We start from the raw sequence: 72089 nt of genomic DNA, 5'->3' as shown, positions 1-72089 counted from the left end.
CTCAACTACCAGGAAAACAGAATGTGTTGAGTCATTTAGGAGCCAAGCAAGTAGTGTATACCATGTCATTCATGTGCCAAGTGACAACATTGATTTCATCATATGTGTTGAGCATCAAGGACTTCAAATGCCAAGTAACATAGTCTTCTCATAATTGTTTGTATTGGCACAAACTACTATGTAGATAGTTTTTAGGCCAACATAAGGATTGAATTATGATATTTTGGTGATAAGTACAAATCTTAAGTGGCAATCCCTATGTATTAAATGCACCCAATTAGGTAAAGTGAAGGTTTAAGAAGAAAAATAGATGAATCGTAGCTTTTAACAGGGATGGCCTTTCACAACATGTTGTAGCCTTTAACAAGGCAGGCCTTTCATAGGGCATCACTTTAGAAGAGTGAAAATTGAGTAGCTTGTTACTGGTAGTTTTTCCCAAATTTGATTTTCACATAAATCACTATGTTATGTGTTGATATTTCATGTGTTATGCTTGCATGTTGATTTATAGTAACTTGTTAAATAGGAATATTAAAGCTTGGATGAATGTATGGTTGAATGGGCTCACTACACTTAGTGAAAAAGTTTGGATAGGACATTTGGACCTTGAATAACTGATTCACCACCTCCCCCCCCCCCCGCACTCTTAGTTATTCTAAATAATTTCTAACTATTGGTATTAGATCCATCTATTGATTTAGTTTTAGGGTACTAAAAGTAGGAAGATCAAAATGTCCAAGAGAGAAGTTCCCAAGCTCAACAAAGATAACTTTTCTAAATGGAAGAGTCTAATGAAATTGCACCTTGGATAAATAGGTGTCTATGCACAAAACTCAATTGGAATAGAACATGTAAATCTAGCTGGACGTCTTACTACAGATGATTTGAGCAAAAGGAAGGAGCACAATCAAACAATGCTAGAGATTGCCTCTGCATTTAGCTATGCAGAATATGATGACATCAAAGATTATGACAATGCATTCAAGATGTGGAAAGCCCTAATAGATATCTATGGAGGAGATCAAAATGTCCAGAGAGAAAAGAGAGAAAGCCTCAGAGGAAAATTTGATGACATGAAAATGGAGGAAGGAGAAAATGTTGCTTAATATGCTACTAGAATGAAAGAAGTGGTAAGTGTAATAAGAAGTCTAGGTGGTCAATTGGAAGAAGAAACTGTCAATAGAAAATACTTGAGAACTCTACTCCCTATCTATGCTATTAGAGTTTCAGCCATCCAAGAGCTAAGATCTGTACAAGGAAACACTCTAACATTTGAAGGTATAGTGGGAAGACTTACTGCATTTGAATTGTCCAAGTTTGATATTATAGACCTTAGAACCTTGAATCTTCTTTCAAGGCCAAGATGACAATAAAAGACACTGAGGAGGAAACATCAAATAAGAAGAGAAGAACAGGAAAACATGCATCTAGTGATCACAACATAGATGAGGAAGATGTGGAATAGTTAGAAGCATTACTGGCTAGGAGATTCCATAAAGGTGAAGGAAAATTCAAAGGTAAGCTCCCTATCATATGTTTTAATTGTAATGAAGTAGGTCATATTGGTGCAAGGTGTACACAAAAGAAGAAATGCAAAGAAGGAAACAAGTACAAGAACAAGAGAGAAGATGATAACATAGATTACAAGGACAAAGACAAAAGATGCTACATTAGTGCAGAAGATTCTGATGAGAATGATGATGAAGTAGTCTATGTGGCCATGAAGGATGAATCAGATAAAGATGAAGATGAAGCAACAACATTGGTTACCTGTGTGAACAAGAATGACAAGTGGATCATAGACAGTGGATGCTCACATCACATGATAGGAGATAAAAGTAAGTTCATTACCTTTACTCAATATGATGGAAATAGTGTTAGATTTGGTAATAATGCTCCATGTCAAATCAAAGGAAAAGGTTCCATTTAACTTAAAGAGAAAATTTTATGTGATAATGCATACTATGTTGAAGGATTGAACTATAACTTGTTGAGTGTATCATAGTTAGTCAATGTAGGTTGCAAAGTATAATTTGGAACCAAAACTGCCAAGATCTATGATACTGATGGAAATCTGATAGGAAAAGGTGAACAAACTAGGAGTAACTTGTTTTACCTAGATATGGAAGATTCAACCTGCCTTTTTGTTAGACTTGATGATGTGTGGTTGTGGCATAAAAGATTGTGTCATGTTAGTTTTGATAAGTTGATTAGTATTAGCAAAAAGAAGAGGGTCAGAGGGTTTCCTAAACTAAAGAAACCTAAAAACACAATGTGCAAACAATGTCAACTAGGGAAGATGACCAACTCTAGCTTCAAAAGAAAAACATACACTTCCAAAGAAGTACTAGAGTTAGTCCATATAGATTTATGTGGTCCAATAGAAGTGTAAAGTTATCTACGAGATAGATGCATAATGCTATTGGTAGATGACTATTTAAGGATGATGACTGCTATGTTCTTGAAGCAAAAATTTGATGCATTTCAAATATTTAAGTGGTATTTGGCCAGAGTTGAGAAAGAAATAGGGAAGAATCTGAAATGCCTAAGGCTAGATAGAGGAGGTGAATCTATATCAAAAGAATTTGAAATATTTTGCAACATTAAAGGTATCAAAAGGAAAACATCGAGACCAAGAACTCCACCTCAGAATGGTATTGCTAAAAGAAGGAATAGGTCAGTGATAGACTATGCAAGAACCTTGATGATGGAGAAAAATGTTGCACTAAAGTACTAAAGAGAAGCTATAAGCAATACTGTTTACACCCTAAATAGAGTCCAAGTCAAGAAAGGTACAAATGCAACACCTTTTGAGTTGTGGTATGGTCACTCACCTAATGTAAAACATTTCAAAGTCTTTAGTTGCAAATGCTATATTCTTAAAGACATTAGAAATGGAAAGTTTGATGCAATGAGTGATGAAGGCAAATTCCTTGGCTACTCCACTAGAAGAAAAGCATATAAGAGTTTGAATACTAACACTAACAAGATTGTGGAGAATGAAAATGTAAATTTTGATGAGCATGCAGAAGTTTAGGTTGATGGAACTAAGAAGTCAGAGGATTATAGATCCTTTGTATACTTCTATGAAAGAATGAATGTTGAAGACAATGTTGCTATTCAAGTTGGGAATCAACAAAAATTTTTAGTATCAGCCAAGTCATAGCCAACGAATGCCAAGCTGCATTCAAAAGTTGAGTTGCAGAATGTAGAAAATGCACATTCTGATTCTAAAAATAGTATACATAAAAGAGATGATGAAATACTAGATGAAGAAGAACAAAATGACTCTAAAATTGAAGGATCAAACATGGAAAGAAGGACAGAACCAAGATTAGCCAAGTATGAAAGAAGACATCACCCTATAGATCAAACCACTAGTGACAAAGATGCAAGACCAATGACAAGAACTAGACTAAGGAATAAATCATGTTTTTTAGGCAAGGTTGAGCCCAGAACAATGAAGGATGCACTACAAGATGATGACTGGTATAAAGCTATGGAAGATGAGATAGATAAGATTGAGAAGAACAAAACTTAGACCCTAGTTCCTAGACTAGCTGATAAGAATGTAATTGGTACCAAACAGGTGTTTAGAAACAAACTTGATGAGAATAGTGAGATAATGAGAAATAAAGCTTGATTAGTTTGCAAAGGCTATCCATAAGAATAAGGACTAGATTATGGGGAAACATTTTCCCCTGTTGCAAAAATGGAAGGAGTAAGAATATTACTTGCATATGTTGCTTAAAAAGGTTTCAAAGTTTATTAGATGGATGTCAAGTTTTCTTTTCTAAATGATATACTAGAAGAAGAAGTCTACATAGAACAACTTGAGAGATTTGTTGATGACAAGAACAAGGATATGGTTTGCAAATTGCACAAAGAACTTTATGGTTTAAAGCAAGCACCTAGAGCATGGTATGAGAGACTACACAAATATCTTGTGAAGATAGGATTTGAGAGAATAGATGACAACAAAAACTTGTACATCAAGGCTGAAAAAGGTAAAGACATTTTGATATCACAAATCTTTGTTGATGATATAATATTTGGAGGAAATGAAGTTCTATGAAGCATGAGTTTCAAAAGTCAATGTTTGGAGAAATAAAATTCTTTGTTGGATTGCAAGTACCTCAATTGAAGCATGGCATATTTGTGACCCAATCAAAATACATCAAGGAGATACTCAAAACATTTGGATTAGAAGACTCAAAACTAGTCAGTACACCAATGGAAACTAGACATAAGCTATCCAATAATGATGAGTTAGCTGAAGTGAATTAGACATTTTATAGATCAATGATTGGAAAGCTATAGTATATTGTACATAGTAGACCAAACATTGCATTAGCTATTAGAATAGTGGCAAGATTTTCTGAAAATCCAAGAGAAAATCACTTGATGATAGTAAAGAGAATACTGAGGTACCTAAAAGAAATTGGTGACTTTGGTTTGTATTACAAGAGAAGTCAAAAGTTTGGACTAAGAGCCTACATTGATGCAAATTGGGGAGGTAAAATTGATGATAGGAAAAGCACCAGTGGAGGAGCACTTTTCTTGGAAAAAAGATTGATTACATGGACCAGCAAAAAGCAAAGTTGTACCTCATAGTCCACTGCAAAAGTTGAATATGTTGTAGCTACTATCAATTGCACCAATATTATAAGGATCAAAAATTTGATGCAAGGTATGAAGGAATAAGTAAATGAGCCTATGATACTTTATTGTCATAATACAAGTGTTATCAACATAACAAAGAACCCTATAATGCATGCCAAAACCAAGCATACTACAATCAAGTATCACTATGTAAGAGAATTGGTGAAAGATAAACAAGTGAAGATGGAATATGTTATCTCAAAGGAATACATTACTGACATCTTCACAAAAGCACTACCTAAAGATTTTTTTGAGTATCTTAGAGGTAAGTTACCAAGGCTACTTGAAGCAAAAGAAAGACTGGCCTACATCAAATGAGTTGATTATTGAGATATTACACATTGATGCATAGGATGTTTACTTTAGGATTCATGCCTAAAGTAATCAAAGAGAAAAAGTTACAAATCAGTCACAAGTAAGGTGATAGAGGGAGAAATTGAATGAAATTGCAAATGCTACACCTATGTAATAAGATGCTAATATTTCTTTGGCATTGTTGTCAAAGAGGGAGATGAGCAAAGAAACTGATCAAATGAAAATTGAGGGAGATGATGAAGAAGCTAATCAGAATAGAGAAAACAAAAGATGAGCAATGCACATAGAGAGAGAGAAGAAAAGAAAAGGATACAATAGCTAAGAGAAAGAAGTAGAAATGAAGCAATCGGGATAGTAGAGGGAGATGTGAAAACTGATGGTGATGGTAATACAATTACTTTTTAGCATTTGACTTACTATTCTAACCCAATTAGCATATGGTTGAATAGTTTAGTCTGATGGTTGATCAGTTTGGTTTTCCATCAATGTCAAAGAGGGAGATTGTTGGAAATTTGATTAAAAAGTGCATTGTTGAAGATCAAAGAGGGAGATTGGTTGAAAAAAATGTTTTCAATCATTGTTTTTCATTGATGTCGAACTTGCTATTTGTAGAAATGACAATTGCTTATAAGATCCAAGTACTATCACTTAGTTGATTGATGAAGAAGATTTAATCAACAAGATGTAACAAGAGTACCTAAGGGCACTAATACATTTGGTACCAAATTGCAACGGCAGTGCTGTTGCAGTTTTTCCATCACAACCTTGTCGTCGTTGCAATTGCGATGGTCTACCGTCACAATTGCGATGACGACAAGGTTGTGATGGAAAAATTGCAACGACACTACCGTTGCAATTTGGTACGAAATGTATTAGTGGGGAAAGGTTGAGTTATGATACTGTAATGAAGTGCAAGGATCAGTCAGGACAATGGTTAAATAATCTATTGATAACATGCTTAAAGATATAGAGGTTGGTCACACTTAGAAACATTGGAGGAATAAGTTCTAACAAGGTTGATTACATAGCTTAAACTAAGTTCATTAGTGGGTGCTAAGCTAGCTAGTTGAAGCTGAGAAAATTCTTAGTTGGAGTCAAGAAAAAGGAAAATCTAGTGTGTGCCGAGTGATATTCAGATGCTGAGTGAACTTCAAGTGCCGAGCATTAGTAAAAACATAGTTGATGCCGAGTAACATAGTACATATCGAGCATCAAGATTTCAATATTATTGAGTTGCTACATTATTTTAAATGACAAAGATTCACCAAATTTAAGCCGACATACTTGTTATCTTGAATTTTGTGAACCAGTTGGAAGATAAGGATGATGTGCAGGTGGCACAGAATTCTATGTAAACCATTTCTGGGTGAATTCAAAAGGATTATTCAAGAAGTTTCTAGAGGAAACATAATATGGGTTAGATACAATAAATCCTACCTAATCCATATGAATTAAAATCAAAGGAAGGAAGAATTGAGCGAGAAAAGGAATTCTAGGACTTCTATTTAAGGAGTCATAGACTAGGAAGAAAATGTTGTTGATGCTACTACTGCTGGAGTTCCAAAATTGAAAAGTGGTTAGAAGGGTGTCAAGGAGAAGGCATCTAGGTGAAGAAAGAGCATAGAGGCTCTACTTCTACAAGTGGGTAAAAAAGGATGATTGCACTAGTCCAATGAGCATAGAGACTCAAGAATACTAAGCTTGAAAGGAGGGCAAGCTATCAAGAGTTGCAAAGATTGAAGGCCATGCAATGTGAAGAGCTAAAGAGTGATATGAGATCTACAAGTTAAGTTCTATGTTGTAATAAGGTCAAAGACTTTATAATACTCTCTAGAAATTGTATTAGATATGAAAATCCTATGGACTTAGGTTGGCCTAATAACCACTTGTAAATTCTTTGATAGGGTAGCATTCCAAGTGAATGTTCTAAAGTCCTCTAACGAGGCCCACTTCTAATAGGGTGGATAAATCCTCTAAAAAAGTCACATTTAACAATGTTTTGTAGCCTTTAATAGGGAAGTCCTTTCATAGGGCATCACTTTAGAAGAGTGAAAGTTGAGTAGCATATTACTGGTGGTTTTTCTCAAATTGGGTTTCCACATAAATCACTATGTTATGTGTTGATCTTTTATGTGTTATGCTTGCATGTTGATTTACAGTAACTTGTTGAATAGGAATATTAAAGATTGGATGAATGTATGGTTGAATGGGCTCACTACACTTAGTGAAAAAGTTTGAATAGGACATTTGGACCTTGAATAACTAATTCACCCCCACCTCTCAATTATTCTAAAGCATTTCTAATTGTCCCTGGGTTGACAAGATTAAATGCACCTCATAGTGGGAAAAATAGTCTCTAGATTGAATACATTATTCCTAAGCATGGCCTAGAGCATGATTATTATACACCTATTGTGAGGTAGATAATTTTTGGCATCATTGCTGAGGATGGTGTCAAGCTAGGAGCATTCTTGAGTCATAGTTCTTAGATAAAGTTTTTTTAGAAATTTCTAGTTTTAAAGATTATTTCACCAGTGTGAAGATTTCAATTGCATGCATTCAAGAGGAAGACAACAAGATGAATATGGCAGATTTCTTCTATGCGAGTTTGTTAATTTGAACTAAAAAATTGAAGAAGAAGAATTTGAGTTTCCTTTTGAAGATGCAAGCCCTATTTTTCCTATTGAATCATCTTCAAGAGAAAAACCTATAGATACAAGTGGTCTTCAACCTTTTACTGAAATTTTGGCTAGTTTCCTTGATAATACTGCTTTAAATTCACAAGTTGTTAATAATCTAGTACCTAATGTTCCTTTTTAGTACCAACCTCATAATCTAATACCTCCAGTAATGTCACAACCTACATTTCCATTTACTCTCCCAAGCCTCATAAATATTGATAATCTCAAGAATATACCTTTAATTGCCCTTCCAAAGTTCTATGGCCTTGCAACCGAAGATCCTAATACTTTTTTGTTTGAATTTGACATACGTTGTCATAGTTTTGACTACAACATTGATGCCCATAAGCTTAAATTATGTCTAGTGACATTGAAAGAATAAGCTCTATGATGGTTCATGGGCTTAGGAGCTAATGTAGTAGGAACTTTGGATGAAATGAAAATTCTTTTTGTGGATAAATATAAAGAGTATTGCACATCTAGTTCAAGAGGAGATGATGTCTTTAAGATATCATAGAATGAGGAAGAAATATTGGAAGACTATGTTTCACATTTCTTGTATACATTATAGAAGAACCCTTAGCATGTGTTGTCTAAGGATTCACAAAAGCTAGTCTTTCTGAGAGGTGTGAATGATAACTATCTAGAAGCACTAGAACTGATGGTTGGTGGTGGTCTTTATCAAGCTTCTTGGGATTACCTCAAGAAGATCTATCAAAACTATTTTAGGTCAACCATGAACAAAGGTTGAGGACCTCATTCCACAATCACTAAAGGAATCAACCAAGGGATTTCAAATCTTGAGATATCAAACCTCTTGTCAGATTTCAAGAAGGGCATCATCAATGATGTCACTACACATATTGACATGATGACTACAAAGAAGAAGTATGGAGAAGCTGAGTTACAACTAGCTGAATACTACCCACATTGCCAGAAGAAAAAGAAGGATTGCCAATGTAAATTGGTTGCAAGCATGGAGAACCAACATCTTCCAACTAATTACCTCAAGATAGATGGAGATGATGAGAAAGTATTTTTTGTTACTCAATGCAAGTGATGGGCCCAACATCAAGGTATGCCTCAAGACCCTTTGAAAAATTCAAATTCATATGGTAATCAATGGCAAAACTGCAATCCCCAAGGTCCTCCAAGTATCAACCTAATTGGAATAATGCTAGGCAAAACAATCAGAAACAACCCTAATGGCCTCAGAATTCCCAACCATCCTGGCCCAACCAATAGAATAACCAATGGAAGAACCAACAGAACTACTCGTAAAACTAGTAGAACCATTGGCAACCACCCCAAGGGAATTGGTAGTCTATGAACCAATGAAGGGGATCTCAATAGTGGCCTAACCAAAATAACAGTACTCCACAATTACCACCTCTAGTTCAACAACCTACTCTAATGCCACCACCTACAAATTCTAGACCTCAAAAGTAGACTCAATTACCTACACAACCTTAGCCAAATCCAAATAGCCAATAGCCACAACAACCCATGTATAGTGTTGATGCTCAATAATATCATGCTTATTCTCTAAGTGTTGCAGATATATATATGAGATCTGGTACAACTTTACCAGTGCCTAAGCTACCTCTTATAATAGAAATGCCAGATACTCCTACAACATTAGAACCCTTAGTCACTAAAGCGATTGACCCAACCAATGTCACCATTTTAATCCAAGATCAACCAATGGTGGAACCTCCTCTTCCAAAAATGTTTATACAAAGTAAACCTATACAAAAAGAGGAACAACCTTTTGATATTGTCGATTGGTTGAAGAACATACATGTCTAAATACCCCTATTCTAAGCCATTAATGATGTTCCAATCTATGGAAAATCCATTAGAGATGCCTACCTGAAGAAGCCTAGAAGGAGGAAAAAGGACCCCACCACAGTCCATGTTGTGGAAGAATTGGCTAACATTATGTTAGGAAAATTGATCACACCAAAATATTTTGATCCAAGTGGTCTAGTAGTGAATGTGAGTATAAACAGGCAGATTGTTAAAAATACTTTAATAGATCTTGGTGCTGTTATAAATGTCATGACCAAAGACACTATGAAAAAGTTGAAAATAGAAGGATTAAGGGCTACTCCAACAATTATGCAACTTGTAGATAGTCCTACTATCACCCCTAATGGGATGATAGAAAATATAGTTGTAACCTTAAATTCTCTAGAGTATCTTGCAGACTTCATGATTATATCCCCCAAAGTTAATCTATCTAGTTATCCTTTCATCCTAGGTCAACCATGGTTAGGCACAGCTAATGCAAATATAAGTTGTAGATCAGGGAATATGACTATATCCAATGGCCAAGAAACAAAGAAATTTTATTTATATCCTCTAGCATAACCATTACTAGATTTGAGAACATCTATCTAGCTAGATTTAGGGGATGAAGAAGAGTTAAATTCTATAGTGCAGCTCATGATGTTACATAGAGAATCCTTTCTAAAGCTATAGGAGGAAGATTTAGTACTTCAAATTATTCTTACTAATAGTTGTGTGGTAGAAAAAGATGTATCTAAAAGTTCTGTGTTGGAATTAATCACATATGAGGAATATGATGAGAATTGTACTTTGCACAAAGAACCTGACATTCTTCATCCACTCTTATCATGTGAATTAGAAGCAAGTCCAATCTCTAAAGTTACTATGATAGAGTCTACCACTACTATTGAATTTTCTAAAGGTCATAATCTCCATGTTAATCCCAAATTAACACCCACATAGATGGAACAGTTAATAGAGTTGCTTCAAAGGCATGAAAAGGCCTTTGCATGGGACTATGGTGATATGAAAGGGTTGAGTCCTACATTGTGCACCCATAGGATATACATCAATGAAGGGTTTCTACCACTCCGTCAATCCTAGAGAAGGATAAATCCAAGCTTTAGAGAAATAGTTAAAACTGAATTGCAAAAATTTCTTGATGTTGGTTTTATTTATCCTATATTTGATAGTAGATGGGTGTCACCTCTGGTCATTGTACACAAAAAGGGAGGAAAATGGAGAATTTGTGTAGATTACAAAGAGTTGAACAAGGTGACCAAAAAGGATTACTTTCATTTAGCATTTATAGACAAAGTTCTAGACACTCTAGCTGGAAAGAAATATTTCTCTTTTCTAGATAGGTATAGTGGTTATAATCAAATCAGCATTACTCCTGAAGATCAAGACAAACCACATTTACATGCCCATGGGGTACTTCTGCATACTCTCTTTTACCATTTGGTCTATGTAATGCCCCTACAATGTTCACAACCTATTATTAGTATCTTTGCTAATGCATCACATGATTGTATGGAAATATATATGGATGATTTCATAACATTTGGAGTCACTTTTGAGGAAGCAATGATGAATCTTGAAAAGGTTTTGGTAAGGTGTCAAGAACATAATTTGACACTTAATAGTGAAAAATATTTCATGCTCATGCAAGAAGGAAGGGTACTTGGCCATTTCATATCAGCTGTAGGAATACAAGTGGATCTAGCTAAGATAGAAGTAATTCAAACATTGCCCATACCTACAAAATCAAAAGATGTAAGATCTTTTCTAGGTCATGCTAGATATTATAGATGTTTTATAAGAGACTTCAGCAAAATAGCTAGTCCCTTGTATAAATTACTCACAAAGGAAGTTGAATTTAGTTGGACATTCAAATGTAATGAAGCCTTCTTATAGCTTAAGAAACTTCTCACTACAACCCTAGTTTTACAAGGCCTTGATTGGAATTTACCCTTTCATATATATACAGATGCTTCTAACTATGCCATAGGTGTAGTTCTAGCACAAAAATCTCAAAATCTTTAAAATGCAATATATTATATTAGCAAGAGCCTTCATGGACTAGAATTAAAGTACACAGTGACTAAAAAGATCTGCTAGCAGTAGTTTATGCCTTGAACAAATTCCAATATTACATAACTAGTTATCCCATATTTGTTCATACTGATCATGCAGCAATTAAATATCTCATGACCAAACCTACTATAATAGGTAGGTTAGCAAGATGGTTACTATTGTTGCAAGAATTTGATATAACTATTATTGATAAGCCTAGAAGAGCCAATGTTGTAGCTGATTATTTGTCAAGAATCCATCATGATGATAATAACACTACTTTGGTAGATGATACATTTCTAGATGAACATTTATTTCATATTGTTGTTCAAACTCCATGCTATGTAGACATTTCTAATCACATTGTAGCTAATAAAATACCAGAACATTTTCCTTACAAAGAAAAGAAGCTTCTTATAGAGAAAAGTTTTCATTTCTCTTGGATAGACAATCTCTTGTTTTACACTAGACCTGATCAAGTTATGAGAAGATGTGTGAGAGAGGATGAGACATATGAAATTCTACTTGCATGTCATAATGAACCATGTGGAGGACACTTTTCAAAAAAAAGAATAGCCTTGAAAATCTTGACAACTAGTTATTATTGGCCTACATTTCACAAAGATGCAACCAACTATACACAGAAGTGTGATAAGTGTCAAAGGATGGGCTGACCAACAAGAATAGATGAAATGCCTCTTAACCAATAGATGAAATTAACACAATTTGACAAATGGGGCATGAACTTCATTGGTCCAATTGATCCTCCATCCAATAGGAAATCCTATATCCTTCTGTGCATTGATTACCTGACAAAATGGATTTAAGTCAAAGCCATGAAGTATGCTCATGATGAAAAAGTTGCAGAATTTGTATATGAAGAAATTCTTACTCACTATGGTGTACCCAAAGAGCTAGCCACTAACCAAGGTGTGTAATATACCTCTAATATAATCTTAGAACTAATGAAACAATATAACATTAGGCACTAGAAATCAAGTCCTTATCACCCTCAAGCTAATGGGAAAGTAGAGGTCACAAATCATGAGCTAGAGAACATCCTAACAAAAATAGTTTATTTACACTATAGGGATTGGACCAGTAGATTACAAGAAGTTATCTGTACCTATAGAACAACATGGAAGACTACTACAGGATTCACACCATTCTCTCTCCTATGTGGGAAAGTAGCAATGCTTCCCACTGAATTTGAACATAAAACTTTAAGAACTGCACTAGAGTTAGACATTGAACTTCCTGTAGCACAAAGAGAATGTCGTCTCCATATTAGCTCTTTGGATGAAATGTGCAAAGCTTCTTTGGAACATACTAAAATTATACAGAAAAAAAGAAAAAAAATGGCATGACTCCCATATTATCAATAAACAATTTCAAGTTGGTGACTGGGCACTACTATATGATTCTAGATTTAAAGATATGCTAGGCAAGCTACAGACAAGATGGTTGGGTCCATATGAAATTAATCATGTCTTTGACAATGGAGTTGTCCAATTAACTACCACTGATACAATGCCTTTTAAATTATTAGTCAATGGTCACATACTCAAGTTATATAAATGACCCCAAACAAAAGAGGACTTCCTACAGTAGTTCCAATGGCCAAATTCAAATACACACCAACTAACTCTTCTTGTAGCCAAAGGTGTTAATCTTCTGCCTGCTGCTCTTAAACACTAATTTCTTTGTGCATGCTCATAATAAAACTTTATGCCCACATAAAGTTGCAAATTTCTCTGTTCACTTTCTCATTACATATCATTTATTTACCTTCCACCCATCTGCCTCATCTCATTTCTTTATCTTCCACCCACTTTCCACATCATCATTTTTTAATGCTTACAATAAACACTACAAGTTTACTGATGGATGCTATAATTGTTGATGCAACTTCTACCACCTTTTGGTATGTGCGACAATCAATTAATAAGTATAATATTTTCAAATTATTATTCTTTTATAGTATGCAAATTTTGTTGATTATATTTAATATTGCATTCTTTATATTATGGCAGTGTTATGCCAATTCCATAACCCATACTAAGTTTGACAAGTGTGGACACTTATACATATTTCATAGGGGGAGGGAAGGTTACTAAAATCCAATGACATTCCTATTTATTCGTAAAGATTTTTCCAAATCATTATATTTCCTTAAGTACACAAGTGTCTAGGTGTCGTACCCCTTATTTTTGAATGATTTAATTGTCAGGCTATGATGTGACTTGTATTTAAATTTGAAGTGAATTGAATCTTGTTTTTGGATGATTTTCACACACATCCATGATTTACTCTCATTAAATCCATATTATTTCTCATAACAAATCGTATGACATTAGGGTGAATGCACAAAGTTGGGTCACAATTCCGCGGAAGTTAAATCCACAAAATGAAACTTCTTAGAAACGGGTACTCGATTTTAAAAAATAGGCACCCATTTTTGGTTCGGGTGCCCAACCCTAAATTTAAAAAATGGGCACCCGTTATTTTTAAAAATTGGGTACCCTTTTTTTATTTTCAAAAAAGGGTACCTTTTTCTAAAAAAAAATTAAATTAAATTTTTAAGAAACGGGCACCCATTTTTTAAAAATAAAAAATGGGTACCCGTTTTCTAAAAATCGAGTAACCATTTTTTATAAGTCAAAAATAGGTACCCATTTCTTAAAAATTCATTTTTTTAAGTTTTCGACGGATTTTACATGCCAATTTTAGCTTTTCAAAACGGGTACTTATTTTTTAAAATTCAAATAACGGGTGCCCGTTTCTTACAACATGAGGCAGGATTTTTTTTTCCTGCCTCAGATTTTGGTTTGGGACAGGGTTGGTGAGACCAAGCCTATGCCTTGGCCTCTCAAGATTTGGCTAAGGCATTGAACTGACAAATTCATGCCTTGCCATTATTTTTAGAGGGTCTTCCCGATCAAATTTTTTTACGAAACAAAAACCCATTAGAGCTCTCACTATCCTAATTTCAAAAATATAAATTTTATAAAGTTATGTTTTTATTTACTATTTTTTTTTTTTTTCTAATCAAAGGTGGTACCTAAATGTAAAATAGCAACGTTCACTAAAACTTTAATAACTTTTTTATTTTATATTTTTTCTTAAATTAATTTATATGTCATCAATATACATTAAATTCTTTTGAAGTTAAAGAAATTTCTTTTTGAAAAAAGTGAAATTTTGATCAAATTATGGTGTCCGTACATGAGAGGTTTAAAAATTTTCTTTTATAGCCAATTAAAAATTAATAAAAAAAAATATATTCATTAAAAAATTCAAGAAAAATATTCTCATCAATCTTTGGTGTGTTAGGTAACTCCATTTAAAAGGATTCACAAAAATTCATTCATTTGTGTCAAATTATTTTGTCCGTACATGAGCGCGGTATGGTCCTGAAACAGACATTTTGAAAAAGTGGTTTTTAAAGATCCATACCAAAAAAATAATCTATCATATGGGTATACAAATAAATTACATATTCAAAAAGAAGATTCCAAGGACTACAATTTTTATTTCTGAAGTTTTTTTATATTTAATCTCTAAATGGATCAAATTTTTGCATCAATTGACAAAATATTTCAAAAACAGGAAAAACACTTCCACTTTTTGGCCAAAAGTGAGACCCAACTTCTTGCACTGACCCATTAATTACCTATCAAATGAAATTTGAAAATGGGTTTGTAAAACAACAAAAGAAGCTTGAATTTGTAAGGGGGAAATAGTGCAAGCAGTGCAAAGAGTGAAAGTGTTAAGCAAAAATGGGTGGACAATTGTAGTGGTGAGAACCAGTGGTGCATACCATTTTGCTCTCATATGTAGAGGTAGTGAGGAGATTTAATATGTGTGGCTGGTTAGGGTATTTCTTAAGTTTGACTACATTTGATGAAGAAGAAGCCACATAATTCACAAGGACATTTGATGAAAGAGAAGCTTCTATATGGGGCTTAACAGTGGTCGCTATAGAAGAGAATATAGCAAAAGTAACTGGGTTACCAAAAATAGGAGAACATTATCCCAATACTCATGATACAAGATCAGCCAAGGCTCAATTTGTCATACCAACTGATCCTTAGATGGATATTACCAAGTAAGGTTGCAAAAGAACATCTCTTATGCCGCCATACAATGAGTTGGCCATGCACATTATCAAGTACCTCACATGTGAAGGAAGATTTTCATATTTACATGCACATCATTTTAAATTGCTCAATTGTATAAGGCATAATCATCTAGTAAATATTCCTAATTTCTTGTACAATATGTTGTGTATTAGTGCTAAAGAAACCCAAAAGGGAAAGGACAATTATGTCATCCATCATGCCCTGATTAAATTACTCATAAAAATATCACTTAGGGATGTTTATCCCATGTCATGGGTTGAATTTTTCTAAGCTAAAACCTTACAACCCTAGGCTGCCCTTCATGAATAGCTTAGTGAGGAGAATGTAGTTCCCAGTAATGAACATACTAAGCAAAGCACTCAAGATTTTGAAGCTGAAAATGTAAAAGGCAGTGTACAAGAAAATGTATAAGAAAATGTGCAAGAGACTATGCCTTTACCTATTCAAGAAACCCAGAAACCTACCTCTAGCTGAGTAAAGAGAAAATGAAAATTGCAAGAAGAAATCTCTATTCTAGTAAAATAAGATCCAAACTCTATATTCATGAGGCAAAAGAGAACTAAGAAGGATCCTATATTAGTTACTCTTGTAGCAAAGACACCAAAAGGAAGAGGTAAGAAAAAGGCTATGATACTAGAAGAAACCCCTGTAAGAAGAAGTCCTAGAATGAGAGGACAAATTTCTAAAGAATCCCCCTCATCCAAGCTATCTACTAAAAAATCCCCTGTAAAAATTATTCTTGATCACTCTCCTCCTCATCATGAAACTACAAATATTCTTGAAAATCTTAATGAGGAATGTAGGGTTGAATTCAATGAAAATTCAAATGATACCCTAGCAGGCCAACTAGGTACTTCAAGCTGTATAGATGAAACAATTCCTGAGCAAGTTTATCCAAGCACTACCCTAGTTCCCTATAAATCAACATGGCTTATTGATGTTGTAGAGCATTTATGGAGGGAACAAAGAAAGAGGAAAAGAAACCATGAAGAAGACAATGATTCTATTACCCCGTAGAAACTCCTTTTCCAATTGTTTGGACAACATATGTTTGTTGAGGCCTTGTGGGATGAAGAGAGGAAAAATATGAGGGAAGTCCTAGCATCCCAAGGTGAAGAAATCACAAATTTGAAGGATCAATTAGCAAATAAAAAATAAAGGATGGATCATGCCCTCGAATTGGCTAATCAAGCACTTGCCTGTAGATTGATGCCATGGATTTATGCTCTCTATTTAAAAGAACAATTTCTTTTATTCCAATTTATGCTAACCCTTAAGAATATAAATGCTAAATTTAAATTGGCCTAGGAATTTTATGGTTTATATTAGACTCTACCATCCTGGTAGCAAAATTTTCTCTGTGAATTATATGTGCATAATTTTATTATCCCTTCAGAAACCCAATGGAATCTTTTAATCTATTTAGGGGATATACATTTAGGGGCTTTGATGTCTTGGATGTCTAATGAAGAAAACTATGATAGGTAACTGAATAATTATAGAGACAAAGAAAGAATAGAGCCCTTGCCATTAAGAGTTGAGAGCAATAAACCAGAAGAAGTTCTTAAGGACTGGTTTAGATTAACTTATGTAGATAATAACAAGGGATTAAGGGATACAATCTTCGCTACCAGAACTAAGGCCTATGTTGATTATGAGAACTTACCCTACTTTTCCTTCTAGAGAGCTATGGTCGGTGCTAGAAGTAGATGGGCTAGATTACATGAGTCACTTAAAACGTTAGAGCCACATAGTCCCATCAACTTGGAGGCTACCCTTCACCAAGCTCCAAAGTATCTAGAATTAGGGAAATACGCTAGACCAAAACTATGGTGCCCACTCACTATGAAACCTCCAATGTTCATGTGGCATTTACATGACATTAATGCTAATAGATTTGACAAGTTGTAGGAGGACAATAGAAGGGAGGTTCAAGAAAGAACACAAGGATTCTATTATACCTTCAACAGCAATAGGAAAGGAAAGATAAAAGTGGGGGAATTCAAGTTACTAGCTAGGAAATGACATGCTTGAGGACAAGCATCAATTTACCATGGGGCAAATGATGAGGCTAATTATTGTCTCTATTTCATGATAGTTTTAAACACTTTTTCAATACTCTATTTCATTTTCATCACCACATTTGTGAACTTATGTTTACCTAAACCAATGGTTAACCTATGGGTAGATAGTAAGCCATCTTTTGCCAATATTATATATATGATGCAGTATTTCATATAATTATCAGAATGTGTGTTCTTACATTTGAATTTAATTTGATAATGCTTATTTGAAAATATCTCTACATTAGAACTAACTTGTTAGCAATGACATTGAAGATGATTAGAAGAATTCAAAGATGAACATTGAAGATAGCCAATAGCATTCAAGGAGAAAAGAATGATGAAGTTTAGCCATGATGGAAAAAAATCATAATAGTACCAAACGAAGCGGTTGCAAATATGGAGGAGCTGTGAAAACTTACCACATTCTCTGCATTTATTATTATGTCAAGCAGTTGTTTAGACTTTATTATTCCCACCTTGAGCCATTATCTTTTCTTCCTACCTTGAGTTTTTATTTTCCTTCTTTCTCTCCTACGGATTTATAGCTAGGTTGCTTAATTTTCTATTTTGGAATAAGCTTCGATCTTCTATATATAGGGATCAGACCAAGTGTGTTAGTTTAGTCAGAAGGAGAAAGTTTATGAAAACAAACTGTTAATTTTTGCAGTGAATTATTTTTACAGTTCTATGTATTGTTCCCATATAATGAATTTCTGAAATGTAATGAAATAGTTTTTGGCTTCTATCCTGTGTTAGTAGTTTAGTTGAAGCCAACCAAGGGGTCCCACTTGGGAGGTGGATTAGATTAGAATAGTATAGATTTATTTCCAAGAATTTCTAGTATTGCAAGTAGAAGTTGTAAGTTCCTTCCTATAGCATCATACTTTGTGAATGTTCCTGCAACATCTGTGAGAACAGTTATAGTAAATGAATTAAGTTGGAATATATGTTAGCATTTTATTGCATTTCTACTATTTGTTTTAGTAAAGAGTTAAGCATGTCAGTTTCCTACAGCAATAGTGGAGGTTCTTTTACTTGCATTTTACTTTCCTATAGCATAAGCATAATAACAGAGATGTCTACACCAGTACTACCTAGTCTTGACAAACTTTTACAAGTGGAATGTGATTCTATCAATGTAGCCTTTGGAGCTATCCTAAGCCAAGAAGGGAGACTAGTGGCCTTTCACAGTGCGAAACTCAATGATCCCAAGAGATATTACTTCTCTTATGACCTAGAGTTGTATGCTCTAGTCCAAGCTCTAATGAAGTGGAGGAACTATTTTCTCCCAAAGAAATTTGTTGTGTATTTAGAAAACCAAGTCCTAAACTTCCTTGATTCTCAAGATAAACTAAGCAACAAGCATATGAAGTAGGTAAAATATTTGCAAGCTTGCATATTTACAATCAAGAACAAGAAGGTAGTGTAGAACAAAGTAGCTAATGCTTTGAGTAAAAGATTCCTCATACTACAAGATATTCAACTACAAAGCATAGGTATAGACAACTTCAAAGACCTATATGTTGATGATGAATATTTTTCTCAAATTTACAAGGTATGCAAGGAGTTTTAAAAATAACTTTCATGGTGAGTTTTCTGATTATACATTGCAGAATGATTTATTGCTTCGAGGCAATCAAATTTGAGTTCCTAGAGGGTCAATAAGGGAGAATTTGATCCAAGAAAATCATAATGGAGCACTTAGTGGTTATTTTGGAGTCAATAAGACTCAAGAGTTAGTCACTAGGTTCCATTTTTGGCCTAGGATGACTAGAGACATTAAACAATATGTTGAGAGTTGCATAGTGTGCCAAAAATTCAAGGGGACATCTTCAAATTCTAGTCTTTACCAACCACTTCAAATCCCTATTAGACCATGGAAATGTATAAGTATGGATTTTTTTTGTAGTCGGCCTTCCCAAAGCAAGGAAGGGGTATGATAGAATCTATGTGATTATGGATAGTTTCAATAAGATGGCTCACTTTGTGCATTACAAGAGTATCCATGATGCTTGTCAGATAGCTAATTTTTTTTTTCAAAGAGGTGGTTAGGATCCATTGGCTACCTATTAGTATTGTTTCAAATAGGGACACCAAATTCATGAGCCACTTTTGGAAAAATCTGTGGAGAAGACTTGAAACCAACTTGTCTTTTGGATCTCCCTACCACCCATAGATTGATGGCCAAACAAATTTCACTAATAGGAGTCTTGGTAACCTCTTGAGGTTCCTCACAAAGGAGTATGAGAAGTATTGGGATCAACTCATTGGGCAAGCTAAATATGCTTATAATGATACAATGAATAGATCAACAAGTACGAGTCCCTTTGAGGTAGTTTATGGTTTTCATCCTAGAGTAGCTTTTGAGTTGAGATCCTTGAAAGATGGGGTCCCAAGTAGTATCTATGCTAAGGAATTTTTCCAATCAATTAGGGAAGTCCATAAAAGTGTAAGGAAGACATTGACTTAAAATGATGACAAATTAAAATAAAAGATGGATGCCTCAAAGAGAGAGTTGCAATTTCAAATATGAGATATTGTGATGGTACATCTAAAAAAACAAAGATTTTCAAAGGGGGTACCACACAAACTCCACATGAGGAGGGTACATCCTTGCAAAATACTTGACAAATAGAGGGAAAATGCATATAAGGTTGAGCTTCCTAGAGACCTAGGTTTGCCACAACTCTTCAATGTTGTAGATTTTGTTCCCTACAAAGGACATATCCTAGATGTTGATTAGAGTCTCCAAGAGGTCACATAGGATCTACTAAGCCTCCAACTAAACTATCCTCCACTTCTGCAAGAAGATAGGATATTGGATTCTAGATTCTACAAACATACTAGCACCAAGGCCTACTTGGAGCATCTTATCCAATGGTTGGGAAAGGATAATGTTGATGCCACTTGGATTAGGGAGTCAAAATTTAAAATATTGGGCATGGATCCAATCCTAGCCATTCTAAGCATGGATTAACTTCTTTTTGTTTCATCTTTTTGGGATGTAGAAGTTGCTAGGTAGATGTTTTTGGTGTGTGTTTATGAGTGTAGCTTGTATTAGGGAGCATAGGTCTAAGACCATAAGAATTTTGAAGGTGTGATTTTAACCTACCTTTTCCTCTATAATATTATTTAATCCTCTTTCATGTATTAGGATTCCTAACATGTCATTTGGGAGTTGGAAAGAGAATAGATGTCAAAAGATGTCAAACTCGGCAACAACTGGGAAAAGTTGTCAAGAAGGAAAAAAATGGCCTAAATCATGCATATTTTTGTTCTAGGAAATAAATTATGTCTAGAAATCATCTATGGATAAAACTAGATAGGTTTGGAGGTTCCCAATTGAAGGAGAGAAAAGTTTCTCAAGGATGCCAAAAGTTGTCAAGATTGTGCAACTTTTTGAAAAGTTGCTTGATAATTTTTTGGCAGAAAAGCCAGAAAAAAGGAGGAGCTTTATGGTTAATCCAATCACCTAAAATCTCTTTGGAAACCTATAAAATCATCAATCAAACACATCCCAAGGGTTGGGAGTTGTATGGAGTTGTTTTGTGCAATTGAATACACAAATTTCAAGTTCAGTTTAGTCATTTTCTTTGAATTTGGATTTCTTGTATAGAAAAGTGGATTGAATCATTCAATATAGTGTTGGATATAGGTTTCTTGGATTTGGGCAATGTTGTCCAAGGAACAACATTTTAATTGTATGATGATTTATGGACAGGAATTATCAAGGTATGTGTAGGATCATGGTGTGCCAAAAAGTGGCAATGTGAAAAAAATAGAGTTTGACGACATCTAAAAGCACTTCAAAACCCACTCTAACTTTTTTTCACCTATCCAGGTACCAAACCTAGAAAGTAAGCCCCAAGACTTATCGGATATCCAATACTAGTGGCAAAAAAATTGGAGGGAAAAACGAATTTGTGAGTTATATGACTAATTTGAGTTATGAAATATGTAAAGATATAATATATAATCTATAAATATATAATATAATAATGTAACTATTATACATAATATAATATATAATCTATATATATATATATATATATATAATAACGCAACGTAAAGATTTAATATATAATCTATTAATATATAATAATATATTATGTTATTATTATTATTATAATCTATAAATATAATATATATTATTATGATTATCATCTATAAATTATAATTTATAATGTATTATTATTATGACCTATGTTATTAATATATAATAATATATTATGTTATTATTATTATAATCTATAAATATAATATATATATAATTATTACACTATATTATTATTTTTACTATATTATTTCTATTAGAATCGTTTATATGGGTCAAAGGGGGTCACAGGACGACCTATGACTCCTTTTGACACATTCCATAACAACATATGTCTCTAGGGGTCCTAGGACCCCTAGGGACATATTATAATCGTTTATATGGGTTGAAGGGGGTATGACCTATGACCCCTTTCGACACATTCCATGATGACATATGTCCCTAGGACGCCTTTCAACCCATATAAACAATTCTAATATGTCCCTAGGGACATATTAGAATCTTTTATATATGTCAAAGGGGGTCATAAGATGAGCTATGACCCCTTTCAACACATAACATGCTGACATATGTCCTTAGCAGTCCTAGGACCCCTAGGAACATATTAGAATCATTTATATGGGTTGAAATGGGTCAGAGGATGACATATGACCCCTTTTGACAAATTTCATGATGACATATGTCCATAAGAGTCCTAGGACCGCTAAGGACGTATTAGAATTGTTTATATGGGTCAAAGAGGGTCATAAGATGACCTATGACCCCTTTTGACACATTCCATGATGACATGTGTCCCTAAGGGTACTACAACCCTTAATGACATATTAAAATCATTTAGATGGGTCGAAGGGGATCATAGGATGACCTATGACCCCTTTCAACACATTCCATGATGGCATATGTCCCTAGGAGTCCTAGGACCCCTAGGAACATATTAGAATCATTTATATGGGTCGAAGGGGGTCATAGGATGACCTATGATGTCTTTCAACACATTCCATGATGACATATGTCCCTAGCGGTCCCAGAACCCCTAGGACATATTAGAATCATTTATATGGGTTGAAAGAGGTCATAGGATGACCTATGACCCCTTTTGAAATATTTCATAATAACATATGTCCCTAGGGGTCCTAGGAGCCCTAGGGACATATTAGAATCATTTATATGGGTCAAAAGGGGTCATATGATGACCCCTTTTGACACATTCCATGACAACATATGTTCATAGAGGTCTTAGGACCCCTAGGGACATATTAGATCATTTAAATGGGTCAAAGGGGGTCATAGGATGACCTATGACCCCTTTCAGCACATTCTATGATGGCATATGTCCCTAGGGGTCCTACAACCCCTAGGGACATTAAAATAGATTATATGGATCGAAGGGGGTCATAATTAATCCTATGACCCCTTTCAATACATTCTGTGATGACATATGTCCATAGGGGTCCTAGGACCCATACAAACATTTTAGAATCATTTATATGGGTCAAAGGGGGTCACAAGATGACCTATGACCCCTTTCGACACATTTCGTGATGACATATGTCCCTAGGGATTCTAGGACCCCTAAGGACATATTAGAATCATTTATATGGGTGAAAGGGGGTAATAGGATGACTTATGACCCCTTTCGATGCATTCCATGATGACGTATGTCCTTAGGGGTCCAAGGACCCCTCGAGACATATTACAATCATTTATATGGATCAAAGGGGGTCATAGGATGACCTATGATCCCTTTTGATGCATTCCATGATGACAGATGTCCCAAGGGGTCCTATGACCCTTGGGGACATATTACAATCGTTTATATAGGTCGAAGGGGGTCATAGGTCTTTTGACATATTCCATGATGACATATGTCCCTAGGGGTCCTAAGACCCCTAGGGACATATTACAATCATTAATATGGATTGAAGGGGGTCATAGGATGACTTATGAAACCTTTCAACACATTTAATGATGACATATGTCCCTAGGGGTCCTAGGACCCCTAAGGACATATTAGAATCATTTGTATGGGTTAAAATGGATCATAGGTCATCATATGACCCCTTTCAATGCATTCAATGACGAAATATGTCCATAGGGGTCCTAGGATGCCTAAGGACATATTAGACTTATTTATTTGGGTCGAAGGGGGTCACAAGATGACCTATGACTGCTTTCGATGCATTCCATGATGACATATGTCCTTAGGGGTCTTGGGACCCCTAAAGACATATTAGACTCATTTATATGGGTCGAAGGGGGTCATAGGATTACTTGTGACCCCTTTTGATACATTCCATGACAACATATGTCCCTAGGGGTCCTAGGACCCCTAAGGACATATTAGAATCATTCATATGGGTCGAAGGGGGTCATAGGATGACCTATGACCCCTTTCGACCCATTACATGATGACATGTGTCCCTAGGGGTCTTAGGAACCTTAGGGACATATTAGAATTGTTCATATAGGTCGAAGGGGGTCATAGGGTGACCTATGACCCCCTTCGACCCATCACATGATGTGAGAATCGTTTATATAGGTCGAACGAGATCATAGGGTGACTTATGACCACCTTCGACACATTCCATAATGACATGTGTCCCTAGAGATCCTAGGACCCCTAGGGACATATTAGAATCGTTCATATGTGTCAAAGTGAGTCATAGGGTGACCTATGACCCCCTTCAACACATTCCATGATGACATGTGTCCTTAGAGTTCCTAGTTAAAATCATTCATATGGGTCAAATGGGGCCATAGGATGACCTATGACCCCCTTCGACACATTTCATGATGACATGTGTCTCTAGTGGTCCTAGTACCCCTAGGGACATATTAGAATAGTTCATATATGTTGAAGGGGGTCATAGGGTGACCTATGAGCCCCTTCGACACATTCCATGATGACATATGTCCCCAGGGGTCCTAAGACCCCTAGAGACATATTAGAATCATTCATAGGGGTTGAAGGGGGTGACCTATGACCCCCTTTGGCCCATTCCATGATGACATGTGTCCCTAGGGGTCCTAGGACCCCTAAGGACATATTAGAATTATTCATATGGGTCGAAGGGGGTCATAGGGTGACCTATGACCCCATTCAGCCCATTCCATGATGACATGTGTCCCTAGGGGTCCTAGAACCCCTAGGTACATATTAGAATCTTTCATATGGGTTGAAGGGGGGTCACAGGGTGTTCTATGACCGCCTTCGACACATTTCATGATGAAATGTGTCCTTAGTGGTCCTAGGACCGCTAGGAACATATTAGTATCACTCATATGGGTCAAAGGGGGTCATAGGATGACCTATGACCCCTAGGGACATATTAGAAATATTCATATGGTTCAAATGAGGTTATAGGTCTAACACATTCCATGATGACATGTGTCCCTAGGGTTCCTAGGACCCCTAGAGACATATTAGAATCATTCATATGGGTCAAAGGGCATCATAGGGTGACCTATGACCCTTTTCAACATATTCCATGATGGCATGTGTCCCTAGGGTTCCTATGACCACTAGGGAAATATTAGAATTTTTCATATGGGTTGAAGGGGGTCACAGGGTGACCTATGACCCCTTTCGACCTATTCCATGATGACATGTTTCCCTAGGGGTCCTAGGACCCTTAGGAACATATTAGAATCATTCATATGGGTCGTAACCCTATGACCCCCTTCAACACATTCCATGATGACATGTATCCCTAAGGGTGCTAGGACCCCTAGGGACATATTAGAATCATTCATATGGGTCAAAGGGGAACATAGGATGACCTATGACCCCCTTTGTCACATTCGATGATGTTCATGTGGGTTGAAGGGGGTCATAGGATGACCTATGACCCCTTTTGACACATTCCATGACAATGTATATCCTTGGGACCCCTAGGGACCCATTGGGAATGCGTCGAAAGGGGTCATTAGGGGCCTTAGGGACATATGTTGTCATGAAATGCGTCGAAATGAGGCATTTTATGACAATATTGTTTTTAATAATTATATAATATTATATATTTTAATATAATAATAATATATTATTAGATCATATAACAATAATAATCATATATGTTACTAGATTATATATTTAATAAAAATAATAATAACCATATATATTATTAAGTTTAATAATTTAGTCATATAATACTACTATATATATTTAATAATAATAGTAATATATATCATATATATCACTATATTATATTTATTTATAATTATTATTATTATATTTATAACTATATTATATTTAATAATAATAATCAAACATATTACTATAATGTAATAATAATTATAATAATATATAATAATAATAATAATATATAATAATAATAATAATGTCCACACTTTCCTAAAATAAATTTCCCACTAAAACATTCTAAAGTTTCCCTCTTAAATTTATTTCCTCTTAAATTTCTCTCTCTCCAAATTTAAAATTTAAAAAATCCCCCCTCTCAAATTTCCCTCCAAGTTGGTGTGTAAAATTACTAGGCCTGATCGGATATCTAATTTGAAATTTGATATCTGATTTCAAATCGGATATCTGATCAAGCCTGGTATTTACAAAGCCTATTCGGTCAAGCCAAAAAATGTGGTTGAGAAGGGTTTCAGTGACACTTAGACTTCAAGTAGTCATCTGACAATGTTATTTTGATCAAAATTGAATGAAATGAAAAGGGTTTTTTAATATCACCCTCAAGATTCCATCAATATAATTTCTCTCAAATTTTGAGTTCAATAAGTATTTATTAGTTAATTTTCAATGAAGATTATTGTAAAGTGTCGATTGACATACTGATTGAAAAAAACCTATAACTTTCAAACGATATAACATTTTTGAAATCCAATAGTTGCGTCACATTTTATGCTTCGCCTAGTATAAGAATTTTTTTTTTTTTTTTAAAATGGTAAAATTTTCTATTAGTTAAGGTGGTCAGACACAAGAGTTTTTTTATTCTGAAAAAGTTTTATCAGAAAATTCATATTTAATTATTTATTTGGAATAAAAATACCCAAAAATATGCGTCACATTTGGGCACGAGTCTACTTTTTATATCTATAATTATATTAAAAAATAATTATCATTTTATTTTGATTAAGGTGGTCAGACATACACCTACCTTTTATTTTCGCCCTGAAAGTTTTGTAGTACTGCATTAAAATCCAAACTTTTGACCAATCAATTATTTTTTTCTCCAGATAAGGCCTAGTAGTTTATAAATGAAATTCAATTTCCTTAAAATTATTTTCTTACAAATTTTTGATATAAAGTCTATAACCACTTTAAAATTATGTGTCAAGTTTACATAACCCTGATTTGCTGATTTTTCACTGCCACTTAAGGCCATAGTTTGGTACACCATGATCCTACACATACCCATCACTAGAAATTTGAACAAAGATTATTAATTAATAGACTTATAGTTTTACACCAAATTACTTGTTGTTTCGTAGAATGAAAGCTAGCATTATAGGAGCCTTAAATAATTTTGATTTCTAAAATAAACAATGATATTGTTTCACATGTCTATAGCAATTTCATAAATCTGTCATGAGTGATTTGTTTTATATGACTTCTCTCATTACCTACTAATTTTATTACATACAATATAGAAGTGTATTCTTCATTTTATTAATTATTATGTGTTTGAATTATAAAACATTATATATTTAATAGGTATAATGATACAATACTTTATTGGTAGTTAAATTCATAATATACATTTTTTTAAAGGTAAATTAAGTGTTATAGGGACCTAGAGTTCCATATAAGAGCATATAAAATTATAACACTAATTTGAATCTTCTAATTAAAATACAATATGTTTGTGGATTCTTATGTTATATATGTAGTGATATTTTTAGTATCTTAATATCGAACATGATTTTTGTTGATTATTTTAATTACTTAGAGTTGAGTTACTATTTCATGAATATTTATTTATAAATATAATTGAAACAATACACATTCTTGTAATAAAAGATCTAAGTTAACATACAAAATAAAGAGGTGTCTAATTTTTAAATATAAATCAAACTTTATTATTTGATGTATAATAATATTCTATCAGTTGATGGACTTGTTAAAAATTATATTTAAGATCATTTAAGTTCTCACATAAAAGGAAAAATAAATAATTTTTATTTATGAACAAGTTATGCAAGAAAAGTTATTATATATTGAACCATAAGAATTTAGCTAAAATTCTTATTAAATGAACTAATATATTTGAAAAAGTTTAATTCATAACATGTATCAAGTACATTGTAATCTTATATTTCATTAATTTAATTCAATAAGATGGTATTATTTTATAAATTTAATCAATTACATAATTTGTCTGAAATCTCTAGGAGTTATTTCTTGAGAGATGAAAGTGCATTTAGACTTATCTCCAAGTAGGAATACCAAATAGATGTTTGTTTCTACAATTAGTACCACCAAAAGATTCATTCATTACTATCTTGCCTTCACTTCTTCAATCAAAGTAGTGAAAGAAATGTGCTAGTGCAACATCACTAATGGCAATACCCAAGGAAGCACTAGCTAACCTCTCCATCTAGCCCCAAAAAGAATCATGCTTAGCTCTAGATCATGATCATATCAAAAATTTTATTCACAAATCTCTCAGATTTAAATTCCAGTGGTTCTTTCTATACTAATGTTTCTCTTCCAATAGCCGAAGCATTTACCATAAGTTGTGTTTTCTCTGGTATCAAGTATTCATGGTCAGGTCTTTTGAGAATACAAGCTTCTATAGATTCATGAGGAAGAAGGAAAGGGGCTGGTGGATGTAACATTATGTCTCTTTTAACACACAATGCAAGTACTCCATTCTTAAAATATCATAATTTTTTATTTTGTCATCTTGTTTGACTATAGAGCTGATTTCTTCTTGTAGTTTCTTCATCACATTTGGGTTTCTCAATAATTCACTTATTGCCTATTCCAATGTAGTTGATGATGTGTCAATTCCACCAACAAACATTACATATAAACATGTGAATGTATTATTTGAAATAAATATATGTGTTTAATCAATAGAAAAAAATGTCACAACTAAATTAGATTATATAACAAAAATTATTAAATTATTTTTATAAATAGAGATTATAAGTTTATAAAACAAACTTAGAGTAACCAAATCCAATTAAATAGATTATACTATAAAAGAGGACCTTATAAACTTTTTAAAACTAGTCACTTTTCTATTAATTATAATATTAAAGTTACATATTAACAAAACAAAAACAATGCCACTAAATATTTAAATTATAATTGTTCCAGTGGCTATTGCAGAACCACTCAGATTGAGATCCATTGCTAGCTCACTTTTCTCGGGAGGAATGTGTGCATATCCATTGCCAGATCCATTGCTAGCCTCGCCAGTTTCCGACAACTAGTCCATTGTGCCGCATGTAATCTTACGTGTTCTGCAACTTCATCTCTTTCCCACAATTCTGGGTCGTCTTTTGTGGCAGGTGAAGTCTTACGTATGTTGAAGACTACTGAATTTTTAAAAAACCAAAAAATAATATAAGAGAAATGGTTATCTCTTAGATTTTTTATTTTTCTAAGTGATACGCATCTTTTTCAGATTTGACCATTTCTACTCTTAAAATATTTTTTATCATAAAATGACATCAATAAATATCGGTTCAATTGGGAATGTGGTGTCGTGATCACATTGGAAAATATAGACTATAGACTTAAATATGCTGTAGGAGCAGATCAGACAGATTATACTACAGAATTGACATGGTGAAATATGCTACAAGAACAAACAAAGATGAAACAATACTTCAAAATTATGCTAGAGGAACATATAACAAAGAGGATGTTATAGGAAGTGCAGAAATTATAACAGAAGTTGATGTCATGTTTTAGTGTGTTTTAAAATTTTGATGTTTGTAATAAAGTCCTATGATGTGGTGGCATAAATTGAATAACGATTCTATAAGCTCTTCAATTATAACCACTTAGAACAAATTTAATTTCACTTTAGTTTTGAGTCATTTTTTTTCTAAGTGTTTGTGTGCGTTTGAAATAAGTAAGCCAATTAGAAAATTGATGGCTACAAGAAACTTCAAACAATAGGAAAAGTTGGTGGCAAATTCTGATGCTAACTGATCCTTCATGATTTGAAAATGGTTTTGGCTTTCTTGTTTTTAGTGTTGATGTTTCATCTTCCCAAATGAAGAGATGAGAAAGTATTGAAAAGACAGACTTTTGTAATAGAAAAATAATCGAACACAGTAGAAAAAGAATAGAAAGAGTTTTCTTGAGTTTTCCAATTTTGTGGATCTTCTATTGTAATGTGAGCTTTTCCTTATTTGACTTTCTAAATTGAAACACTTAATTTGAGAGTTAGCACATGACATATTCATAGTTAACAAAATAGTTGTCTAGTTTCAAATCCAACAAAAGTTTTCTGATTTGAAATTTGCTATGGGAAAATCAATTTTCTAAGTTGTTGAATGTAAATTTCTATTGTTTTCAGGGTCGTGATAGTAGATGGGAGTGTTTTAAACTCTCTATGATCTATTTTATGGGATAATGGAGGATTTATGTATATTATGTTTGTATCCACGTGGAAGACAATTTGTGAATATAGTGAATATCTTCATGCATTCACTAACATGTTGAAATCATATAATTGATATGTGATGGTAGTAAAGGTTTGTTCAAACCATGAAGTTGCAATTTTTGTTAATAAATAGGAATGCCATGATCAACAATCAGTTTGTAATCATGTTCTTAAACCATGCATGTAGAAAGGTGGTGTATATTTCAGACATGGATTAATGTTGCTTGGTCGTCAATTTGTATTCAAAGTTGATTAATGTTCTCCATGTATTTCAATTTCAATAAAGAAGAATTTGGTCGATTTAAGTTGAGTCTATGCAGGAGAGTCAATGTTGCTATAGGAAGTCAAATGAGTTCCTATTGCATATCTACACATTAACTAGTATGAAGATAGATGTCAATTTGAGTTAAGTAGAACTATCGATCTTTAAGGTGCACAAACCTTTTGATGTAGACTTAGTTGAGAAATTTATTTCCTCATAAGTTTTCCAAGGTGAGGCTCTGCATCATTTTTTGTATCAAAGCAAGAGTCCTCAGATTGTGTAGAGTTAGATGCTATGTATACCTAATCAAGATTTCTTAGTAGGGTCAAACAAGATAGTGACCAATGTAGAACTAGCTTAAGAGGTTGAGGAACAAGAAGAGTTCTATCAAAAAGAGAATAGAGAAGTGAAGGGGATGTTAACAGAATTAGTAAATAAGTTGGAACACATGAAAAATGTGGCTAAGAAGAAAGAAATGAAAGAAGAAGAAGAGGAATAAGTCTTAGATGATAAAGAGGATGAGATATTTGAAGCTAAGAGGCCATCCATTAACAATTTAAAGGCTTTGGGAGGAAAATCCAATGAGTTACCAATGTTTACAAGAAAGATGGATGTTGAATTGGTTTTGGAATGGATTGAAGCTTCAAAGAATCACTTTGAAAGTGAGAATATTTCAGAATCACACCAAGTCAAGTTAGCTAAGTCTAGGATGAAAGGAGTAGCCCTTACATGCTGGAATTTTCTACAAGAAGAAAGAGTAAAGGAAGACAAGAAGAAGATTTCTTCATGGAATACCTATTAGATAGTCAATTTGATACATACCCAGAGCATCTTGAGAATATAGGAAGTGGAGGAAAAAGTAGAGTCAAACTTCCCCTAACTGACAATAATAACCACATTACTTCCCCATACCTATGCAATGATAAAAAAAATAAGCCCATTTTCTATAATAACAACATCACTTCCCCATACCCATGCAATGATAGAAAAATAAACCCATTTTCTAGACTTAGCATTTTATGACAATAATATTTATTGGGTGCTAAAATGGGGATCATGCAATGAATAATATTGCATTAAGGTGATAATTCTAATAGACACATGTTAATTCATCAAATGTTAATACATCAAGCACTTGAAAAATTGGGAAGTAAAAACTTGACCCATAACATATTGGCGCTTACAAATCTCTAGACAAAATGTACCAAAGACAAAAAAATCAAACATGATTCTTTTTCAAATTCATGAAAACAACGAACTTTTTAGGAGAAAATTATTGTTTTCGATCACAAAATATACAGATCATGAAGATCAAATGATAAAAATTTCAAAAAAAAAAATCCATTTTATTTTCATTTTTTAGAAATTTAGTCAATAGTGCAATTTGTAGGGAGGATAGCTATGTCCTAACATATTGATTCCCCATGTTAGACTTAAAGAGCATTTAAATATGGGAGATGGGAAGAATTTGCATCCCGTGGCAAATAGGGTTATCCAAACCCTAGACAAAAAATGCTACTCGTGTTTGGATTTCGGCGACTTAATGCATGACTTTTCGTATGTGATTCCTAACTCTCTTCCTTTGATGAGTAGAAGGGGTTTGAAATTGTTAAAGCTATGGAAAAGTTTTAAGGATCCCCTTGTCTTTTAATCAAGCTTAATTTATGTATCATGCCATGCTTTCCTTTCATGGTTTACTTCTATAAGAAATATGCTTTCTTTGATAGCCATGCTCATGGTTTCATTTCCTTCTGTAGTGTATGTACGAACCCTTAGTGCATATCCATAAATATGTCTTCATTGTATGCGCTAGAGCTGTTTTTCTGAAGTTGGGATGATATATTTCTCATTTACTGGAGGAGTGGATTTTTTTGTCTGTGATCTTGACTCTACTCATATGGTGTTTCTCAAACCCTTGTTTGATCTCCAGTAAGACTTAAAACCTTTTCTAAACGGTGAATTGGACCAACAACTATGGCATATGAAATGGGTTTCTATGTATCGTTCTTCCTTCTCTCTTGAAGCCCTCACAGTTTACTCTTCCTCCTATGCACATGTTCATTATCGTGGCACTTATTCTTATTGTCTTACGTCACAAAGGCACTTGCACTTCGCCTCTTCAATGTGGCTTACAAATCCTTTGTCACCAAATTTTTCTATTCTATATTACCATCTATGGGACCGTGATAGTCGTAAAATCATTTAGAAATGTATCTTCTATGCGTATCTATTTGTTTTTTAAGCATCAGAATAATCGGTTCATACATGTTGATTGTCGTTCTACTCATTCTATTATTATATCTGTTGTATTAATTTTGTCACTTCCAATACACTTAGCAGAGTAGCTTGAATGGTATAGCTTCATATAGACTCTTTATGTCCTTTCTTGTAAGTGCGACTGTCATTATATTATCTCACTCTTGCATCAACATATGAATCCTTCCTATATAACAGAGACCAAAACCAGCACTGAAATCAAACAACTGACGGAAGCTAAAGACACAATAAGCTAATAGACTAAAATATTTGTAAATTAACCCAACATTAAGCTCACTCAAGATTCTACTCCCATTATTGTTCATTGATTACATTTTATCTTCTGATTAACAATCCTAATATACCTTTTCATTGCTAAAACACTTGTTCAAAGAATACTAAACATGAAATATACATGCATTTGGATTCTCGAGATATACATGCCCTTGCATTGTCTTTGTATTAGGACGATTCCTCCTTTATTTCTTGCACACATAACCTTGATTATCAAAGTAGTATAAATGACATTTCTTGGAGTTCAACGATTGTTATTTTCTTTTTATAGGAATAATAATTTAACTTTCTGAATGAATTTTCTTTTTATAGGAATAATAATATAACTTTCTGAATGAATTCATTTCACTATTCGCGTGGCTAAATACCTTGATTTCTCTGATACATCGTTGCTCCTCTATCCTTGTGACATTGTGAACCCACCATGATAAACACTTCCTTAAAACAAAAATGGAAGGATAGAATGGATCATTTGCGGTGCCTTCCATTGTGAATGCTATTGTTTACTACCTTTTTGTCTTTACTATCGTGATGATATGCGACTACTTGCAACGGATATATATGCTTTTGCTTTTATTATGTGTTTTCTCCTTAAGCTCTACGCTTCGTTTGGTGTAGAGAATCAAATGTTTAACTCAAGATGATAACGAAAATTTTAATAAATAATACCAGTTGAATCTTGTGCAAAAATGGTTAACAACAATAATATCTACTAACGTACTTTAACACTCAAAACATTTCATTAAAATATATTACAAGTTAGTTCAATATAATTTAAGGTAGATTTCTAATAAGAGGGGAAGAAATTATAAAACTAAGTTTTGTATCTCTAATATTGCTATTCAACTTTGTAATTTTTGAGTGAAACTTATTGATCCAAGTTTCATGAACTTAGTGGTTCACAAGTACCCATCTCTAATGGAAATAAATGGAACACTTAAGACTTCTTGCATCTAGGTGACTCTTACAAAGGTGAAGCACTAAGACTTCCTATGAGGTCACTCATTGTAGTACTTCTCTATCTCAAATGAACTTAACTAAGAACATTATAATAATAATAGTTAGGGTGTAAATAAACTAAATTAGATTTTAATAATTCAATATAATTAAACCAATAGATAATACATATTATATAAAAGTTTTAAATTAAGTTTAAAAAAAAATAGATATCGACTATCAAAAAACCTATTAAATTAATGTTATTTGACATATTTACCTTGTCTCTTTATGGACCCACTAAACATTATATTCAAAAGAACATAAGTTCTCATATAAAAGAACAAATAAATAAATTTTATTTATATACATGTTATAAAAGAAAATATACTATGTGTTGAATCATAACAATTTAGCTAAACTTAATTCAAAATAAACAAACTTATTTGCAATAGTTTAATTCATAATATGGATCAATGCATTACAATATTGTTTTTAATCTCATTTTGCAGTAAGATAAAAATTCATTTATGAATTTAATTGATTACATAATTTGAGTGAAAAGGTATTCAACAACTTTCTCTAATGATTATATCTTAAAGGATGAAAATGTATTTAGACTTTACTCTGAGTGGGGATACCTAATAGATGTTTGTTTCTAGGAATGGTTCCTCCAAAAGATTCAGTCATATCTATCTCATCTTCACTTCTCCAATCGAAGTAGTGAAAGAGATGTGCTAATGCGACCTCAACAACAACAATTCCTAAGGAAGCACCGACACAACCTCTTCCTCCTGAGCCAAAAGGAATCATTCTTAACTCTAGATCTTTGACCATATCAAACTTTTTATCAGCAAATCTTTCAGGTCTAAATTCCAAAGGTTCTTTCCATACTCTTGGATCTCTTCCTATAGCCCAAGCATTAACTATAATCCTTCTTTTCTTTGGTATCAAATATTCATGATTAGCTCCTTTGATAATACAAGCTTCTATAGATTCATGAGGAAGGAGTAAAGGAGCCGATGGATACAACCTTAATGTCTCTTTTACCACACAGTGCAAGTATTCCATTCTTAAAATATCATAACTCATTATTTTCTCATCTTGTTTTACAATAGAATTAATTTCTTCTTGCAAATTTTTCATCACACTTGGGTTTCTTAATAATTCACTCATAGCCCATTCCAATGTAGTTGCTGTCGTATCGATTCTAGCAATGAACATTACCTATAAACATATGGATATATTAATCAAAATAAAGATATGTGTATAATAAATAGAATACAATGTGACAACTAAGCTAGATTATTTAATAGAAATTCTTGATTGCTTTTCATAAATAGAGAATGTAATTTTATAAAAGAAAATTATAATAGCAAAATGTAATTTAGATGAACTATACTAATGATAGGACCTTGTAGTTAAGCACCCTAACTTCCTATCTGAAAATTTAAGTGGAAATTTGAAATCACTCTCAAAATTTTAGAGTATCCTACTTTGTAAGTCCCCCACTTTTAGCTAAAGTTTGAGAACCACATCATCAAATATGATCATGACATTACTATCAAGATTCAAGTATGTAGCTTCAATCAAACTCATTGACTTGTGTTTCATATGAGAAGTAGTTCAGAAGAACTAATACTCTCATGAAAATGAATGGATCTCTAAGCACACATTGCATCTAGGTGATGCATGTAGAAGTGAAACACCAACAGTTCCTAAGAGCTTACCCAACCCATTACTACTCTATATTTGAAGTGTGTTTAACCACAAAGTTCCTTCCAATAATAAGCCCACTTTGCTTGCAAACCCATTCAAAAAACATTCAACTAGTAATTAATAATCAAAAATTCATAAAGCACAACACTTGATCATTGATAGTTAGCCTCAATTAAATATTAATAAATGCTCAACGAACTAATCGTTTCCCTTAATAAATATATTATAAAAACAATTACGATTTCAAATTAACTTACCATGAGGATAGCCTTCTTATCATCTAATGTGACATCGGTGTCGAGGAGCACGTCAACGAAGTCCTTGTGCCGCCCCCCTTCCTCCTCCGCGGTGCGCCTCCCCTTGCGCTCCGCATGTTCTTCTATTATCTTCTCCATTGCGGCGTCGAAGCGGTCGTGGAGATTCATCATGCGTCGCCTCAGCCCCTGCAAGTCCAGCCACTCCAACCAAGGAACGAGGTCTCCAATGTTAACCACTCCTGATAACTCAGCAGCCTCCTTAATCAACTCCTCAAACGCTGCACCCCCTGACACGCGGTCTTCATTTGTCCTGCCCGTCAACATTCTCCATGTCAAGTCGGAGGTGTAGCAGGCAACGCTCTCGCTCACATCCACACTCACTTTTCCCCCTTCGCTCTTCTCCCACATCGATTTCACCATCGCCACCGCCTCTTCCTCCATCACTTTCCCGAAGGACTCGATTCTCTTCCCACTCAGTAGCTCCAACGTGCATATTTTTCTCATATCTAGCCAATGAGCACCGTGCGGAGCAAACGCAATGTCCCTCCCATTGTAAAACAAGTGTTTGGCAGCGCCAATAAGCGGCCTGTTTGCAAAGTTCAAGTCGTGGGTTTTCAGAAACTGCTTCGCCGCCTCAGAAGAAGAGACAACCACAACATTTTCAGACCCAAACTTCACAGACATTATCGGGCCATATTTCTCAGCCAGCCGCTGCAGACCACGGTGGGGAAGACCTCCCAACTGATGGAGATTTCCTATGATTGGCAGCGGGAATGGCCCTGGCAAACGTGCCAATCTCCCGTTGTTCTTTCTCCCCAGTCTCAATACAAGGAAGAAAAACAAAGCAAGTAATAAGATTCCAGTGGCTACTGCAGAAAAATTCATATTGAGATCCATTGTCGCGCAGATTACTACTTCAATTTTCATGGGAGGGATGTGTGTATGTATATATAATATAATCCATTGCTGTGGCAGGTGTTAATTATTGTTAGTTGGACAGCTGTTATTTCTGACCCGAAAATAGCAGCACTATTTATGGGTAGCTTGGACAGCTGTTCGTCCTTATCTATGAATAGCGGTTGTATTTATGGGTGGTTTGGACAGCTGTTTGTCCACTTGCCAAAAATTAGTAAATGGTTATTATTTACTAATTTTAGAGATTCCCTTTTGGACACCTTGCAACCAATTCTATTATTGGCTGTTGAGTTGTCTTAATCTCAGCCGTTGGTTAGATTTAATCTCGGTCGTTGGTTTACCAATAGGAGTAGTATAGAAAAGGGTCATTGGGTCATTTGGACAGTAAGCTTTGCAGGGTTAGCAAGGAAGCTTTTGGAGAAGCAGTTTGCAGTGTTAGCAAACAGTCTTGCAGTGCTAGCAAGGAAGCTTTGGAGAAGCAGTTTGCAGTGTTAGCAAACAGTCTTGCAGGAAGCTTTGGATGTGAAGAAGCTTTTGTGAAGCAGTTTGCAGTGTTAGCAAACAGTCTTGCAGTGTTAGCAAGGGCACATGGAAGAAGCGTTTTGGAGAAGGAGTTTGCAGTGTTAGCAAACAGTCTTGCAGTGTTAGCAAGGGCGCAGTGTTAGCGCAGGGATAGCAGTGAGAAATATCAGCGGGAGAAATTAGGAGGTTGTCAGAGTTCTACCAGTGTGAGGCAAGGAATTTTGTATCTCTTGATTTGCTGAAGTTTAATATAATTTCTCATCTGTAGAACTGGTTTTCCCTTAGGGGTTTTTCCAAGGACAATTTGTCCAAAAATATTGTGTTGTTTCTATTGCGCATTTCTTTCCGTATTTTATAAGTGAAGTTGCAGTTGTGTTATTTTTCGATATTAGCTAGGAATTTATTTTTAGCAGTTTAATAATCATTTGTGATAGGAGATTAATAATCAGTGACTGCAATAGTTTGATTTTTCACATGGTATCAGAGCATTGTTAAGGGTAGAAGAGTTTTGCCCTAAGAAAGAAATTTTGATCTCTTTAGACCCTTGAGATGGCTTCAGCTGGTTTGAGAGATCAGGATAGATTGGATGGTGCCTCAAATTTTGGTGTCTGGAAGGCCAAAATTTCTTTATTGTTGGAAGAGAATGGTATCAAGGATTATGCTACCAGTGGTGTACCTGTACCAACGGATGCAACACAGCTTGCAGCATATAGGAAGGACGATGCCAAAGCGAGGAGGATTATCCTTGATGGTGTCAAGGATCATATTGTTCCACATATCTCGGAGCTAGATACAGCAAAAGAGATGTGGGACGCCATTCTAAATCTGTACCAGAATGCTACCACTAACAGGAAGTTGATTCTCAGAGAGAAGCTAAAGAATACCCGGATGAATCAGGGAGAAGACGTCACAAGTTACCTCACCAGGCTCAGACTTATCAAGGATGAGTTAGCAGCTGTTGGAGATAGCCTTAGTGATGATGAGCTAGTAAGAATAGCCCTAAATGGGTTTACTAAACAATGGAGTGTCTTTGTTCAAGTTGTCAGTGGATGAGATACTTTACCGAGTTGGGATCGACTATGGACTGATTTCACTTAGGAGGAGTTTAGACTAAGTCTTGTCAATGGGGCCAACAAGAGTCAGAAAAATGAGGTGGAACAAGAGAACGTTGCCCTAGTGGGTAAAGGGAAAGCAAAGAAGGGATCTAGCAAAGGATCAAATTCACAAAGTGAAAAGAAGAAGAAGGACCTTTCTAAGGTCAAGTGCTTTGGATGTCACGAGTTTGGCCACTATGTCAGTGATTGCCCAAAGAAGAAAAAGGGTAAGAAGCAGGTGGCAGCTTCAGCAAGTGCAAAAGAACTCTCCAGCAGAATGGAAGATGAGTTTGCACTCATAGCTTGTATGGTTAGCTCAACCTCACAGTGTGTTTGGTATATAGATAGTGGGGCGTCATTTCATATGACAGGAGTTAGAGAGTACTTCTCCAGTTACAAGGAGGAGGACACCAACATCCAGATTTCTATGGGAAACTTGTACAAACTCAACCCTGTTGGGAAAGGGACTGTTCAGTTTCAGAGGGAGAATGGAAAGATAATTCCTCTTCATGATGTGTTATATGTGCCGGGCTTAGGTATGAATTTGATTTCTGTATCTGTTCTTCAGGATAGGGGGTATAATGTACTCTTTAGAGGGACACATGTGTTGATTAAGCACAAGGATTGGAAATCACCCATAACTATTGGAGTTAGGAGTGGTCGCCTTTATAGATTGCAGTTTGATACTCCTAAGGTACTTATGAGCAACAATAATCCTAGAGATCTTGGAGAGCTATGGCATAGGAGGATGGGCCATATTCATCATGGAGCACTTAGATTGCTTCGTGAGACCGTGACAGGTGTTCCGGAGGTGAGCACAGAGCATGACGATACATCTAAGGAGAAAGATGTAGATCCCACTTTATATAGATAGTTGATTGGTTCGCTTATGTATTTGGTCAACACTAGACCAGATATAGCATTTGCAGTAAACTCTCTTAGTCAGTTCATGGTTGAACCAAAGAGAATGCATTGGATAGCGGCTAAGCATGTGCTATGTTACTTGCATGGTACAGTCGAGTATGGGATCAGATATGTTCAAGGTGAAGGTATCAGGTTGATAGGCTATACTGACGCAGATTGGGCAGGAAGTACAACAGACAAAAGGAGCACTTCAGAGTGTTGTTTCAGCTTGGGATCAGGAGTTGTATCTTGGTTCAGCAGGAAGCAGAAGTCTGTGGCTCTAAGTTCAGCAGAAGCAGAATACATAGCAGCTAGCATGGCGACATGTGAAGCTATATGGCTTCGGAAGTTGTTAGTAGCCTTGTTTGGTCAGAAGGTTGAGACTACTATGATACATTGTGACAATCAGAGTTGCATCAAGTTGTCTGAGAATCCAGTGTTTCATGATAGGTCTAAACATATAGATATCAGATATCACTTCATCAGAGATTGTGTACAAAGGGGAGTTGTTTGACTACAATACATACCTACAGATGAGCAGGTAATTCTGACGAAGGCTTTGGGAAAGGCCAAATTTATCTTATTCAGAGATAAGATGGGTGTCATGCAGAACAACTTCCTCGCTAAGAGGGAGTGTTAATTATTGTTAGTTGGACAGCTGTTATTTTTGACCCGAAAATAGCAGCACTATTTATGGGTAGCTTGGACAGCTGTTCGTCCTTATCTATGAATAGCGGTTGTATTTATGGGTGGTTTGGACAGCTGTTTGTCCACTTGCCAAAAATTAGTAAATGGTTATTATTTACTAATTTTAGAGATTCCCTTTTGGACACCTTGCAACCAATTCTATTATTGGCTGTTGAGTTGTCTTAATCTCAGCCATTGGTTAGATTTAATCTCGGTCGTTGGTTTACCAACAGGAGTAGTATAGAAAGGGGTCATTGGGTCATTTGGACAGTAAGCTTTGCAGGGTTAGCAAGGAAGCTTTTGGAGAAGCAGTTTGCAGTGTTAGCAAACAGTCTTGCAGTGCTAGCAAGGAAGCTTTGGAGAAGCAGTTTGCAGTGTTAGCAAACAGTTTTGCAGGAAGCTTTGGATGTGAAGAAGCTTTTGTGAAGCAGTTTGCAGTGTTAGCAAACAGTCTTGCAGTGTCAGCAAGGGCACAGGGAAGAAGCGTTTTGGAGAAGGAGTTTGCAGTGTTAGCAAACAGTCTTGCAGTGTTAGCAAGGGCGCAGTGTTAGCGCAGGGATAGCAGTGAGAAATATCAGTGGGAGAAATTAGGAGGTTGTCGGAGTTCTACCAGTGTGAGGCAAGGAATTTTGTATCTCTTGATTTGCTGAAGTTTAATATAATTTCTCATCTATAGAACTAGTTTTCCCTTAGGGGTTTTTCCAGGGACAATTTGTCCGAAAATATTGTGTTGATTCTGTTGCGCATTTCTTTCCGTATTTTATAAGTGAAGTTGCAGTTGTGTTATTTTTCGATATTAGCTGGGAATTTATTTTCAGCAGTTTAATAATCATTTGTGATAGGAGATTAATAATCAGTGATTGCAATAGTTTGATTTTTCACAGCAGGCCTCCCCAATTTCGACGATCTGCTCATTCTGCCGTATGGCATCTTACGTTCTGCAGCCCCACCTCTTTACCATGATTCCTATTCATCTTATATGGCAACAGGACTCTTACATATGATGAACACAACTAAAAATCATTAAAAACAAGAAAATAATATACGACAAATGGTTTTCTTTCTGAAATAATGTTTTTTAGAGATAAGGCATCTGTTCAAATTGAACATTTCTATTCTTCAAATAAATTATCAGATCGACATCAATAAAACGTGTCAAAGATACCTGCCCTGTTCATGTTTGAAATATATATATAGAGAGAGAGGGAGGAAAGATGTGTTTGGATGATAAAACGTGTCAAAGATACCTGCCCTGTTCATATTTGAAATATATATTGAGAGAGAGGGAGGAAAGATGTGTTTGGATGATAGTTGCTGCTACTTGCATATAGGTGTATATATAGGTGTATAGGATAAGACAAGTGCCAATTTTTAAAATTAGAGAGATAGTATAAGTGTAGTATATTTATTTTAAATCATTTATAAAGCTATTATATGATTAAATTATATTAAATTATTATATTCTACTAAAAAATTAGATTTTCAATGTGATATGATTGAATACTATGTTTTACTATAGTTAATCATATATTTTCAATTGAATTAACAGTTTTTAAAACTACTTCAATAGAAACAACATATTTTGATAACAACACAAACTGAATTTTGAAAACAATGAATTTGTTTAAAGGAAAGAGGAAAAACAATATTTAAAAAGGAGAGATACAATTTTAAATCTATTATTGATAAGTTCAATATATTAAGAAAAGATAAGGTTTATATATGTGTGTGTGTGTACATACATACACATACATATACATACATCCATTCATATATATATATATATATATATATATATATATATATATATATATATATATATATATATATATATATATATATATATATAATACACACACACACACATAGTTTAGAAGAAATATATCAAAATGGTGGTCTTAATCAACACACTCTCAATGTTGAGAGAGTTAGTGACCGGTATGGGGCCTAGTTTTAAATGTCTCCCTTTTGTTTAGTGTTCTCATTCATATTTAATGTTAATGTTCAATTTCAATTTTTTCTGCATGTTTTAAATTATTTTCCTACCCTACAACATACTATTTTTGAGGTAACTTATTGTGGAATATGTTGAGTAAGAAAGTGATGGTGTAGAAGCTACCTCAAGTTAAATTGTAGACATTCACTTATAACATGGAATGGAACTTGTGTTGTTGCAACATGACTTGCAATCTTGTAAATGAAAAGGATCACAACATAGCTAGTGGAAAAGAACAAGTACTTGATCATGTTTCAATACTTGCGATAGTATTTGTTGATAAAATGTTGTCACATTGAAGCAATCATTGTGATTTTAAAGTTGTTATTAATGACAATAACTACCCTTTTTTTTTGTTAGGGGAAAACCTAGCTTTGACTAGACCCAAAAACCATTTATAAGAAAATTTTGAGGAGGGTCTTCAACCTGAATACAAAAAATACTTAAGAAAGAGATAAACCTATATAATTCAACAGCCCAAAACTAGAAAACAAACAACAACCTAAAACCAAAAATCATACTAAGCTCTAGTTTCTCAGTAGAACACAACACTAAAGACCAAAGACTCATGCAATAAAAATAGGGTTTTCAATGTTTCCTTAACTAAAATAGTGATCCAAGTGCTTTGTATAAGCTCCCTTAGCCTAAAAGTGGGTTTTCATAAGGCTATCATAACCTAAAAATTCAATATACACTAATATATTTGAACCTAAATTTTGACAAAGATTTATGACGAACAAGGAAAATCTTGTGAAATTTTATTTTGTTTAAAAGTTTCCCATGTTCATTAGAATTCAAATAAGGCTTGCTTTTTGAAATTATGAGGAAAGTGGGCAACATATTTTTTGAAAAAAATGTAGGTTTATTATAATCACACAAGAGGTGTTGAGATTATGTATGTTGCACAATTTGCATAATATTGTTTTATTTTATTATTGTATTTCATTATGTAATATTGTACCTAGAATCACCTAGATGGGCATGCAACATGGAAAGATTCCCATGGGATATACTTGATGAGTTGTATTATAACATTGTGATAATGTTTGATGTAATTATTTAATATTGGGGAAAAGATTTAAATGTCCAATATTAAATGTGAGGTCAATAGGTTAGGTAGCACATGGTTTATGCAATACCACTTGGTGGTTTTGTGGGACTTTCTACTATATAAGAAGACACAAGGGTATTTGTTGTTAGGATTAAACCACGAACAAAAATAACAATTACAATCAAATATAAACAATATCAGAAAATAGTAAATTGCATAGAAAACAACACAAGACACCAAGATTTAGCATTCACTCAAACCTTGGGCTATGTCCACCAAATGGAAAGTCCAATATTATTACGATGCAATGATTATAACTTGATTACAATTTGTAATCCCTTACAACTCAATACTGCCACAAGAATAAATTTTTGCATCACACACTATGAAAGATACCTAACCATATGCCCTTTTATACAAGTATTTTTTTTTCTTTAGGGTTACAACATGTTGGTCATATGGTGGTCATACATTGGCCACATCCCAAAACAAATTCATAGTACTTCCCTGATCAGTCACCACAAACTAACAATCTCCTAGTTGGGGACTGGTCAAGCTCCACACTAAACAAAAATCTCCCACTTGGAGGCTGATCTTATAGCTATACTGCTACTCCATGAGGCTCCCACTAGATCAAACCACCCTAGACTCAACTATTCTTTTATTATATTTAGTCTAGAAGACTAACAGAAGCTGAGGAGGAGTTCAACCTCTCCCTTGTCACTACCTTTGTAAACATATCTACTAGATTAACATCTACATGTATCTTGGCCAACTTTAACTGTTAGTCATCCAAAATTGACCGAATGAAATGGTACCAAAACTATATGTTTTTTGTCTTTAAATGCAGAGTAGAATTCTTCGCAAGATGAATGACACATTGACTATCTATAGACAAATAATTATCCTTTTGAGGGTCTCCCAATTCTTCCAAGAAGAACTGAAACCATATCATCTCTTTGGTTTCCTTTGTAGCAACAACATACTCTGCCTCTTTAGTGGATAAATTGTTCACCTTATGCAACCTTGAAACCTAGCTCACTATTGCCCCACCAACATTAAATACATAACATGTAGTACTCCACTTGGTATCAATATCCCTTTCCAAATCTGAGTCAACATATCCCTATAAATTAGTAGTAGAGAACCCGAAATGTAGACACTTATTGGATATTCTTCTCAAATATCATAGCATTCTAATGCTCAAGCCCTAGATGACTCATATACTTCCTAATGGCTTCCACTGCATGTACAATATCTGGTCCCATACATACAATAGCATACATAAAGCTTCATATAATTGAAACATAAGGTACCTTTGGACATCTTATCCTCTAGGCTCCTCTTCTTATGTCTTTGGACACATCTCCTTGCTCAACTTCAAATGACCAGGTAAAGGTGTTTTAATAGCTTTAGCATTCTCCATAGAGAAATATTGCAACACCTTCACCATATAATAAGCTTGAGATAATGTTAATCTCTTGTTCTTCCTATCTCTACAAATCTTCATACAAAGTATTTCTTTTGCTGCCCCCAAATCCTTCATAGAAAATGCATGTACTAACTGGCATTTTGATTCATGTTAGACATAGCTACAACCATATCATCAACAGATAAACATAAAATAATGTAACTATCATCATCCAACCTCTTGAAATAAACACAATGGTCTGAATGACACCTACTATATCCATGCTCATGCATAAAACTATCAAATTTTAGATACCACTGTCGAGATGCTTGCTTCAAGCCATATGAACTTTTCTTTAGTCTATACACTAAGTTCTTCTTACCTTTGACCATAAATCCCTATAGTTGTGCCATATATATCTCTTCATCCAAATCACCATGAAGGAAGGTTGTTTTAACATCAAGCTGCTCCAAATGCAAATCTTTAGTAGCAACAATTCTTAAAACAGTGTGAATAGAAGTCATTTTTACAATAGGAGGGAATATCTCATCAAAATCAATACCCTTTTTTTGTGCAAATCCTTTTACAACTAACCTGGCTTTAAATGTTTTCTTACCTCCATCCTCTTCTTTCAAACTATAAACCCATTTATTCTATAAAGCTTGTTTACCTACAAGAAACTTGCATAAATCCCAAGTCTTATTTCTTAGCAAGGAGTTTATTTCATCTACAATTGTAGACTCCCACTAAATCTAAGTATCCACCTACATAGCTTCATCATAACATTTAGATTCACTAGCATCTGTTAGTAAAATAGAGTACAAAGAAGGAGAAAATATTTATGGAGGTCTACTTAGCCTTGTTGATCATCTAACATTCAATAGGGTGTGTGGTATTTGTTGTTGAAAATCGTGAGGAATTGTTTGAATATCATCTTTTGGAGTATCATCCAAAACTACATAATCATCTTCTTTCTTCTTATGTTGCTATAATAGGTCTTTTACAACAGTTTCTCATTGAATATGACATCCCTACTTCTTAAAATTTTACGATTTTCAAAATTCCAAAGCCTATAACCAATTTCATTAATGCCATAGCCAACAAGTACACATTTCTTTGACTTAGCTTCCAACTTGGTTCTGTTTTCAGAATCTATATGAGCAAATGCTTCAAATTGAAGGTCTTGAGAAAAGAATAACTCACCTTCTTACTAGTCCATGGTTCCTCTAAAATACCACAACCCAAAGGAGTAGAGCGACCTCTATCAATCAAATATATAGAAGTATTGATAGCCTTCACCCACATGTTTAAGGGAAACTCTGCATGCAACCTCATGCTCCTTGCACACTCCATTATAGTCTTATTCATGCGTTCAGTCACTCCATTTTCCTATGGAGTTCTTGGAATAGTTTTCTATCTACAAATACCATTAGTGGAGAAATAATATTCAAAATCATAACTTCAATAATCACTGCCATTATTAGATCTAAGACATTTAAGCATTTTACTAGTCTCATTCTCAACCAAGCATTTCCATTTTTGAAAAGTTTGAAATACATTAGATTTTTGTTCAAGGAAATAAGCCCATACTTTTCTAGTTGCATCATCAATAAATGTAACATAATTGTGAGAGCCACCAAGGGAAGATACTTGAGCTAGTCCCCATACATGTATATGTAGAAGCTCTAATATCTCACTTTTCTTATCCTTCCCACTCTTCATAACACTCACTCTCTTTTGTTTTCCATACACAACTTTCACAGAAATTCATATTGACACATTTCAAACCTGGTAAACTATCTTTGAATGAATTAATTTCATACCTCTCTCACTCATGTGTCCAAGTCTATTTTGCCAAAGCACTATAGCAACTATTTTTTCTGCCTGCTCAACTACAACAATTGTTCCTAAATATTCATTTTTCTCTGAAACAATCAAAGTAGAAGGAATAGTATGACCTGTACAAAGATATAAGGTGCCTACTTGCACACCTTTTTCTACTACAAGGGAAAATTTTCAAACCTTCCAATTTTTATCATTAAAAGCAACTACACAACCCTCATCACCTAGTTGACTTGCTGAAATTAAATTCCTACCAAGCCTTGGAACATGTCTTACCTCATGTAGTAGCCAATGATTCCCATTCTACAACTTAATCTTAACTTTTCCCTTTCTAAAAATCTGACAAGGTTCATTATCCCCCAAATAAACAAGCCCAAAATCCCCTTGGACATAATCAATAAAATAATCTCGATGAGGTGTACCATGAAATGAAGCACCAAAATTTAGAACCCCATGAATCATCAACACTTTCTAAAGAAATAAGTAAATCATCCTCTTTGTATTTGTTACTTACCATGTTTTCCTACTTGTTCCCTTCTAGTTTGTCTCCTTCATTGTTCTTCCAAGTCTAGCAATCTTTCTTCTTATGTCTTGGTTTTTCATAATACCAGCAATCTCTTGGTCCTTTGGATTGAGACATCTTTCCCTTTGACTTTTCTCTATATTTCCTATGGTTTGCAAAATTGTTTCCTCTCTCAATAGTTCTATCTCTTTTTTGTGAGTTCAAAGAACTTTCTAATGTAGATCCACCTAAGGATTTCCTATGAATTTCCTCACTCAAAATAACACCAATTACATCATCATATTTTAGGGTATTAGATCTAGAAATAAAATTACTCGCAACCATTACCAAGCCATTCCATCTTTCAGGCAAAGAACAAAAAAATAGGAGAGCCCTAATTTCTTCATCAAAATTAATACCCATAGAAGATAACTAAATAGTAATAGTATTAAACTCATTTAAATGATCTACAATAGATCCACCTTCTACCATCTTCATATTAAATAAACACTCTTTTGTAATTTTGAATGTCACCAATGCTGCAAGGCATAACCTAATGCTTCCAAGTTCCTTTCTATCTAAAAATCTCTCAGTCCTTATTTGTCATAGTTCCTTGTTTCTTTGTTTTTCCTTCCAATAGTTTCCATAAATCCTTCTAATAAAGATAATCCTCCATTTGCATTTTTCGTAACTGAAAGTTCTACCCATTAAACTTGTCAACCTTTAGCTTACCCTCATCTGCCATCACTTCCACTTAGCTATGAGACTTTATTGTAGATGATAAGCGAAAAAACAACCTCACTCTAATACCAGTTGTTAGCATTAAACCACAGACATAAATAAAAATCACATGCAAATATAAATAATATCAGGAAAAAATAAATCGTGCGTAAAAGAACACAAGACACCAAGATTTAGCATGGTTTACCTAAACTCTAGGCTATTTTCACCAAACAACAAGTCCAATTCTATTATGATCCAATGCTTACAAACCGATTACAATCCTTAATCCCTTATAGTTCAATACTACCACAAGAAGCAATTTTTGCATCACACACTATGAAAGATACCTAACCATAAGCCCTTTTATAGAAGTATTTTTGCTACTTTAGGGTTACAACATGTCAGCCACATCCTAATTTTTTATTTATAATACTTCCTTGATCAATCACCACAAACTAATAGTTGTAGAGGGAGGCCAAGAAAAGACAAAAAAGGAAAGTTGAGCAAGACAAGGCTTGATAGGTTAGCCAAGGGAGCATTTGTGAAGGTTGGAAGCATGTCATGGGATGTGTGGATTCATGCTTGTTCATATTGATTGCTTGACTGTGGTGATGCCTTTGAAGGCTTCCATGGTTGTATTCCAATGATGTTTTTGCTGAATAATACATGGCAATGGATTCTTTTGGAGGTTGGGTTTCTTCCCTGAATGAGGGTTTCCCAAGGTAAATCTCATGTCATAATTTTTTTGGGTATGTTGTATATTCTCTTGCATGTGGATTATAATTGCATATTGATTTAAGATCTATTATTGGTTATGTAGAAATGGTTATATTTTTGTTGCAAGTTTCCTTACATGAGGTTCCTCTATGGAAGTCAAGGAAAAATGCTTGGAGGTCCATCAAGCAGTCTATGTTCTCTAAGAATGAGTTTCCCCCTAACAATTATAATTTAGGGAACATTGATTTGTAACTTTCCTATTAAAGCACTCATGCCTTTCCCTTCATCCAACTTACTGTCAATGAATTTGACATTATTTCTCTTATTTCTTCCACTTAAAATTGTATGTCAAATGCACATCAAATTCTAAGTCAACTGAAAATTTTTCTTAAATAAAACATGGATTCTTTCTCTCTAGTTATAGATGACATTTGAGTGTTTAAATATTAATCAACCAAGTTTACAAAATCACATACAAGTTATGTGACCTACGTTGATTCATATGGTTTTTTTTTTTGGAATTCACAAGAAATAACTTATTGAGTGGTAAACTCATTGCCTATTTTTTTTCCTATTTGGCTACCTTTAGGTCTAGTCATAGGTTTCTCTATCATATTTGAATATCTCAATGCTACTTCGCAAGCTGAAATCTCTTCTATCATATATTCAAAAATTTATGCTTATTTAGGAATTCTCAAGAAAATAAGTTTCAAAGCTAAAATGGGAGGTTTGCACTAAAATTCTCAAAAAATAGAAATAAAAAATTGTACACTTCCATAGCCTACATTACTTAAATTGAGACAATCATGCAAGTAGTCAATAAAAAATTCACCTATTAATGGGATCCTATGTCTAAATATGGGAACTCACACTGCTTAAATATACAAGATTTGAATAGAAATGTATATTTGTTTTCCAATGTGAGCCAAGTAGACCATTTATACGTACTAAATTCTAGAAATTTGGTGTTGAAAAATGTTTATAAAAAGAATTTTTGGGCTAGTTTTGATCACCTCACTAATGCCATCATTCAAGAAGGGTATTTAGGACCAGGAAAGAGTGTTGGGGGATACATTAGTCTATCATAAATCAAAATTTTATTAATGGGAGGCCACATTGAATCTATATTTTGTAAACAATAGATCTAGCAGAGTTGTGGATGACAAATTGAGTTTGCAAATCTAATAGAGTGCATATATTATGGGATATCGTATATATGCTTTTACTTGAGTGACAAGAGTTGTAAAATTTATGTTTTTGTAATTTGAATTTTGTGAAAAAATTCTTCTATAAAGACCTATTATTTAAATTTCTCGTTCTAATAAACTATTTAACTTGGTTTGGTAGAAAGGATAAATGAATTGGCCATACATGGTTCAACTTTGGTTTTGGGGTTGGGACAGGCTTGGTTCACCTAGGGTCTTGCTCATTATAATATTGGTTTAATCTTTATTTATGATTTTTAATTACATCTCTATGTTTTATATTTAAAAATATAAATAATTAAAATCATAATTGAAGATATTTCATTATAATATGTATTTAATCATTATTTTTTGTTAATTGCATGTATTATATTTTTTATTTTATGTTATATAAAATCTATTATAATATGCCAAAGTTGTGATAGAAAAAACTCTTTGTTCATATTTCCCATTTAAAAACTTTAAAACTTACCTCAAATGATCATTTTTTATGATGAATTGTTGACTTTTGCACTTCAATGTGGAATAATAAGTAAACTAATGGTGTAAATTGATATAATATTCCCTTTTGTGGTCTTCAGCACCATGAAAAGATATTTTATGTCAAATATGATGCAAAGATCATTTGCTAAAATAGAAAATGTGATCCTTATTCACTAGTACAAGGCCTTTATATAATTTTTTGTGTTCTAATAGTCTATATGCCCTATAATGGGCATGTCGTATAATGTGTACACTCTCTAGGGCATGCACTCTTTGTAAGTCATTTAATTTTCCCATGCCTAAGGAATTGGTTTGGCTTGTATGTCTAAAACATGTTTGAGATATGTGTTCTAGCAAGTATACAAAAAAGGTATATTTTGTTTTGTGGCATCCATCACATTTACTCATGGTTATATAACAATAAAATTAGGTTACATGATATTATACATCTATTTGTTACTTATCTCACCAAAAAATAATAATTTAAATTCAGATTATGTTAAGCCTTTTATCTCTAATTTTTTGTCAATGTATGTCCATTTTTGTCAAAAACCAATGTGTACTATTGTGGGGTTAGATTTTGGTTCATTCATCAATTCTTGTAACAAGTTACTTTTTAAGATACTAGACTCTTTTTTACACACTCTTGAATTTTATTTATTTTCAATTATATTTTAATAATTTTGAGGGGTTCAACAAAAAGAAAATCACATTTTTGAGATGTCTCCATGTTCAACATTCTTAATAAATCAAATTTACATTAAAAAAAAGACAAAAATTCTAGGATAAAATATGTAGCATTAGCTACCTTCTTAGTAAAGGGATTTGTTTCTTAAAGTTCACATTTTAGGTGAAGCACACCTGGTAGTATTTTATGTTTTTACTCCAAAAATAGGACCACTTTGTATGCTCCCACTTTTTTAGGGACTTAAACTCCACCATTTAACAAAAACATTAGTAGTTTAGGAACTACATTAAGAGGATTACAACTTTGTTTGTCATATCATCAAACATTGAGTCCAACTATCTTCAATTTCTTGTCAAACTTCTAAATTTTCTAATTTTAGAAAAAAAATGAAAAATCAGACCCCCTTTTTGGTCCTCCATCTTTGTGCATGTAGCTTCATGTGCCCATATGTTTTGAAAAGAAACAATCTTCATTTGATGATTTCATTTGTTCTTTAGGTTCCTCAATTTGATCTAATGTCTAATCTTGCTAACGTTTTTCTTTAGTTGATCTTTTAGATTGCTTACAATACTCTCCTTCTATATATATAATCCCTATGAGATCTCCCTTTGGATTCTATAGCATGATTTATTCATCAATTTTATCTATACCTGAACATAACTTATTGAAATGTAACTTTGTTTCCATAGGCTCACCTTTCACAATATTAGTATACTTTTCATGTTCTTTGTACTTGAGCTTTAAATCATGAACCTCATATTTTACCTTTGTAATTTGAGTGTTTAAATCCTTTCATTCATTTGTTTTACCATTCAGGTTTGTGTCAAGTTTTTCTTTCTCTTTTATGTCATCTGATATATTGACCAACTTAAGTGCTTCTTTCTTGAGTTTTGCAACCAAAACTAATTCCTTGATCTACTCAACTAGTGCTTTACTCTTAATCATTGAAGCTACATCAATCTAATCCTTGATCTTCTTAATGTAATCTCATACATCTTTGAGTTTGTTTTTTACTCTCCCCATTTCATCATTTACATACTCCAATTTCTCATGTGTTTCTTCATAGTTTCTTTGAAAATATACTTTACTCATTGGGATCATTCTCAAATTGTTAAACTTCCACTAAGTAACTAAGCTTTAATGCCAATTTTTAGAAATGGATAATATAGCATCAACACATTTGTTTGAACTATATATTTTGAAGCACTTAACCATATACTTGGATAAATGAATATTGTCGAAATATTGGAAAGGTAGGATGTTGAGAGAGTTTTTGGGTTTGTGAATTAGTATCCTCAAAAGCTTTTAACCTTAAAAAAAGTTAGTGTTCTCCTTGATTCCTCTATTACTCGATAATCACTAAAATTTTACCACATTAATTGTTAATGAATGTAACTTAACTAATTGAACATTTATCAACCATAAAATCATAACACATTTAACATAATCATTTGGTCACGCAAAAAACCTTGGTTAGAGGGAAAACTATAATGGGGATGGTACCCAAAACTTCATCACCATTATAGTAAGAGGGTGCATTTTTAGGGCTACAATGTTTTGTCACTTCTGGTGTCCTATTCTATTAGGAGTATACATTTATATCTCCTAGGATCTACCTTTCTTAACTTGATTTAACAACACTCTTCTACGTGTGTACTCAGTTAAGAGATTTACATAAAATACTATAATATTTTATTTTTTATTGGTAAGAGGTTGAAGCCAAGATTATTTATTATTTGTTTTAATTAATTATTATTATTTATTTATTTAACTCAAGAAGATTCGAACCCAAGGCCTCCCAGATAAGAGTTTCACAATTTATCTTTTTGTTGTAGGCCCTTGCCCATTACATAAAATATAGTCAGGTCAACCTTTTTCAAGGATTTAGTACTACTATAGTGATTAGAAAGTAGTAGATGATCATTGTAATAACAACCTACATTGCTTGATTAAACCCCTCCTCTTCCTATCAATATATTAACTTATGTGATTGATATGTGATTCCTTCTCAATTCTACTCGACTCTCTAACCTATAACCTATGATATCCTCTATACTCTACTTTGTCCTCTGATCTCCTTTCCGACTTCAATACTTCTTGCACTGCGAACAACAAAAAACAAAAACCTTTAAAATTATTCTTGTTTATTCTATTTAGAATTTTATTTTGTCTTATCAATCTATGACCTAAATTTAGGATTTAGGAGGATTCTAGATTCCATCATTTGTCAAAATTAACCATCCAAAATAATCTATTATTTCATTCCTTCCCTATTCTTATTTTCATTGGCTATTCTTGCCTTTCAATTATCAAATAATAAATTCACATTCTTCAAGAAATATTTTCAAATCTTTATCTTAAACTATATAAACCATTTTCCCACTCAGTATGATCATGTCTCATAAGATTTTGTGCCAATTCAAACTTGTATCTATGGGTATGTGTAGGATCATGGTGTGCCAAAAAGTGGCAATTTGAAAAACCAGTAGTTCTAAAATATCTCAAACCATTTCAAAATCTATTCCAACTTTTTTCCCACCCACCCTGATACTAAATGAAAACAATTAATATATTTATAAGGTCTACTATATCTTTTGATACCAAACCTATATAGTCAACTTAAAAAAATTCTAAAAATGTGCTTTTGGCCTATTTTTATGTGATTTTTACTTCAAACATGTAATTGACAACTTTTTTTAACCAAAATTTGATGAAATGAAAAGGGTTTCTTAAGAATATTCTTATATTTCCATAAATGTAAGTTTTGTCAAATTACGAGTTTAGTAAGTAATTATTACTTATTTTCTAATGAAGTTACATATAAAGTGCTGACTGACACACTACTTGAAAACCAACTATAACTTTCAAATGGTACAACATTTTTTAAATCCAAAAGATGCATTACATTCTATGTTTCTTCTACTATAAGGAAAAATAAATGGAAAATTGAATTTTGTAGAGTTTTGAATTAGTTAAGGTGGTTAGACAAGAGATTTTTTTAATTCCAAAAATACTAAAGTCAAAAATTAATTATTTATTATTTATTAAGAATAAAAATTCCCAAAAATATGTGTCACATCTAGGCATGAGTCTACTACTTATATCTAGAATATTATTAAAAAAATTTATCATTTGATTCTAATTAAGGTGGTCAGACATAAGTCTACTTATTTTTGCTCTGAAATTTTTGTAATATTGCATTAAAATTCAAAATTTTGACCAATCAAGTTTTTATTTTTTTGAGATAATTCCTAGTAGTTTAGAAACTAAATTCAATTTATTAGAGATTCTTTTCTCTCAACTTTTGATATAAAGTTAATAACAAGTAGAAAATTGGAAATCAAGTTGACATAACCCTAATTTTCTATTCTTTTATTGCCACTTAAGAGCATAGTTTGGTTGACCATGATCCTGCACATACCCCTATCTTATGTTTCACTTGTTAAATACCTTTTTCCTTGTATTGTCAATTGGTGTAGACTCTACTCAGTTATAACTACATATCATAGTAGTTTGTTTTCTTAGTATACTCTATCTAGCTCGTTGATGTCATCTTATTGGTGTATGAAGAATATCTCAGTATGTATTGGGCTTGGGTATAACTATAAAACTCATTCATCTCCTCCTTCATTTCTCGAGAAGTATATGAACTCGTTTATCATGCTACTTTCACTTGAATTTTTGACACTAATTGGAAATAAGACTATATATGGGAATAATATTCACTCCCTTCAACATTAGTGGCAAAAAAATAGTGTGCAAAAATAAATAAAAATCCATACAACTCCCCTAAGCATATAGGTGAGTGCACCAAGATGGTGTACAAAAGGGGGGGGGTATAAGTGGACACCTTTTCTTTGAAATCAGAGAAACTTGAACTTGGAGAAGACATTTGAGGGTCATCTACTAAATATGACAAGATGTGTAAAACATATAAATTGTAGTACTCTGAATCTACTTTATAAACTACTAGAGTCTTTACAAAATGGATAAGATTAGGTAGGTCAAACCATATGCACAAGAAAAATAGTTCCTGATTTTTTTAGAAAACATAACATAGTTGTTTTCGTGTGGAACACAAAAGAAATAGTTATATTTAGTATTATTCATATCCCTTTGGTAGGATAATAGTTAAGAGTCATATTTAGAAGTTGTGTATGTTTTACTAATTTTATGATGAGTATTTTTTTAATAAATTATTGAACATACTACATCCTTAAATTTTGGTACCTATTTCTGTATTGAGCATAACTTGCATCAAAATAATTGAAGATGGAATTTTTTTTTAAAATGTGCATAGTATGTGTAGAGCAATAATTTGTAATTTATTTTGAATTTGGTTAAGTATATCAACATTTACTAAAAAGATGGTAGACATCTGTTATTGAGAAATGTCAAGGCATCGGTAAAAGTAATTAAAGTTTACAATATTCATGCTATCAAAAAATAGAAAAAACTACATAGTTAGAAAGCTAAGAAGATGTGTAAGATAATGGTGGTGATTATACAGATACCTACTTCTCCATTGGCATACATGATGAAGATGAAGACGTCAATTGATCTTAGTAGATAAAAAAATATCTAAAGGGAAAAAAATGGAGGGAAAATAGTCTCCCAAGCCTTTGGATCATTTCCCTAGGCTATCATCAAGCTAGAATTTGATCAGGTTTTATGGATTTAAATAATCAACCTAGGATATCTATAACTACCACACTAGGGTAGATCATCTCTCTCTCTCTCTCTCTCTCTCCCTCCCATTCTTTCTCTTTATCCTATCCACCTCTCTTTCTCCTATCCCCTTTTCTTTCTCACTCTTTCTATCATATCCCCTAATTCTCTCTCTCTCTCTCTCTCTCTCTCTCTCTCTCTCTCTCTCTCTCTCTCTCTCTCTCTCTCTCTCTCTCCCCCCTCTCCCTATTTGTATCCCCTTATCTCTCTTTATCCTATCCCCACCCTCTCTTGTTTATCTTAGATTAATTTTGGCAAGTGAGTTTCTATACACTTAATTCATTTACTTATTTCATGTTGAATAAGTAGCATATGTCAAGCACAACATATATAAGTTAGAGCATGTCGAGTGAATAGTGAGTGCAAAGTCACTCATGTGTTGAGTCACTCATGTCCTGAGTAAACAGTATATGTTGGCTGATTCAAAAGCTGAGTAAATAGTAGATGCCAAGTCATTCAGATGTCATCACAGTATTCAAATCAATATATGTCGAGCATCAAGGAATTCAATTATCAAGTAACACAATTTTATCATAGTTGTTTGTATTGGCAAAAACTACTATGCAAACTATTTTTGAGCCAACTTACAGATTGAATTACAATATTTTGGTGATAAGGATGAATCTTAATTTGGAATATCTATGTATTTCATGCATCCAATCAGGTAAAATAAAGGTTTATGTGGTGGGTGAATCATAGCCATTGATTCTCACCTAACCCTAAGTCACCTAGGTCTTCTTAAAGAGGACAAACCCTAGACTTCCTATGAAAAAAAAAAAGGGATTGTATCAATGATCAAGGAGATTTTTGCATGTGCAAACCAAGACATTCATGGTGATGAAGGTCTTTTGATCTGAATTCTTTTGTAGAATTAGTTAAAGGAGAATAGAGGAATGAGATAATGGACAACAGAGAGACATCTGATCAAGAAAGATTAAGTACATAGTAGGATAGAGGTGATCATTCATCAAGCCTAAGAGTGCTAATAATAGGATCAATGTTGAGACATTCTAACAGGTGATTCAATTGAATCTCTTAAAAAAGTAGTTCTAATAGGCTATATTGAAATCCTCTAATAAGGTGCTTACTTAATTGTGGGTTATAGTCCTTTAACAAGGCACACTTTTAACAGGGTGTTGAAATCCTTTGACAAGGTAAGACCCCATAATATTTGTAAGCCTTTAACAAGGTAGACCTTTCACATGGTAGATTATGGTTCATGGTCAAACATTATAACCTTCATTGGATACACTTTATTATTGTAGTAGTGAATATTTATGGGTGTCATCCCCACCCTAGTTTTAACTTATCATTGGAGGGTTTCTGGGTAATCAAATCTTCTGTTATATGTGTGAATGCTTATTTGTTTACATGTTTTAGATGAACATGCTTTACATGATATTTTAGTTTACTTATTGAATATGTGAGATGGATGTGTAGTGAATATTTTATGGGTCAAAGTTTGAAGCACTGATTCACCCCCCTCCCCTCTCAAAAGTTTACCTTTCCTATTGTAATTCCAACAATTTATATCAGAGCTGATTCTCTAAAAAGAGATGCTTTGAAACTTTGAGGAAAGATATTGGAAATGGAATTCTACAAGTTGGGAAAGATCATTGAGAATCAGGAAATTGAAATACAACTTATTCTAAATCAGTTGAATGAAGCAATCGGAGATGATCTAAAGAAATAATTGAAGAGAAGGAAGTAATTTCCATTGAGGAGAATGATGCACAATACAAAGAGATGGACACTACTAAGCTATTTCTAAATGGAGACTCCAATGAATTTGATGTAGCAATTGTAGATCTAATGGAAAAGAATAGAACCCAAACTAAAGAAATCAAAAATCTCTTGATATAACAAGAATCACAAGCCATATTATTATGTGAGGTGACCAAACATAAAAAGAAAGAAGTGTAAGACAAAGCCATGATTGAAGATGTCTAAAATAGTTTTGACTAGCAGATTGGAAGATAGATCATCAAAGGTAACTAGGATTGCTAACATTCATTTAGAAACTTTGGGTCAGTTGATGAATTCCAACCAATGAACTAAATTCCAAGAATATTGAGATAACAACACTAAAGTTGTAGAATGAATAGTTGAACAATGACCGATGAAGAGAAAAGGAATTTTTTGAAAGTTTCAATAAACCTAGTTAAGCCATCAAGTACTTTAAACAATTAATGAGATTCACTACATCTAACAATGATATATCTGGACTTGGATACACAAGTACTAAAGAAGGAGAATCATCCAAAAGTGTTGAAGAAATAAGTAACAAAAGTAAGAATTCCAAACCTACTTGTCATAATTGTTGTAAGAAAGGACATACTGCCAACATGTGTAGGAGCAAGATTGTAAATTAGAATGATAAGAAAAAGAACATGTGTCACTGCCATAAGTGAAACAAACAAGGCCATTAGGTACATGAATGCAAAACAAAGACCATGCACACTCAAAGATTTGAAGGATATTGTTACAACTATCAGAAGTATGGACATAGATCTCTTGAGTCTAGATCCAACCCAATATGGTCATCAAAAAAGCAAGCAAAGGTAAAGAACAATGACAACATTTATAATTGGGACTATAAAACAAGGTATAGTTGTCACTACTATCAAGAGTATGGACATAAAAATTGCATTAGAACACACTTTAGGAGTGACTACAAAAGGTGGTTGAGTCAAACCACATGTTTTAGCTATTTGTAGACTAGTCACATCAACTGATATTGTCCAACAAGGTCAAAGGCACTTAGTTGTGAGTTCAATAAAAGAAAAGGCAAGACAAATATTGAAAATGTTAGAAATGAAACAACAAGGCATGGAAGAGAAGGGAGAATTTTAGCACATCAAGTGGAGAAGGGATCACTTCACCCAATGGGTTGGGTGATCACACCTCATCAAACTAAGCAATCAAGAGGTATGTGGAACTAATATTCAAAAGTTATACCATACATTAGTTCCAAATGATTTTTTTCTAAAAGGATTACATAAGCATGAATAAAGATGCAAAGTTTTATTAAGAATAAAAGAAAAATCTTTAAGTTTTGTCAAACTTTTATGTTACTGTCGAGCATGAAAAGTTTCCTATGGTTGTCAAGTGAAATTGTAGTGAATGCCAAGCTAGCAGACTGGCTAGTTGATGTCGAGCTCATAATGGTTGTCAAATAAATGGAAAGACAAGTGGATGTCGAGTGAGCTAGAAATTAGTTGATGCTGAGCTTACAACTATGTAAGAACTTAGCATTAATTACAACACTCTAAAAGGGTATTTGATCAATTTTTGCTGATTTAACATCATCTGAATTTGAGAGAGAGCAAGAAGAGCTAGAGGTGATTTGGAAAATTCATCTGAAGTATTTGTAGGAAATTTGAGTAAGTATGTGACATCATTTCATCAAGATTTATAAGGTATTTATTGTGTGTCGAGCTACACTATTTTGAATTTCATAAACCCTAGATTTATAAAATGGCAACTAGTTCTTGAAAATAAAAAGATATAAAGGAAAAAAAGGTTCTAAATGTTCAGCTAGTTAGCAATGAGGTAAAACAACCTATTTTCAAGGACATTCTAGACATAACATACAAACAAGATCGCTCAGGTGCATTATCTATGATACAACTAAAGGTTTTAATGATTCAAGATGTCAAAAGGTGTTATAATTGTAAGATTGGTAGTATTGTTGATATGGAAATCAAAGTAGCATATGGAAAAATATGTGAAAATGTTTTGTTAAGGGAAGAGTTCAATATAGTAGAAAATAAAGGGTTAACTCATGCCCTAGATTTCCCTAATGTTTTCAAAACTAAGCGGATCATGATTTTTTTGAGTAGAATTCATGATAGCTCAGTATGGTTAGACAATGAACCAATTAAAATTACAAAGAGGATAATCCATAGGGTAATAGGGCATCCAACCCTAGATCAACCAAAGACTATGAGAAGTGATTCCAAAGAAGTTATTGAAAAGAACACAAGGGCTATGTGGAATGAGAGAAGAATGACCATAGATACTATCACATCTCCTTTGATAGCTTTTGCAATAAGGGTAATTTCACATAAGTTTTATCAATCAAGTAGATTGAACACTGTACCCTGCATTACAGTAGATATGGGATACAAGATTGTGAAGAAGGATCATACATATGATCTTGCCAAGCTCCAGCTACAACAATTGATTGAAAATCTAGGAGCAATAAGGGAAACAAAGAGCTCCTAGTGTAAATTCAAAGCTATTTTCATATGTATCTTCTTTTATGTTTAGAACACATTTCCTACATTTGGTACTACTGCATGGAAGAAAAATAGGTCTATTACAGTTCAAATAGGAGAGTTCTTTGAACAATTAGGTGAAAATTTTGAGTCAGTTATGACTAGTTACTTTGAGGATTTCAAACAATCCATGAAGAAGACATTAAGGATTCTAGTGTCTTTAGTTGAAAAACACCATAACGATGTTTTTTTCTAGTTGATGCTAACCATGCATTTGTTCAAGTGGGTATTCCTTGAGTGAGATGGCTAAGGCTGTTAGGTTGTGAGATTAATGTTGATGAGGTCTTTGTAGTAGTCACTGCATTACTTGTAGAAGAAGTGGACAAAAATGCCTAGGCTTTTGGTAACTATAAGTTGGCCAATTCAAAAATTACTATGGATTTGAAGACTACCTCTATCATCAAAAGGAAGAATAAATTGGTAAAGAAACTAAAAGAAAAATTTGGTGAAGGTTTTGAGGAGAAAGAAGAAGATAAAGAAGACACTCAAATTCAAGCACGGAGGAAGAAACATAGACTACAAAAGTTGCCGAAAAAGAAGAAGCTAAGGAAGTACCTATTCCCACTTATCAGAAGAAGAGAAAGGCCAAGGAACAAGTAGTGGCAAGACCTAAGAAGGTTGCTAAATCAAGCCAACCAAAACCTACAACAACCACCACATGAATGGATAGTACGCATGTCATTGCACAAAAAGCTAAAGAAAAAGCCAAGCCTATAGAGTAGGAAGGTAGAGCATAGAAAAGACCCAGAAGAAAATATGTTTCTTGTGTTGAATCTAATGAGGAAAGGATTAAATCTAATGAAATTAGTCAATTCCAAGTGGTGAGTCATAATCCATCTTTAGATATGGATAACTTATGTGAGAATATTAGAAACAATGTTGACTTATCAAGTTTCACTTACATTGATTTTGAAAATCTTGGAAAAGTTGAGAAGAATCAAGTGGATGAGGCAATGTATGCCATGATGAATACTTTTGAGCAGGCTCCTCTAGAAATTGCCAACTCCATACCTAAAATTTTATATGAAAAAGTTGAGAAAAAATGGCATTATTGTTTGAACTTAGAAAGGAAAATTAGGGAGACATCCCTTACCCAGGTCATGCCAAAACTTAGCAAGCCACAAATATCCCAAGCCAGAAAGAAATATGCTATCGGATTTATTCCTAAATATAGAGCATTTATCATACTACAGAACAACACTAAGGATGTTGTACAAAATTTCAAATAGATGTGGAAGATCACATATGGACTAGTCACAGTGAAAGAAGGTGAATAAGAACTTATTAATGTTAAAGATGATGAAGACAATTAAAATGAAGGAAGTACAGTTCAGGGAGGCACTAATATGCACATAGATGATTAGGTAATAGTTGAGATAGATTAGCAACAAGAATAGAGTGTACAAGTTACAAAAATGCCAAGTATCAACCCTCCATAGGTAATAAGTGTAACTATTAAAACTATTATAGCCAAGGATGTTTCTAATTCTATTTCTTAGAACATAAATCCCTTAGAAGACTTGAAAAAGATACTTGACCAATCTACACTATAGGTAAAATTATTTGATAATCTTGTATTGGTGAGTGTAGATGAAATTCAAAAATTAGTGACTATGACTACAAGGGAGGAGGTGAAAACACAAGAACCAACAATAATCACTCCTCAAGTCACTAGTGTCAGTACACACATAGGTGCCACTCCAATCTTAGAAAATGTAATAGAGGATGCAATAGATAAGGTTGAGACAATTGGAGTAGATAAGGTGGAGACATAGGGTCAGATAGGTTAGGTAGATGTACTTGTGCCTACAACACAAGATCCAGGTACAGCTGAAGTCAACAAGGTAGAAAAGGACAAGCCTAAACAACTAAATTTGATAACCAAGCCAAAGGAGATAGAATAAATTCAAACTCTTTAGAGGCTAAGCACAGATGCAACACCTTTACAATTCTTAGTGCCAAGTCCTAGTTCATCAAAAGAAGAAGTTTCTTAGCCAAAATATGATTATGCAACAATAACGATTGAGTATGTGGGTATACTTCAAGAAGCCCTAGCAAGAAAGAAACATCAAGAACTTCTCATAAGGGAGCATAGGTAGAAGCAAGCTTTGCTTGATTTTAAAGACATCTTGTTAGATGCATTCAATCTACCTACTTTAGATGAAACCAAGCCAATTATTAAACAATTAACCAACATAATGGAAAGAGTAAGTGATATAGACCTAGATACAAATGTAAAATTATCAGAATAGTTTAAAAAAAGTTTCAAAGTAAAGTGAATGAGAAGGTATCTAGTGAGATAGCACTTACACAAGTTGCATTGGCAATTAAGATAGAAAGTGTGAAGAAGGTACTAGAGAACATTTTCTCTTTGTACACCAAATTGTGTAATCCTACACTCTTCATACAAGAAATAAAGAATCACATCTCAAGGCTAGAAAGTCAAATGTAGTCATCCAGGACCAAATTTCCCATGACTTCAGCTCAAAGTGAGAAACACTTTAGGACCCTATTGCAAACCTAGAGTTAGTTACACTATCTACAAATGAAGCCAACATAAGGGCTAAATTGATAAGCATCTAGGCTACATTGACTCCTCACATGGAGATTCTATATGAGGAGTTAGGCAATGCAGAAACTCTTATGAAGAAAGACCCCAATCTTTCTACATTAAATGGCCTAGTACACCTTACTGTCAAGTTGGCCATCCAAATCAAGTCTTTGGAGGTAGCTTGTGACAATTAGGATGTCACTCTTAAGATTATTCTTTAGGTTCATAAATATTTCTTTAACAAACACACCATTAGTGTATAACCCATTGATATTAGTGTCAAAAAGGGGGAGTAAGAGAAAGCATGGGAGAGAAAGAGTAAAGGGGGAGTAAGAAAAACAAGCAAGTGAAAGAGTATTAGTTGAAGAAAATCTACTCAATAGGATAAATTTTGTTTCGGAATAAAAAATAGAATACATCAAACAACTTAAGGGGAGTTATAAGATTTTTTGAGGTATACATTATTGCAAATTTTTGAAATTCTAAATTTTATACAGAAGCAAACTAGTTATGTTACGTTATGCTCATAAGAATAAAAGTATTAATGCATGATCAAGTGTTTTTGACACTCATGTCAAAGGGGGAGATTTTTTTTTATCTCAAATTGGTTTTGACAAGTGAGTGTCTATACACTTAATTCATTTACTTAGTTCATATCGAATAAGTAGCATATACCAAGCACATGTATAAGTTAGAGCATGGTTAGTGAGTGTCGAGTCACTCATGTGCAAAGTCACTCATATACTGAGTAGACAATATATTCTAAGTCATTTAGAAGCTAAGAAAATAGTGGATGCCAAGTCATTTAGATACTAAGCCATAGTATTGAAATTAGTATATGCCAAGCATAAGGGACTTCAATTGTCAAGTAACACAGTTTTGTCATAGTTGTTTGTATTGGCACAAACTACTATGTAAACCATTTTTGAGCTGGCTCATAGATTGAATTATGATATTTTGGTGATAAGGATTAATCTTAAGTTGTAATCTCTTTGTATTACATGCATCCAATGAGGTAAAAGGAAGGTTTAATTGGCGAAATGGGTGAATCACAATCGTTGATTCACACCTAACCCCAAGTCATCTAGGTCTTCTGAAAGAGGATAAATCCTAAACTTTCTATGAGAGCAAAAAAGGGAATGTATGAATGATCAAGGAGAGTTTTGTATGTGCAAACTAGGACATTCATGGTGACTAAGGTATTTTGATCTGAATTGTATTGTAGAATCAGTTAAAGGAGAATAGAGGAAGGAAATAGTGAACAACAAAGAGACATCTGATCAAGAAGGATTAAGTACACAATAAGATAGATTAAGAGTGTTAATCATAGGATCAATGCTAAGACATTCTAACAAGTCAATCAGTTGAATCTCTTAATAGAGTAGTCCTAACAGGTTGTATTGAAATCCTCTAACAAGGTGCTTACTTAATTGTGAGTTGAAGTCCTTTAACAAGGCACAATTTTAATAGGGTGCTGAAATCCTTTAACAAGGTAGCACCTAATAGTCTTTGTAAGCCTTTAATGGGGTACACCTTTTATAGGTTAGATCATGGTTCATGATCAAACATTGTAACCTTCAATGGATACACTTTATTACTATAGTAGTGAAGATTTATGGGTGTCATCCACACCCTAGTTTTACCTTCTCATTGGAGAGTTTCTGGGTAATCATATCTTGTGTTATATGTGTGAATGCTTATTTGTTTACATGTTTTAGGTGTACATGCTTTACATGATATTTAAGTTTACTTATTGAATATGTGATATAAATGTGTGGTGAATATTTTATTGGTCAAAGTTTAAAGTACTGATTCAACCACGCGTCCTCCCCTTCGTAGAATTTTTACCTTTCCAATTGTAATTCCAACATCTCTCTCTCTCTCTCTCTCTCTCTCTCTCTCTCTCTCTCTCTCTCTCTCTCTCTCTCTCTCTCTCTCTCTCTCTCTCTCTCTCTCTCATAGTCTTTCCATCAGTCCCTCCCTCCTTCAATCTACCTTAGTGTAGTAGTAATACATAACCCAATCAGGTTATTAAAAACTATAAATAAATCTCTCTCTCTCTCTCTCTCTCTCTCTCTCTCTCTCTCTCTCTCTCTCTCTCTCTCTCTCTCTCTCTCTCTCTCTCTCTCATAGTCTTTCCATCAGTCCCTCCCTCCTTCAATCTATCTTAGTGTAGTAGTAATACATAACCCAATCAGGTTATTAAAAACTATAAATAAAATAGCATTTCTGTAAGAATTTGGCTTAGGCCAGAATTCACCCAAGAACTAAGAATGCAAAAATAGGGAAAATTGTAGACCAAAGAGAGAGTATGATTGGAATGACTATATTTTCATTCAATATGCCATATGCAAGTACACTAGGAGTCCCTATATATAAAGGCCTCTAGAGAGCTTCTAGAATGCATAGAAGTTAGCATCATGATAAGTCATACAACTAGGCACATGTCCACTAGATATGGGTTATCCTTCATTAAGCATGAAAGTAAGTGCAATGATGTGAGGATAAGCCTATAATGATGTAGCACACAAATCAATGGTGTAGACAACATGTGCTAAATTAGGAGTGTGAATAACTATGTTGTCTACATGACAACTCAGTGAATGATGCAAACTCTAGTGTTGTAGACACCATGTGTTGAAATAGAGTTGCATACTTCTATGTTGTCAACATGAAAACTCATGAGAGTACACAAACTTATAAGTCTCTCACCTAAATAAATAATAAAATAATGCATTAACCTAAGTAAACTTAAGTAAAGTGTAAATAGTAAATACTTATTTACACCAACACCCCCCCTTAAGTGCAACTTAGGGGAATACCCTTAAGCTTACAAAATCTAGGATGAAGCGCATAATTGGTCCTGGTTACTAGGCCATGTTAGGTACCCATTTACTTAATGAAACACAATCTCTCATAAAGTGGAGAAAGAGGGAAAACCTCATGGGAAAAACCCCTCCCCCAAAAAGAGAGATGAAATGATGTATGGATGGATGGCGTAATCAAGACCCCCCATTATGACATACATCTAGTATATACATAAGAGAATGATGAGAAGAGGAAGAGAGACAAGATAGGCTCCCCCCCCCCCCCCCACCCCAAAAAAGAAGAAGAATGTTTACTAGTGTCTGCTCTGATGAAGAAGCTTATCCAAGACCGTAGAATGGTGTTCCTCCCCTTAGGAAGAAACAATGCTAAGGGTACGAATGAGATGCTTCCACTGTGTGTGGAAAGAATCCCATGGATAAGTGATGTCTCTAAAACTTGCTCAATTGGCTAAAGAACCTATCTCAAAGAACTGTTTGTCTCTGCAACTAATGAAGAACCCTACTGCAACTGCTGATAATAAGTATCCACAATCACTTCAACCTATAATGATTGATCATGTAGATAATGAACATGAGGGTCATAGTGAGCCCTTGAAACAACTATAGAAGGATCATCCTCATCAAAGAGAAGTTGAATATCATCAAATAAGTCCTTCAAATCTATTGTGTGTGACTTGATGAACAAACTTGAAGTGTTAATCAAGAAGTCATCATGTGAGGCTAGAACTAGAAGACATAGTGTACCCTGTTGTGTTGAAGTACATGAATATGTCACTATGAAAATAGATGAGGAATTCACCTCAAAGAGAAGATGAATATCATCAATAGTGTCTCCCACATCTTCAATGTGAGACTCCACAACTAGGCACGTAAGGGTAGGAAGGAAGTTGTCACATGAAGGTAAAGTAGGAAGACATGAAGGGTCTTGTTGCATTGGATCCAAAGCATCTATGGCTAGAACTGAATTAGTAGAATAAATAGGAGAATTAGGAGGTGAGATCTCAATTGGAGTGACTAGATGTAGAATATCCTCTAGAAACGGAGGAACACATGGATCTCCATATTCTTTCCAAAGAGCCATCCAAACATCATGAGGAAAAATTTCCATAAGAAGAGGAGCAAAGGAGCCAAGAAGTTTAGAAAGATATTTGAACGAAGGTGGTATTTTTGAACAAAGAGAAGGAATCACTTCTTGATGTTATCTTAGATGAGCAATGATTAATTTATTCCATTTCTGATAGTTCCTCTATGTCAACTTCGATCTTATACTAGAATGACATATGTGACAAGCCTCCATGAGATCAATGAATGTATGCACCCCCCAAAATATAGAAATAATCAATCAACCCTGCCTAATGTATGATTTGGCACTTAGTGCAATATCCACATGCCAATTTAGGGTCTATTTCTAAAAGTAGAATATCTATCCATAGAACCTATAATTTGATTGCAAATCTGGAAAGTAGACAAAAAAATATGCACTTTCAAAAAAAATAGACCCTATTTTGGAGTTTAGATGAGCCGTACTAAGCATTTGAAGTGGTAAAAATTGGGATTTGTGACTTGTAGAAAAAATCAAGAACAGAGATCTCAAACCACCTATATCAACATGTAGATCACAAAATTCTACCCTAAAACAAAAAAATATTGCTCGCAAAAAGGAGTCCATATGAGGAAGATATCGCTATTTGAAAATTGATGTTGTTATTATTTTTCCTGAATTATTGTTGCACCTCGAAAAATAAAAAGGCTCCAGATTTTGCCTTAGATTTTTTATTTGGATGAAACAAAATCTAATTTGGGGGTTTTTTGACCTTCTAAATATGACACAAATATTTAATTTGCACCAATAGGCTTCAATCTTCACCTGTAAAATATCTCTCCTATAGGCCTAATGGCCAATTTTTTCAGAAAAAATAATGCAAATCCAAAAAAAATTGCAGAGATGCAGATGAAAAAAAATGTAGATCTAAAAATTAAATGTACATTTCTGAAATGATCATACCAATTTCACAAATTAGGCCTTTGGGTTGCCAGTTTGCAAAAAAAAAATTGCCTCAATTTTGACTATTGCCCAACATAGGTGAATTTATAGTCAATTCATTGAATTGAAGCACTAGATGCAGAGGTGAGCTCCGCTTTGGCTCTAGATGCTCCCAATTTCTGTAAATTCTATGAATCTTTAGATCGAAGGTGCTAAAGAAACAATGGTCTCGAATGACTAGTGATGAGAATCTCCCCAAGCTCTGACACCATGTAAGAATTTCTCTTAGGCCAGAATTCACCCAAGAACTAAGAACTTAAACACAAGCACAACTATAGACCAAAGAGAGAGTATGATCAGAATGACAATATATTCATTCAATATGCCATATGCAAGTATACTAGGAGTGCATGTATATAAAGGCCTCTGGAGAGCTTCTAGAATACATAGAAGTTAGCATCATGATAAGTCATACAACTAGGCACATGTCCACTAGATATGGGTTATCCTCCATTAAGCACTAGAGTAAGTGTGATGATGTGAGGATAAGCCTACAATGGTGTAGCACACAAATTAGTGGTGTAGACAACATGTGCTAAATTAGGAGTGTGAATAACTGTGTTGTCTACATGAAAATTCAAAGAAAGATGAAAACTCCAATGTTGTAGACACCATGTGCTAAAATAGAGTTGCATACTTCTATATTGTCAACATGACAACTCATGAGAGTACGCAAATTCCTAAGTGTCTCACCTAAATAAATAATAAAATAATGCATTAACCTAAGTAAACTTAAGTAAAGTGTAAATAGTAAATACTTATTTACACCAACAATTTCAATGGTAATTATATTGTTTAACATGTATTTCTATACCATGAATGCAAGTATAAGGTTTTTTTATGCTTGCAAATTCTAAATTTGATATTTTTCATGTGCCAACACATTATTTTATGTTAGAATCTTGTGATTGAGAATAAAATAATCAAGCAAATTTGTTTATTTTTGTACTTTATGCTATATTTTATTCATTATATTGTTTGTAGGGTAATTTGCATACACAATCATGGGAATGTACAAGAGAGGAACGATTGAAAAATGAGAGGCATAAAAGGAAAAAACAAGGGACCAGATGAGGAGATTACATGAAGGTACATCATCAAATGCCTCTAATGTAGGTGATGAAAATTTACCTATTGATATTGATGTCACAAGTGCACCTAATTTGGCAAACAAAAATGTTCAACATACCCCAATTGAAATGATTGTGACAAATACACTTGTGCCACCTAATGCCCCTAATGCAAAATCTCACATTGAAATGATGAATGCACATAATGTAAGTAATGAAAATATAGAGAATGCAAATACATCAACATCTCCTAGAATAATTTGTAGAAAACCAAATTTTCTAATTGGTGTTGATGAAAATATTTTGAAGCCCATGAATGATAAAATGTTAGAATTAAATTGTAGGATAATTGTTCAAAAGATTTGGAATAACTATTTTGAAAATTTAAAGATAAGTGGAAGATCCCAACTTGTTGTTGAAATGGTTAAAAATCTGAAATTTAGAGAGACAGTGAGAATTTTTTGGTTAAGAACATGTAAAAATTGTAGTGAAAGAAGTATTGTTAGAAATATTTTGGATGCATACCAATCCATTGGTTCAAAAGCATGTATTAAAGATGCTAATACAAGTCAATGGGTCATCACATCAACCTTAATGGGAAAGGAAATGGAAAAAACTCGTATGGTAAGAAAAAACAAGTCAATTATTAAGGATAAGTAGAACAACATTAGTCAAAGCATTAGTGAGGTGAGAGAAAATTGAGAATTCTAACAAGAATTATTTTTGGTCATTCCAAGGTAGAGTCACATGTAAGGATAAAGTTATTGTTGATGCATGAAGAACATTAATAGAAGAATTTTGGTGTCACAATACAAGGGGTTCACCATACCAAAAAGATGTTCCCAAAAGATGAATTGGAAAGACAAAACATGAGCCACATGCAAAACATTTTTTGGATATGACTCAAACACATTTTTATGAAATGTTTATTCAAAGATTTCCTCAAAATAAAATCAACCAAAGGGTTTTTAGATTACAAAACCATTCTATGTTAAGCTGAATCATACACATACTACATGTTGTTATAGGGTTCATCTTGAGTTTTCTATGCATTATGATGTTTATCATTGTATATGTATTACTTTACATACTAATAAAATATTGTAGGAATGTGGTCTACAATTACCTTCTTAGTCACTAATTGGAATTTATTGTAAGTGTACTATTTAAATGAGATGATGAATGCATATATTATAAGACCATGTGTTTGAAATATTTTTTCCCTCAATGTGGTAGTTTTAAAAAGTTGCATAGATTTATACATCTAGATAAAACATATGAAATCGGTAAGACACTAGTTTCTCTTGGAAAGTACAAATCAGTTTTATATATATATATGTATATATATATATATATATATATATATATATATATATATATATATATATATATATATATATATATATATATATATATATATATATATATAGTGTTAAAGATGAAAAAAATGAAAGAGTTGTTAATTAGTGAAAAGTGATGTATGTGTAGCTGATTTTATCAAATTGTTTCAAGAGAAAATAGTTTATGAGTACATAGGTCATACATATATAGCTAGATGGTTAGATGAGAAATTCAACTTGTGTAAGGAAACTTTTCCCTTGGGTATGATTGTGTGAAGTGCAATCAATGTATTACAACTCTATAAAAGTGTCAATTTTTTTACACATAGCATTTATTCATGTGCAGGATATCACAAAGGAGGACAGAAAGGTATTAAGAGAGTATTACTTCTATATTAGTGATGATTGAAATTATTCATCAAAGTTTGTGCAAGGATGGTTTAGAGTTTTCTATGATAATTTGAGGGAAAAAGATGTAAGATATAATCAATACATCATATGGCTAGACAATTGCACCACACAATTGAAGAATTCAAGGATGTTGTATTGGTTGAGTAGGATGCATGTGTCAAGTGGAGTGCAACATTTTTGGAATTTCACTAAGGTAGGACATGGAAAGGGAGAGCATGATGGTGTTGGATCATGTGTGAAAAAAGCCCTTAATAGAGAGGAATTAAAGTACGAAGGTAGTGAATATTATAAAATGCTGAAATAATTGTCCAATGGTGCAATTCTATGATGGGACCAAGTAATATAGGTAAGTCTATGGTTTCTATATATTTTTTCTTGATATGTGAACCTATGATTGAAAATTTGTAAGATTGTTGTAGACTTATAGAATCAAGTGAAATGCATTCATGTCAAAGTTCAAATGCAATGTCACTAGCTATTCATACTAGAAAGTGTGCATGTTTTTTCTCTTCTTGTATACATCATTTATGGGATGAATGTGAATCAAAAGATTGGGTTGACCAATGGTCTTGTAGACCTTTGCATCCAATTGATTCATATATGTTGATCTCATTTTAGTTTTGACATATGAGTGAAAAAACACTTAAATTCATTACTTAATAGTTCTTAGTGTATGCCGAGCATACGTTGTCATATAATGCATGTCGAGTAAAATATGTAGCATATGTTGAGCACTGGTGTGTGCTGCAGAGACAATTAGTGCCAAGTCACTCTAGTGATGAGCAAGTTAATCCATATTGAGTGATTTAGATGCCAAGTGAATAGTGGATGTTGAGTCATTCAGAGGTCATGTTACAACATTGAATATATAGTGGATGTCGAGCATTAGAGGCTTTAAGTGTTGAGTAAACAGTTTTGGACATAGGCTTTTGTAATGACACAAACTCCTATGTAAACTATTTTTGGGCAGACTTAAGGATTGTTTTTTGATTCTAGATGATAAGAATGAATCTATATTGAGAATCCCTATGTAGTACATGCAACCAATCAGATAAAGGGATGAATTAAGAAGAAAAATGGGTGAGTCATACTCATTGATTCCTACCTAACATTAGGTCACCTAAGTCTTTTTAAGAAGGGAAAACCTTAAAGATTTTATGAGTGAAGAGAAAAGTTTTCATGCACAAATAAAGCATTAATGGTGACTAAGGAGTTGTGAAAGGATTGAATTGGAGAATCAGTTAGAGAGAATAGAGAAAAGTAGAGAGAGGACAAAAGTGATACATTTGATCAAAAGGATCAAATATCTAAGAGAGAGGTGCTAACCAAAGGATCAAAGATGAAACATTCTCACAAGTGAATCAATAAAAATCTCTTAACCAAGTATTACTAGCAAGCTTTTGTAAATCTTTTAACAAGGTGCTTACTTTATTGTAAGTTGAAGTCATATAACCAGAAAAACTTCTAATAGGGTAAGACCTATTAGTCTTTGTAAGGCTTTAATAGGGCAGACCTTTCATAAGGTAGATCATAGCTTATGATCAAACATTGTAATCTTCATTGGATATACTTTACAATTGTAGTAGTAAAGATTTGTGGGAATCATCCCCGCCCCAATTTTACCTTCTCATTGGAGGGTTTTTGGGTAACAAAATATCTTGTGTCATGTATGTTTATTTTCTTTTATGCTATGGATGAATATGTTTAGTTTAGTATTTAAATTTACATGCAAATTGTGAGATGGACATGTCATAAATATTTTAATGGCTTAAGTTTTGAAGTGTTGGTTCACACCCCCTCCTCTCAGAGTTTACTTTCCCTATTATATTTCCAAAAATTGGTATTAGAGACTTGTTCTCTAGAAAGGAAAGCTTTGTAGCTCTACGGAAAGATCTTGATGATGGATGTCTACAAGTTGGGAAAGACTATTGAGAACTAGAAGATTGAAATGATTTCCCTACATTATCTAAATAAAGAAAGAGATGAATTCAAGTATTCA

General features: G+C 33.7%; 1 pseudogene; it reads right to left on the bottom strand.

The window, feature by feature from the left end:
- Positions 1 to 28144: 28144 nt before the first annotated feature.
- LOC149533890 (cytochrome P450 750A1 pseudogene) lies at positions 28145 to 36996 on the bottom strand (annotated as a pseudogene).
- Positions 36997 to 72089: the final 35093 nt, after the last annotated feature.

Source organism: Cupressus sempervirens, chromosome 10 (assembly GCF_028749045.1).
Source record: "Cupressus sempervirens isolate cs-2001-9-10 chromosome 10, ASM2874904v1, whole genome shotgun sequence".
Taxonomy (NCBI): domain Eukaryota; kingdom Viridiplantae; phylum Streptophyta; class Pinopsida; order Cupressales; family Cupressaceae; genus Cupressus; species Cupressus sempervirens.
Note: the sequence above shows the minus strand (reverse complement) of the source record. Positions and strands in the feature narration are given on the sequence as shown.